The following is a 72,089-nucleotide window of genomic DNA, read 5'->3' on the forward strand; positions in this document are numbered from 1 at the left end:
ATTCTTCAAAATGTTAAATATAGAATTACTGAATGGCCTGTCAGTTCACTCCTGGTATATGCCCAAAGGAATTGAAAACATAAACAGATGCTTTTATACCTATGCTCATAGCATCCTTTTTGACAATAGCCAAAAGGTAGAAGCAACTCAAGTATCCATTGGCAGTGAGTGGATAAACAAAATATGGTGTATATATAAAATGCAAAATTATTCAGTCATAAAAAGGATGGAATTATAATATGTACTACAAGATGGATGAACCTTGAAAAATATTATGCTGAGTGACATGAACAAGGCACAATACAGCAAATATTGAATGATTCCACTTGTATGAAATATCTAGAATAATAAAATTAATAGAAATTAAACTAGATTAGAGATAACCAGGGACCAGGGAAGGGTAAATGGGAAGTTATTGCTTAATAGGTTTCTGTTTGGGGTGATAAAAATATATTGATAATTGATGATGGTTATAGTAGCACAATATTATGAATGTAATTAATTTCACTGAAATGTACACCTAAAATGGTTAAAATGGCAAACTTTATGTATATGTCCACAATAAAAATGAAAATAAAAGTGTATCATAAAAAGTTGGTCCTTTTCATTTTATGCATTCTAGTCGATGTGTAGTTGTAACATTATGGTTTCGTTTTGAAACTTCCTAATGAATAATGATGAAAAACATCTTTTCATGTTTATTTGACATCTGAGTATCTTTTTGATAAAATGTATCTGTAAATTTCTTAGCAAAATTTTATTAGGTTATTATCTTTATTGAGCTGAGTGCTCTTTATATATTATTGATACAAGTCCTGTATCTGATATGTGAGTTGCACATATTTTCCCATTTTGTGGCTTTTCTTTTCAATCACATTATAACATCTTTTGAAGATAAGTTATAAATTTTAATGACTCTAACTTATTTTTTTCTTATATAGATTGTGCTTTGGGTGTTAGTATATTAAGAAAAAGAAATAAAATACAGACTGGAAAGAAGAAAGTAAAATTTTCTTTATTCACAGATAAAATGGCCTTTCTGTAGAAAATCCTAGGGAATTTTTAAAAGTCACCAGCACTAATAAGTCTAATAAGATTGCTACATACAAGATCACTATTCAAAAACCGAAAGAGCTTTCTATGATTAATAATAAATTATTGGAAATTGAAATAAAATAATATTCCCAATAGCATCAAATATATGAATATTGAGAGATAAATCTGGAAAGGATGGAACAATGAAAATTCAATTTCTTTAAGAGCTATTCAGATTATTTATTCTTCTTAAATGAGCTTTAGCAGTTTGTGTCATCATGGTATTTGTCCAATTCATCTACTTTGTTAAGTTTTTTGGCATGAAATAGCTCGTGATTTACCCTATTATCCTTTTAGTATCTGTAGAATCTGTAGTTGATGTGGCCTATTTCATTCCTGACACTGAAAATTTGGATCTTTTCCATTTATCCTATGTAGAGATTTATTGATTTTATTGACCTATCCAAAGAACCAGTTTTTTATTTGATTTTTTTCTCTATTTTTTTCTGTTTTGCATTTTATTGGTTCCCACTCTGATATTTATTATTTCCTGTCATTTATTTATTATGGTTTCCTTTGTTCTGTTTCTTCTAATTTCTAATGATGAAAGCCAAAGTCGTTGAATTGATACCTATTTTCTTTATTTATAAATTTCTAAGTTCTGATTTCATTGCATACCATAAATTTTGATATATTGTATTGTCATTTTCATTCAGTTAAAATCCTTTCTAAATTCTCTTTTGATTTCTTCTTTGAACCATTGCTTATTCAAGAATGTATTGCCTAATTCCCACATATTGGTGCATTCTCAACTTTTTTCTGTTGTGCCTTTTTAATTTAATTCCACTGTGATCAGAAAACACACTTGAGATAAATTGAATTCTTCTCTGTTTTTTGAGAACTGTTTTATGATCCATAGTACAGTATATCTTGGTAAATATCCCAGGTACAATAGAAAATAATGTGTAGTCTGTTGTTTTTACACAGATTGTTCAATGTCAATTAGGTCAGCTTTGTGGATTGTATGGTTAAAGTCTTCTATATCCTAACTAGCTTGCTGTCTGTATTTTCATTCTTTTTTATTTTAGAGAAGAACATGAAAATATTCATCTGTAATTGTGGATTATCCTATTTCTCCTTGCATTCTATTCAGTTTTGTTTCATTTATTTTGAAGTACCATTATTAAGTACAAAAACATTTGAGTCTTATGGCCTTTGATAAAATGACCTCTTAATAATGAAATATCTCTAGTAATGTTTTTTGATCTGGTATTTGCTTTTTCAATATTAGTACAACCACTTTAGCTTCCAATATTATCCATTAAGTTTTGGATGCAATATATTTTTCCTTCTTTTTACTTTTATTCAATTTGAATTTTAAAATTTTGTGTGGGTTGGGGAGCAGATGTGGTTAAGTAGTTAAGAGCCCACCTCCCACATGGGAGGGCCCAGGGTCAGTTCCTGGTGCCTCCTAAAGTAGACAAACAACAAGTAGACAATGAGCAGACATCTAGCAAAAACAATGAGCAGACAATAAACAAAATAGATGAGCAACACAACAAGCAAAAATAAATAAATAAACAGGGAGTAGATATGGCTCAAGCAGCTGAGTGCCCTCTTCCCATGTAGGAGATCCCAGGTTTGGTTCCTGGTGCTTTCTAAAAAAACAAAATAGACAACAAGCAAAAAACAATGAACAAAAGCAAAGAACAAAAACAACAAGCAAAGAGACAAGGAAGCCATCTCAGGGGCTGGGGGAAAATAAAGGGAAAAGTAAGAGCAGATGAAGCTCAGTGATTAAGCAACTATCTCCCATGTATGAGGTCCTGGGTTCAATTCCCAGTACCTCCTTAAAAAAAAAAAGGTTAAAATTAAAAGAAATTTATGTGAGTTGATATTAGGCAGCAGATAGGTGGATCTTGCTTTTATATCCACTTTTCTTGGATTAACTACATATATTTTATAATTCTATTTTATCTCCTTGGTTGATTTATTAGTGAAACTTTTTCTGCTCTATTATTTTAGTGGTTACTTTATGGTTTATAGCATATGTGTTCATCTTATCACAGTCTACTTTTAAGTGATACTCTACTACTTCATATATAGACTAGATCCTTACCATAACATATTTCAATATTTCCCTTCCCATCTATTTTGCCAGTAATATAATACAGTTTATTTCTACCTGTGTCATAAAACCCTGAATACATTTTTATGTTTACTTTAAATTGCAACTATCTTTTCAAGAATTTTAAATAATAAGAAAATAGCACTTTATATTTATCAATGTAAACTGAGAGAATTATAGAAAAAAAAACCTGGCATACTCTTCAGTGAGTAAAAGACAGGCTCTAATAGGGTCTTTAATAGATGAGATTGGCCTGTCAGCATCAAAATGGACCTTTCCAGATCAACCAGAGACCTGTGACTCTCCAAGCTATGACTTTGTCCTCACTAATCCTAAGAGCTTTGTTAGGTCATTCTTTGGGAGAGGAAGGTGCTAGCAGAGAGCTTTCCACAGATATAACTGCCAACCCTAAGAAATACTATGAGAACCTAGGACCTCAGCTCTGAAAGATATCTTTAGTTTCTAGGTAAGCCAAGTAAATTCATGAGGACAAGAAAATTGTGTTTTCTAGCATCCCCTGCCAAGCCCCAAGGAAAAATCTAACAACTGAAACAATGAAAGAGCTCCCTGAAGTGGTCATAGATAAGGAAGGATATTCTTGAAGACAGACAGAACTTCAAGAGAGGAGGTCATGGGACTCTAATGGTAGAATCTCTTATATCAAATCAGATCAGTGGAGAAAAAAACACAGTCTTCACATCATACTTGAAGAGAGTGAGAGAGGGACAGAGAAAGGGAGGAAAGAATGAAGACAAGTGGGTCAGAAACATTGTTTTACTTCCTGTAATAATATATCCATGACATTAACACATGGATTTTAAATAATACACACCTATTTAAAATAAATTCTTTATTCCTTTAATGAGTTTGTATCTAAGAAGTGAAGCAGAATCTACAGCCATAAAAGAGACCATTATTATTTCTGAAGTTTTTATACTTGTTTCCCTATGTTGTTTTCCATTAAATGTAAGGTTGCCTACTATATTAGTTTGCCAAAGGCTGCCAATGCAATATACCAGAAGTAGGTTGGCCTTTTTTCATGGGAATTTTATTAGGGTAAAAGCTTACAGTTCTGAGGCTACTAAAATATCCAAAACAGAGATGCTTCATCTCCAAAGGTTGATTGCTAACAGATCCTGAAGTCCTGCCATGAGGTTTGGCAAGATGGTAGGTCTGCTTGTCTCTCTCTCTCTTTTTCTCTCTCTCTCTCTTTCCTTTCTCCTGGAGCTCAGTAGCAGGCAATCAGACATCTCTCCCTGGGCCTTATCTCTTTGAGCCTCTCAGGGCCTCTCTTTTTCTGCTTCTGTAACTGAATCTGAAGTCCTTTCTCTCATGTGGCTAGATCAAAAAGACAGAGATACCTTTTCTGTGTCTCTTTTCTCTGTGACTCCATTTATGTAAGTCTCCAGTAAGAAGGCAGAGACCCTACCTGAGGTACCCTTACATAGTCCAATCAAAAGTAATCAATCAAGTGAACAAATCAAGGTCCCTTAACTGAATTTAATGCATCCAAATGTCTCACACCCACAGGAATGGATTAGTTAAGAAAATAATTATTTTTGGGATTCACAAAAGAACTTCAAACTGTCAAATAAACCATATGTTCAATATAAATTCAGAAAAAATAAGGAGTAAAAATGAGCTTAAGCAATTAGAAAAGTCTTCATCAAGGGTTATAGTAATAAAATTTGAGATGGACTTTGATTGACTGGTGAAATATGATTAGCTAGAGAAACCCAGGAAGCAACACCAAGGTCACTGCATTGAAGAAAGAATTGTTTTTAGCATGTGAGAGCAGAGCCTATAATTTGACCTATTCGGTGCACTGCACTGAAATTATACTAACAGGGAATGAAAAGAATAAAAATAACTTTAAAATTATTATTTCCTTTCCTAAAAGCATTGTTCCCAGTTATATAGTAGAAGTTTCTGAACACAAGTTCTATGAAAATAAACTTGGAGAAATAATTTGTCTTTTAGAATCTTTTCTCTATATGTGTTTTTGAAGAGTTTGATATGTGTGAATGAATGTTGTAAGGTGTTTTTTATGTTAAAATTAAGTAAGTTTTCATTCATCTGATTTGCTTGTCTTTACTATAAAATTTATGCTAATTCAATGTGGAAAGGAAAACATTGAAATAAATAGCAATTGAGTGATATTTATCTGCACTATTCTGTGTGAATATTTCTCACTCTCTGTTTTAGTTTGCTAAAGACTGCCAAGGCAATATACCAGAAATGGGTTGGCTTTTACAATGGGATTTATTAGTTTAAAAGCTTACAATTTCAAGGTCGAGAAAAATGTCCAAATCAGGGCATTACCAAGTGATGCTTTCTCCTTGAGGGCTAGCTGCTGATGGTCCTGGATTCCTCTCTTATCTAGCAAGGCATGGCAAGGCACAGGACAATGTCTGCTGGTCTCTTTTGTCTCCTCTGTGTTTTGTTGTTTTCTGCTCCATCTGGGACTTCCTCTCAACTTCTGGGTATTTCTCTGTCTCTGTGACATTGCCAATACCAGTTTAAAAAGGACTCCAGTAAAAGGATTAAGACCCACCCTAGGATATGCCTTGCTGGAGTAATCTAATCAAATGGTTCTTAACTGAATCTAATTTAATCAAAGGTTCAAAATAGGTTCATACCCACAAGAATGGACCAGTTTAAGAGCATAATTTTCTGGGGTCCACTATACTAAACTCTTCCTTTCACTCATTACATTTAAGGGAACCCCTATTTGGCATAACACCCCTCAATCAGCCAAAATATGGCCAATAATTTCTCTTTGTGACTTTCCTCATGTTACTCTATTTTCCTGAGAGTGTGAAGTTTTATTTGGAAATTGATGCCTGATTTTCCGCTAATTGTTTCATAGCAGTGTTGTTTTAGGAAAGTTGGAGATTGTGTGGCTAATGAAAATTGTGCAGTTAACAAAAAGCATCTGGAGGAAAATATTTGCATTATAGTATCTGCTCATTCTTTGGATGGCAAACCATTTTCTCAGAGTAGCAGAGAATTCTTATAGAGAGCTATGACAGTGCTGCCTAACAAGGAGGGCTGATGTCTGCCATGAGTAGGAGGGAAGTACTCTCACTTCAGATTTTATTTAGGGGTTCCAGGAATAACAAAACACCTAAACAAAATTCAGAGCATTTTTTTTTATGTATAGCTCCATCCTCAGATAAGTGGCTTAATACACTGCTGAGTAATTACTACATATTCCATAAAGTGTTGCTAAAAAGAAAGGAAGGAAAGGAAGAAAAGAAAAATAGGAAGGAATAAGGAATTTGAAATAGTGTCCTCAAACTTAAGTGTTTATCAAAATCTCCTGGAATGCATGTTAAAATACAGATTGATGTGTCCTATGCTGTGTTTCAGATTCAGTATGACTAGAATGCGGCCCACGAATTTGCATTTCTAATGCTGCTGGTCCAAGGCCCACACTTTGAGGACCTTTGGTATAAAGGTTATGAAAGTCAGAATCTCCTTTCCATCAAAAGTTATACTAACATCATACTCAGTGATGGAAGACTGAATGCTTTCCAAGATCAGGAAAAAGCAAGGAAGTCCATATTCCCCACTTTTATTTGGTGTTATACTGAAAGTTCTAGCAAATGCAGTAAGGGGGGGAAAGAACTTGAGAATCTACTCAGAAAGTCCTAAGGAATCTACAACTTATCAAGCAGGACTAATAAATGAGATTAACAAAGTTGTAGAACATAAGGACAATGTACAAAACCCAGTTGTATTTCTATGTGTAATCAACAACCAATTGGAAATTTAAATTAAAAAGTAATAGCACTCAGGAAGCAAACTTGGCCCAGTGGTTAGGGCGTCCATCTACCACATGGGAGGTCCACGGTTCAAACCCTGGGGCTCCATGACCCGTGTGGAACTGGCCTATGCGCCGTGCTGATGCTCGCATGGGGTGCTGTGCCACGCAGGGGTATCCCCCATGTAGGGGAGCCCCACACACAAGGAGTGTACCCCATAAGGAGAGCCATCCAGCATGAAAAAAAGTGCAGCGTGCCCAGGAATGACACCGCCCACATGGAGAACTGACACAACAAGATGACGCAACAAAAAGAGACACAGATTCCCATGCTGCTGACAACAACACAAGCAGACAAAGAAGAAGATGCAGCAAATAGACACAGAGAACAGACAACTGGGATGGGGGAGGGGAGAGAAATAAATAAAATCTTTTAAAAAAAAGTAATAACACTCAAAGAAATGAAATACTAAGGGATAATTATCAAAATATGTTCATATTTTCTATATTAAAATTATAGACAAGCTATATAAGTGGAGATATACAACATTCATGGAATGAAGTACTTGATATTGTTAAGACATTAATTCTCCCCCAAACTGATATACAGATTCAAGGCAATCCAAATTAAAGTTTTGGCAGGTTTTATGTATTTAATCGAAAAAGACAAGCTAAGTTAAATTAGAAACAGAAATGCAAAGGAACTAGAATAAAGCAATTTTGGTATAAAGAAACAGGTTAGAGGACTTAGATTTCCTGATTTTAAACTTAGTATATATCTACAGTAATCATGACAAAGTGGTATAAGGATGGCTATCTAAGTCAAGAGGACAGAATGGATAGTCCAGCAATATCTCACACATATATAATCAATTGATTTTTGCAGAGGTATCAAAATAATTAAAAAGGAGTATTACTTATTCAACAAATTGTTCTAGAAAAATTGCATAAATATATGTATGGAATAAATCTCAGCATATGCTTCACAACTTTTCAAAAATTACCTTGAAATGCATCATAGGTCAAAAATTACCTTGAAATGCATCTAAGAGTAAAGTCTATAACACTTACAAAAGAAAACATAGGAGAGTGTGCTATGGACCTTGGGTTAGGCAAAGATTTCTCAAATAAAACAAATAAAAGCATAAACCATTAAAGAAAAAATGATAAATTACACTTCTTCAACATTTAAAATTTTGTTCACCCAAAGACATTGAAGAAAATTAAAAGATAAGTCTCAGACAGGAAAATATTTCCAAACACATATCTGCTAAAGAATATATGGAAAATATATAGAATAATGGAATATCTAAAGTGTGTGTGTATATATATATATACACTTTACACACACATACTTTTACAACATAATAATAAGAAAATAAGCAATTTGATTTCAAACATAGGCAAAAAATTTAATAACACACCACTGTAAAAGAAATGAAAGCACCAGGAGAGATAGTAGACATCATTCATCATTAGGGAAAATGCAAATTCAAATCACAATGACAAACTTTTAGTTTCCTGGCTACTAAATCAAATACCATGCAATGGGTAGATTTAAACAATGGGAATTTATTGGATCACAGTTTTGAGGCTAGGAGAAGTAAAATTCAAGGTGTCATTAAGGTGATGCCTTCTGCCTGAAGACTGATGTTCTGGGCTAGCTGCCAGAGATCCTTGGTCCTTGGCTTTTCCATCACATGGCAATGCACTTGACGTCTACTTTTTCTTCCAGGTTGACTTTCAACTTTTGGCCGCTCCATATGAGTCTCACAGGAATGGATTAAGTTTGACATGTTTTTCTAGAGTACATAACTCCAAACTATCATACAATCACTAAAAGTGCTCAAATTTAAGACTAACCAAGCCAAGTTTTAATAATGATGCTGAGCAACTAGAACTTTCATTCGTTACTGGTGGGAAGAAAAACAGTACAACTACTTGGGAAGACAATTTGGTAATTTCTTATAAAGCTAAACAAAGTTATCATATGAACTAACAATCTCACTCTGAGGTATTAACCCAAAAGAAAAACATATGTCCACACAAAGACTCACACTCCAATGACCTTATCAGTTTTTATCATCTTCACCTCAAATTAGAAACAATCCAAAATCCATCAACTGGTGAATCTATACTTGTGGTACATTCATAAAATGGAATACTCCTCATCAATGAAACTAAGTAAACTATTGAGACATGCAACAACATGGATGAACCTTAAAAGAATTTAATTAAAAAGCCAGAATGGAAAAAATATATGATGCATGATTCCATTTACATAAAATAGAAAAGGCAAAATGAAATCACAGACTATCGGTTACTAGGGCCAGGGTGATAGAGAAGATTGCCTGCAAAGAGATGAGGGAATTCTTTGGAGAGATGAAAATGATTTTTATTATGATTGTGATGGTGGTTACATGACTATTTACAGTTTTCAAAATCCATCAAATTGTACACTTAACATTGGTGAATTTTATTTTTTATATATTTTAATTCAATAAATATGATTTTAAAAATTAAAAACACTAGATTGCTTAAGCGGTTAACTAAATTATTGAGCTTGTTCTTTTAGGTTCACTTAACAAATATCTTCATGAAAAAGGACCTCAAGATGAAAACTGTTTATTAGAATCTCAAGCCAGTTCATCTATTCAATCCATTAAAAATCCCAAACTTGGACCTTCTGGAAAGATGGAGGAATAGAGAAGTACCGGCCTCACTTCTCTCCCAGAAAAATGGCTAGAGGACAAGCAGTAACTGTCCAAATCAAGTGTTCTTTGGCTAAGGAGACCAGAAGAAGGTTGAAGGTTGGACAGCACCCAGGATTGAATACATGTTGGGTTACAAAACAGGGCTGAGTAAATTTTAAAAGGTTGAAATTGTACAAAGCACTTTCTCTAATCATAAAGGAACGATGAATATTGGAAGTCAATAATGCTGGGAAAGGGTAAAATTCACAAATATGCTGAGGTTAAACAACACATTCTTAAAACAATCAGTAAAAGAAGAAATTGTAAGTGAAATTAGTAAATTTATTGACACAAATGAAAACAAGACACAACTTATCAAAAATTATGAGATGCAGCAAAGGCAGAGCTGAGTAGGAAACGTATAACCCTAAATGCCTACATTAGAAAGGAAGAAAGAGCTGAAATAAAATAAAAGTCCTAACTGAATACCTGGATGAACTACAAGAATAACAGCAAACTAATCCCAAAGCAAAGAGAAGGAAAGAAATAACAAATATTAGAACAGAAATAAATGAAATTGAGGGGGAAGAAAAACAATAGAGAGCATCAATGAAAACAAAAGCTGGTTCTTTGAGAAGATCAATAAAATCAACAAACCCTTAGCTAGAGGAACAAAGGAAAAAAGACAAGTTGCAAAGAAATAAAAATCAGGATGAAAGGGGGGACATTACTACTGACCCCATAGAAATAAAAAGGATAAGAGAATATTATGAAAAACTGTATGCCAACAAATTAGACAACCTATATGAAATGGACAAATTCCCAGAAATGCACAAACAACCTACAATGACTTTAAAAGAAGTACAAGACCTCAATACACCAATCACAGTAAAGAGATTGAATCAATCATCAAAAATCTTCCAACAAAAAAAAGTCCAGGACCAGATGGCTTCACAGTTGGATTCCACCAAATATTTTAAAAAGAATTAATATGAATCTTGTTTAAATTCTTCCCAAAAATTGAAGAGGGGGGATAAATTACCCAACACATTTTATGAAGCCAACATCACTCTAATACTGAAACCAGATAAGGATAATACAAAAATAGGAAATTATAGACCAACCTCTTAAATGAATATAGATGTAAGAATTCTCAAAACAATACTGGCAAAAAGAATCCAGCAGCATATTAAAAGAATTATACACCACAATAAAGTGGGTTTTTTCCTGGTATGCAAGGATAGTTCAATAAAAGAAAATCCATGAATGTGACACACCACATTAACAAACCAAAGGGGAAAAATCACATTATCATCTTGAATGACATGCAAAAGGCACTTGGCAAAATCCAGATCCTTTCTTGATAAAAACATTACAATAGATAGAAAGCAAAGGAAAGTTCCTTAGCACAATACAGAACATATTTGAAAAACCCTCAGCCAACATCATGCTCAATGGGGAAATATTGAGAGCTTTGCTCTAAGATTGGGAACAAGACAAGGATGCCCACTGTCACCACTGTTATTCAACACTGTGCTAGAAGTTCTAGCTAGGGCAATTAGGCAAGAAGAAGAAATAAAAGTCACCCAAATTGGAAAAGAAGATAAATCTCTCACTATTTGCAGATGACATGATCCTACATTTAGAGAATTCTGAAATATCTACAATAAAGTGGCAAAAGGGGAGGATGCAAGGTCAAGATGCAAAAATCAGTAGTAGTGTTTTTATATACTAGTAAAGAACAATATGAGTTGGAAATCAAGAAAAATATTCTATTTACAATAGTTACAAAGAGAATCAGATATCTAGGAATTAATTTAACCAGAAATGTAAAGGACCTGTACTCAGAAAATTACAAAACAGTGCTCAAAGATCAAAGAAGACCTAAATAAATGGAAGGATATCCATGTTCATGTATTGGAAGCCTAAATATAATTAAGATGTCAATTCTACTCAAATTTATTTACAGATTCAATGCAATCCCAATCAAAATTCTAATAACCTACTTTATAGAAATAAAAGAGTTTATTATCAAATTTATTTGGAAGGGAAAGGGGCTATGAATACCAAATAACATCTTAAAAAAGAAGAGTGAAGTTTGAGGACTCACACTTCCTGACCTTAAATCATATTACAAAGTCGAAACAGCATGGTAATGGCATAAAGATCGACGCATTGATCAATGGAATCAAATTGAGAGTTCAGTAATAGATCTTTATTCTACATGGTCAACTGATTTTGACAAGCCTAAATCTCCTTTGCTGGGACAGAACAGTCTCTTCAACAAATGGTGCTGGTAGAACTGGATACCCATAACCAAAAGAATGAAAAAGGACCCCCATCCCACTCCCTATACGAATCAACTCAAAATTCATCAGCTCATTGATGTTGCCAAAAGATGGAAACAACCAAGGTATCCATCTACCAATGAATGATAAACAAATTCTGGTATATACATATGATGGAATATTATTTAGCTATAAGAAATAAAGTGGTGGAATATATGACAAGGATGAACCTGTAGGACATCATGTTGAGTGATGCAAGCCAGACACAAAAGGACAAATATTGTGTGATTTCACAATTATGAACTAAATATAGTGAGCAAACATGTGGAGTTAGTAGGTAGAATATAGGTCACCAAAAGATAGAAGGACAACCGAGAATGGAAAGCCGAGGCTTATTCTGTGCAGAATTGGCAAAAAGCTTTTTGGAAATGTTTGGAAATCAATAGGAATATTGAAAACACATAGTGTTTGCAATTAGAAGTGCTAATATATAGATATGATAGTGATTGAAAGGGTAAGTCTACGATCATGTATATCCCTAGAAGGAAAGCTGAAAAATAAAACATGGGACTATATAGCATAGCAAACACCCATGTAGAAAATAAGTGTGGTTAATAGTGTATATATAAGAAAGTTTTTCTCTGACAAAGAGCAATGTACATTAATGTTACATGTAGTTAATAACAGGGAGATATTTGGGTAAAAATACAACCAAAGCAAACTAAGGACTATAAGCTATAACAATATACTAATATTCTCCCAACAATGGTAAAAATAAATAAATTTTAAAAACAGGAAGTATTCTAAGTGAAAGAAACTAGGCACAAAGTACTACATACTGTTAGACTCCATCTATACAAAAGATAAATATAAATTAACTTTATAGAGATGGAAATAAATTAGCAGTTACGTATGGCAGAAGAAGAATAGAGGGACTGGGAGTTGACTACTTAGGAATAGGAGGTTTTGCTTTTTGGAATAATAAAAATGTTCTAATATTGATTGCAGCGATGAATGCACAACTCTGTAATTATAACAAATGCCATTGACTACACTTTAGATCAGAGGTTCTTAAGAAGGGGTCTGTGAGCTTGAATTGAAATAAAAAAAAATAACACTTCTCTTATGGGGATGTGTTGGTGTGGGTATGTATATTTATTAAATAATATTATACACAATGTAGGGTGGACTTAGTAAGGGGTCTGTGGTTTTCATCTGACTGGCAAAGGGGTCCATGGAACAAAAAAGTTTAAGAATCTCTGCTTTAGATAGATTGTATGATTTATGAATGTGTTTCAATAAAATTGACGTTTTAAAAATGAAAGAAAAAGAGAAAGTGTGCATCTCTGCAGGATTAAAGGGCTGTAGAAGAAGGTAATCATGTGAAAAAAAGCTCCTATACTTTACCTGCCTTTGTTCCTTTTTAGTGCTGAGTCATAGTTAACCTGGGCCAATATATTTCTTACAGTAGCAGTGATGGAAGTATATAGTTCAAATCTTCCTTTAAGAAATAACTTGCCATTCAGCTACAAAGAAAAGTAGTTTGGATCTACCTACATCACCTTCTAACACAGCGTTTCAACCAAGGCCATGCTGTTCTTGGACAGCCCCCATACAATGGTTGAGCTCAACAGGAATAGGAGGGTCAGGCATTTCTGTCCAATATGGTACTCCTCTAATGGTCAATCTTTGCTTTGAGGCAGCCCAGTTGAGCTGTGTGAGACTTTTAAAATATCTTTCTTATAATCTGACTCTCACTATTCAATTCTGTTTTTTCCCTTTAATTTTTTCAGATATAACCCCCTCCCCCAATAACCCACCTGCACTCCTAACTCGGTCATAATGTCTGCTCTCAATAAGACCCCAACTAATGCATTTATAATTATTCTTATTAAGAAGAATGTGGCCCTACAGAAATGGTGTTGATTCAACAACCGTCTCCTGGGATATCCAGAATTACCATGTGTGTGTCTGTATGTTTATTGGGTACATGTATATACTGTTATCTATGTGTGTATTTGAGTATCTGCATAAAAAGAGAACTGCTTTCACAGGTAAGTACCTTTATAACTGGTTCCAAGACTAAAGTTAAAATATGATTCCTTTTGGAAGAAGTTTATTTTACGCCATGGCCAGGTAGGCAGATGGATAACTCAAAGCAAAGAGAAGAATGGTATATAAGACTTTGGGAAAGAGAGAAATCAAGGAATCTGATTCCCGGTGCTAAACACCTCTTCACTTAAAGCAACTACCTATAAACCAAAAGAAACCTAGTCTCTGCAATTTTGTGGGGAGAAAAGTAAACTTACTATCCTATTTTGCTCAGTTCCAGCCATCATCTTAACTAGTCAATTAGACATTGATGTAGGATCTCCGATGTCAGTGTGATCTAATTAGTCTCATCCCTAAGGTCCAAATTGCTTTTCTCCAGGCAGTTGTTTTGTCCTTAACCAGGCTTCCCTTACCCACATCCCCATCCTTGCCCTTGCTATGGTGACAAAATTATGATAGAAACTTCAGTTTTCACATCTTCTCAGCTTCACTAAACTGTAAAATACCTCTGAGAACTCTTGCACTTTTTTAGATATTAGTTTTAAGCCAGGAATTTTATCTTGTAGACATGATTCAGAAAATGGGAGTATAGAAGTAAAATGAAAGTGAGATGATCTGTAGCTATATGAACCTGAGGATTCTACAAGGATATTAAGCTTACTTTAATACCTTTAGCAAAGTTTATTTTTTATTTTTCTATTGTAAAATGAATATATGCTAATTTATAGAAATTTATAGGAAATATTGATAAACAGTGAAGAATGGAAGCGTATAAAATTCCATCACTAAAAAAAATGTTTCTTTAATTCCGTCACTAAAAAAGACAATATCTTTATATTTTATTCTCTTCTGATAATTTCCCCATACAAAGGATTTTGCCATTGTTTTTGTTTCTCATGTTTGAGATTACATTATCCAAAAAAGCAAGATATGAAATTACATATTTAATGTATCGAAAATGTTATGATTGGGAAGCAGACTTGGCCCAGTGGTTAGGGCATCCATCTACCACATGGAAGGTCTGTGGTTCAACCTCGGGCCTCCTTAACCCGTGTGGAGCTGGCCCATGCGCAGTGCTGATGCACGCAAGGAGTGCTGTGCCACGCAGGGGTGTCCCCCACATAGAGGAGCCCCACGCACAAGGAGTGCGCCCCATAAGGAGAGCCGCCCAGCGCGAAAGAAAGTGCAGCCTGCCTAAGAATGGCACTGCCCACACGGAGAGCTGACACAACAAGATGATGCAACAAAATGAAACACAGATTGCCGTGCTGCTGACAACAACATAAGTGGACAAAGAAGAAGACGCAGCAAATAGACACAGAGAACAAATAACCAGGGCAGGGGCATGGGGAGAAGGGGAGAGAAATAAATAAGTAAATAAATTTTTAAAAAAACTGTTATGATTGCTTCAGAAAAAAATTATGGCTCCTTAACTTGAAAGCTTAAAGCCCCTTCCAGCTTCATAATTTCATGGCATTGCAGTATATCAAAAATACACTATCAGACACTCAACTACCTGTGTTTACTCAATCCATTACTACCCAAAAAGTTAAAATAGTCACATATTTAAGCAATTTCTTCTTTTAAATATGATTTAATCCAAGATAATTGCCATTGAATTTATCCATTTTGAATTTTCAAAACTGGGGAGTGGCGCCCAACCGTGGGGCAGGTAAGGACCCCCGTCCCCTCCTGGGCCTAACAGCCCGCCGGAGAGGGCTCTTCTGTCCGCCCTTAGCGGACCCCTCGACCAGCCCCGTACAGGCTCGGTCTCTTCCGCCCAGCACTCTGCGCGGGCCCCTCATCGCCCCCCCCTCAGGAGGGCTCTGGCGCACTGCAGCTCGGGTCACTCGGGCCCAGCCGCCCTAGAGGCATCCGATAAAGTCCCTGCTGTCCCTCCACCTTACCTCCGCCTCGCTCCATAATTTGGCGGACCCCATGCCTGTTCCCCTCCCACCGCAGCCATTCCTTCGTTACTTCCTCCTCGTCATTCCCGCCCTCATTACGCTCCAGTCCCGCCTCCAGGGGGCTCGCCCCCCCCCCAGACCTATTTTACAGAGGAGGAGGACAACGCTCCCGCCACGTCTAACTCCGATTTTGCCTCGGCATGCGGGCCGAAACACCAAACCCGCCACCGCAGCCGAGGCCAACAAGGAGGGAGCGCCGCCGCCTGAGGGCCCTGCAACACCAGATGAACCAGCTCTCCCTGGGTGCGACGGATCCAGAGGAAACGAGGAATCTGCTTCGTCTATACCGCGCAGCTAAACGCGCTCACCCCGCCCCTCACCCAAACCTCTCTGCTCTTCTCCTCTCCGTGCTCTCGCTCCTCCTCACAACCTCCACGGTGCTCTCCAATCCACAACATCAACCTTTCAATTGGTCTCCTTTTTTATAATCCAGAAAGTACCAGTCTCCTCCCCATCACCTTCAGTCCCAGTCGGCCCAAATAAGGTTCTAAACCCTCCCCCTCGGCCTAACCCTGCACTGCTTCGCAGGGCACACCGGTTCCTTCTGGCAACGGCACACTTAGCACCCTCAACTCCTCCAACCCCAACCTCACCCAAGGCTGCTGGCTCTGTTACTCCTCCATGCTCCCCTACTAAAACCACGACCAAAACGCCAAAAACCGGCCCATCGCCCTCAGCCTAAGAGGACCGTGCCACCGATTTGATTTTGTCCCCCTGTCAGCCCTTGCCCTATCCCGCTACCCCTTACCCCGCTCCTCCCGCCTACCAGCCGGCAGAGGCCGTCTGCCCATTGCCATGGCAGCCCCCTTTTCTTCTAAACTGAAAAACAAGGGTGAGATGAGGTAACAAGCATGCTACCATCGTTGGGCAGGCCCAGCACGTTGAGATGAGGCCTCGTCTCCTGCTGGGTGAGTGCTTGGCGCAGGTAGATTGTCGCCCCCCTGCTACTCTTGCCCGTAAGGGCTGCCTCCTCTATCTCCACCCAGCATCCGGTCTCCATAGGGGCCGCCCTAGGGTAATCGCCTGCCTCTCCCACGCCTCACCAGAACCCAACCCACAACTTCCCCTTATCTTCTGCCCCAGCCCCCATATACCCCCCCCCCCCCCAGAATGATAACCTCACCTCTGCCCCTTTACCTAGCAACAGCCTCCAACAACCAATCGGAGGTCGCCTTCAGCTTAAGCCAATCCGCACCCCACAAGTCACCCCTTACCCTCGTACCTCACCCCCAACCGTCCCCCAGCCAATTAGCAACCTCCCCTCACATACATTGCCTTAATTGCCTTATTTGGCTTAGCCTTGCTACCGCCAGCGCCCTAGCCTATATAAACGCTTGTCTTCCTCAATAAAGCAGACGCGTCGCCACCACTCTCCGTCTCCGCAGCATTCTTCACGCAGCATTCTTCACGCCGCTGTGCGTCGCTCTTGACACCGCCCGCTGTCCGCCGTGCGCCCTCAGAATTACTCTAGACTTTTACAATTAAATATGATGCACATTATAACTTAGGGTATATTATTTTCTAGCAAGTTTGTATTTTTATTGCTAGTCATCTTACAGAGTTTTGAAAATTTTAAATGTATGTTTAAGGACTAATGATCTATTTAGGAAACAATAACATTAAACCATGTAGCCATATTCCCAAATAAATTTCAAATACTAAGTGTAGATCAAGAAGCCATAATACCTATAAGAAGAAAATATAGATAAATATATAGGTAATTAAATTTTATAAATAGATAAATTCAATCTTAGAAATGAGTTCATTGTGAGCCTGAAGATTTTGTTTGAAATAGAAGGAATTTTAAGTGACTGACAACATTTGCATCCTATTAACTTATGAAATGAAAATAAGATGTCATTTTCACTGAAGGAATTAAGATAACAAAAAATTATATGAATGAAAGAATAAAACACCAATATACTAAGAGAAATAATATACCACTGTGAACAGAAAATGAGTCTGCTTTTCTGCTGTGGAGAAATTATATCAGCACTGAAAGCTTTTTTAAATTCAACACAGATGTGGGCAAACCCAAAGAATAAAAGACCTGCACCAAGATATACCAAAATTGTAACTGACACTTCTTCCTCTCCAACTTGTCCTTTTGTGATACCTGTTTCACATCCCTACTGCTCAAAGGATAACCTGAACATAAAGACAGAGAGCAAAGAAATGAACCATGAAGACTGTATCACCCAGATACAATATTCATCCTCTTTGAAGGATTGGGTGCCTCCTGATGGAAATGGCCTATGACTGCTTGAAGGCCATCTGCCACCCCCTGCACTATATGGTCACCGTGCACCCATAGCTCTACATCATGAATGCCCTGCATTCCACATTTAAAAGCTGAATTGGGTTGCAGCTAACCATTAGTACAAACCTTGGAATTTCCCCCTTTTTCTGTGACTTTTTAAATCAAATAGTCCATCTTGCCTGTTCTGAAAACTTTATAAATGCTCTATGATCTATTCTGTAGCTGGGTTGCTGGGTGGGGGTCTTCTCAGTGGGATCCTTTAATCTTACTCTAAGATTTATTGCTCCATTTGTGAAACATCTTCAGTTTGGGGAAAGGATAAAGAAGTTTCCACCTGTGCATCTAACCTCTCAGTTGTCTCTTTATTTTCTTAGTCTGAGTTGTACCTTAGTTCTGATGCTACACTCAATTCACACCAGACTTGGTGATATACAATAAGGTCACCCATTTTGATCCATGCATCTATAGTCTGAGAAATAAAGAAATAAGGGGGTTCTGATGAAGTTCACTGGGGCTGAAGAAGGGTACATGACTGAAGAGATCAAAGCTTGACACAATGTATGATTTAAAAAGATGGAATATAGGGCTGGTTCTATCTCCATGATTCAAAGAAACACCATTCCTGGGGTTTATTTTTATTGAAGAGATGATATGTGTGCATTTATAGGTAACTCTTGGCTATGAATTTTTCTTTGAAATTTTCTGATTAATATAAAGAAATTGTGCAGCTACATTACAAGAAGAAATAAATTTTCCAAAAAGTATAGTAGGTTTATGTAAATAATAATACAATTTTCACTTTTAACTCAAGAGAACTTAGTATGGCAAGTAATTATATAATGAAATCTGGGCTGCATGAGTTTCTTTATACTTTCTGGAACATTTATAAAGGTGACAAAATGATCTAATATTATTATGATACTATCTCAGATGTGCATTAGAAACCAAAGCAAAAAACCTTGAGAAAATATTCAGTATGCTTATATCCTTCCAGTTCTAGGGAAATATTAGAACAATATGTCTCATGGAGTCAACTCCACCTTTATTTACTGGTCACTCTTGGGAGAGAAGATGTATTTGTTAGGACCCTATGAAGGTATTGATCCTCAGGGAATATTGAAGACCAAACTATATAATGTTATATATCAAAATTCTCTCTGTGTGTAAGAGAGCATGCATGTGATAATAGCTATAAGACATAGATGCAGGAGGGCTGGGTATTAGCTCCCCCATGGTTTCCATCAACCATATCCTTCATTCTTTTATGTAAACAAATGTTTTATTTGCTAAAAGATGCTGGGAGCAATATACCAGAATTGAATTGGCTTTTACATTGGAAAATTTATTAAGTTTAACGCTTACAGTTCTGAGGTTGTGAAAATATTCAAAGTAAGACATTAAGGGAAGCTCTCTCCCTGAAGGTCGGTGGCTGTTGGCAATCTTGGATTCTTGCCACACAGGAAGGCACAATGGCGGCTCTCAGGTGTCTGCCTTATCATCCAGGCCTCCTTGCTTCAGCTTTGCGCTTCTCTGTTTGTGGCTTTTCTCTCTCCTGGGTTCGTCAACTAATGGAGTCCTCTCTGTCATTGCCGTCTTTTTCCTGACTGCAGCTTTTTAGTCTTCCATTTCTAAAGTACTCCCATAAGAGGATTATGATTCACCCTGGATCCCACAACCTAATTAAAGGCCCTTTAAAACCATCTAATCAAAAGTGGTCTAAACCACTAATCAAAAGTCCCTTAACTGAATCTAATCAAAAGATCCCATCTACAATGGGTTTACAGGCACAGGAAATGGTTTGCTTTAAAAACAGGATTTTCTGGGCCCACAAAAGGCTCAAACTAGCACAATAGATTACAATTCCCAATCTTATGTAAAGTTCCAACTATACTCACACGTCTAAACCTGGGTCACTTTGAAGCCAATTTCTTTAGAGGTGATCCAGAGAAAACATAGAGCTAAGTGCCCAGGAAATCATGTCATATCAGAGAGAAATATGATCAATGAACTCAAATTTCCAATCTTCAGTACTTGAAACCCATTTAATCAGCAGTACACAATAAGTCTGCACAATATTAATATAAGAATTTGATAATTGCATAAACTATTAGGAATCCCAAACCAAACTTGACTTGTAAAACAGCAACAATGGAGAAAATATTCTATACATGCAAGAAATGAATTAATTCAAGGAGTGAAACCTACTTCTCATCTGTTAAGTTTTGCTACTCTCATTTGGAAAACTTCATGGGCAGTTAAATGTAAGCCTATGGCTAAGAGAGCTGAGATCTCATTACATTTAGATGCACTTCTCTCTCATATAAGTAAAAATTTTTTTTGAAAATTAGTTTTATCAGTGGAAAAAAATATTGGAGTAGGAATTAAAATGCTTGTTTCATATTTTTAATATTAATGAAATATATAATTCATTTAAATTGAAACCTTAATTTATCTAAACTTTAGTATTAATATTTTAAAAATACTTTTTTGTGAGATTCATCTAACATTCACAATAAGTTCTTTTAAGGATATGTAGTGCTTTATCAAACATTCAGAATTTCATCTATCATATTTATAGAAATAATATTCCAAAGTCATAATACAGGTAGTCTTGGGTCAGATGTATTATATATAATTTTCTGTCAAAATATTAAGGCTTTCTATTACATCATCACATACTCTGCAGGAAATGGATGATTCTTGACATGAGTTTAATAAAAGACTAGTTCAGAAGATGTAGGTTGAATTAAACAACAACATTAAGGGATGGTGAACAACTCTGAGGTTAACTACCAGAGGGAAACTTTATCAGCCCTTGGCCTAAGTGGCCAAAGAAGAGAGTGAAAACTGTGGCTATGGAAGAGGTGGCTAAAAACATGATATTCAACAGAGAAATGCTGTTATACTGTAGCCTGGGAGGGTGGCAGTCAGGATAATGACTCTCCTCCCATCATCTGAGCTAGTGCTGGAGGCCTCCATTGGCAGAATATAACCTGACATGAGAAGGCAAGGAAACCTGGTTATTCAGTTTAGGGCTCACTCTTCCTTGGGCACAGAACAGAATAGAGATGAGTAGAAAGTAAATTTGGAGGGTTAAACAAAGAATCTCCAGTATAGTGATTTTATTTCTTATCAATATTTTATATGCATTTTCACATAAAATTGAAAAACAAGGAGGATATTTAATTGTATAGACTGTAATTACACAAATATTATTATCATGAAATGGGAAATGTTTATGATGCAGTTTACATGACCATGATTGCAATGACTGAGTAATGGTTTATTGAGTAGATATTCCATTCCCGCTCAGTTTAGACATTGGAGAATATCTAAACTGATTTTACATGAGTTCATCTGACATTTTAAGTTTCCCAGATGAAATATATATTTAGTGAATTCCATTTACTCTGTATATTAAGCATGTCCATAGTTATGCCATATTTTCTCACATGCACACCTATAATTTTTAATAGTTATTAAAATTGGCAGCTATTTAATGTTAACAATAAATTCTCAAAAAGTTTGTTTTCCAGCTTTGCTCATATGATGCTGTGTCTTTATTTTTCTATACCTCTGTAGCAGTTACTAGTCTTCTGAAAATTTTGAAATGAGTCAAATTTGTTTTTGACTTGAACTTCATTATTTTTATTAAACTTTTAAATTATTTTTTACCCTGTTCCCTTCTGCATAGGCTTTCAGCTTCCATTTTGTCCCATCCTTCCTCTCACTGGATAAAAGTGATAGTTAAACTTATAATTACCTCTCCCAGGAAACTCTTTCCTTTTAAAAGAGTATCAACAAACAAATACTGAGCACATCTTGTTGGAAGATCATCTGGGAAATAATGAAAAGAATAAATACACAGGATTCATGCAGCATTCTCTCTTTCCTTATTGGCAGTTGACTGCATAGTCTCCAACACAGGTCCCATAGGCTTAGAGGCCAGTGGCATGACAAAAGTGAAGAAACCTGGATATTTGATTTGACATTTTGAGGGGTGTTACTTTGTAGTATTATCTGACTGGGAATGTCTTACTGAAATATGCATGAGTGAGAAATATATTTTTATTGTAGGAAGCTACTAAAATATAGCATCATTGATTATAGCATTTATCCCATCCTGACTAATGAAGAAAATTGAACCAGGAGTGGGGTTTCGAAGGGAGGTGGGAAAGAAGAAAGGAGGGAGGGAAGAGGAAAGTAGAGAAAAAGGGAGGGGAGGAAAGAAGAGAGGAAGAAAGGATAGAAGAAAGGAAAAAAGAAGCAAGAAAAAACACAAATAAAAAATATAGGATAATTTCATGATTGGGTGCAAAAGGGGGAAAGTGATATCAGAAATACTGTGTAGTCACAAAACATTTATTACAACTGTTGTCTGCAATAACTTGGGAAGCAGACCATGTGCCCACTGAGTCAGCAGCCTTAGGGCAAATGGTGGGAAAGAATTAGAGTCCTGATGTGTGGGGTTATAATTGGATACATTTATCAAGGCTTTACTAGAAAAAGTTTAGTTAAAGAGAAAAATAACCGTAGGAAGATTCCAAAGCATTGAGGCATGAAAGACTTGTGCTCCTCCTAAACCTAAGCAGAAGAACTAGGATTGAGAAAATGTTTGAATTATATTGGTCAGTTAAGCTGCAGGATTCTAGCAAAGATCATATTAAGGTGAGGTCTTCTTCTTCAAACCTAATAGTTTCAGGGTAGTAGTTATTACCTGAGAGAGGGGCCATAGGGGCAATGGGGCAAAGAAATTGGGAAACTTGAAAATGAGATCTGGGAAAAGACTTCGGGTACAGTTAATGATACAAGGAACTGACTGGAAGCAAATGGCTTTGAAGTATGAGTGTGGCTGAATTATGTATGTAGTGCAAAACAGACCAGACAGTTGGAAATATTGACAGTTAAAGATTTGAAACACACAGCTGCTCCCCTAACTTTGCTTTGGCAGAACACAGAGCAAGAAGTTTATCTGGCCCCCTTAAAAGGTCATACTTCTTCACACCAACCTCAAATGAGGCTAAAGTAGATAAAGGAGAAGATAATTATATAATTTCATTTCATTTTTGACCTGTGTGAAGAACACCAAGTTTTATATTCTTATATGTTTCAATGACAAGATACTCTCCTAGAGGTTAGTCTGTATAGCATCGGTATGGCATGGTCATCTCTAAATAAAAGCAATGGAGGGAAGCAGATTTGGCCCGATGGATAGGGCATCCACCTACCACATGGGAGGTCCAAGGTTCAAACCCAGGGCCTCCTGACCCATGTGATGAGCTGACCCACGCGCAGTGCTGATGCACGCAAGGAGGGCCATGCCACGCAGGGGTGTCCCCTGCAGAGGGAAGCCCCACATGCAAGGAGTGCACCTCTCAAGGAGAGTCGCCCCATGCGAAAAAAGCACAGCCTGCCCAGGAGTGGCACCGCACACACGGAGAGCTGACGTAGCAAGATGATGCAACAAAACTAGACACAGATTCCAGGTGCCGCTGTCAAAAATACAAGCAGACACAGAAGAACACACAGAGAATAGACCAAAAGAGCAGACAACTGGGGGGGTGGGTGGGGAAAGGTAGAGACATAAATAAAAAATAAATCTTAAAAAAAAAAGCTATGATTTGGAAAATGTCCCCATCAGAGTTTAAGAAATTTTTCATGAAAGGGCATTTCTGGGTCAAGAGTCTAGAGCAGTAAAGCACATATTATTTGAATAATGAAGGGAGAGTTAGTACAAAGGCTGTCAAAAAGAAGGTAAAAAGGATATAGGAATTAAATGTTGACATGTCCTGAATTAATTTTCAACTCAATATAAGATTCCTTCCCTTACCACTCTCTCACCTCCCAACAGAGGACGCCCAGTCTCTGACCTTCCCCCATTTCCACTTGTAAGTGTATGGCCTTGTGTGTCATACTGTTCCCAGGATGTCCAGCTGTGGTATTATATTTTGGTGCTGTGATTTATTTTTTAAAACATTGCAACATAAATGTGAAGATTTATATTTACAAGTTAATTCTTATTTAAACCTGGAAGAGATTAGTTAGCATTTGAAGTGTCCCAGTTAGGAATCAACTCTCCAGTTAGTGGCTACTTACCAATTCTAATAATTACATTATGTTAGAATAGTTGGATTCTAATAGTTAGATTACTAACTATTATGTTATTAATTAACATAAGAGAATTAGAAATAATTTTTCATTCATGTGATCCATGGCTTCTTGGTAGGAGTTGGTTCAAAAGGCTGCAATTCCCTTTCACAGATAAGGAATCAAATCCTTCAATTCCAGTGGCTAATACCTTGAGGCAGCTCTGTTGGTCCTGCACCCTTGCACTTCACATAGCACCATCATCAGACCCAGAACCATGGCTGTCCTGTTCGTCTACCAGAATATTGTGTCAACCTCAGTGTGAGACATTCATACACAGTGCCAGTTGGGGTGTTTAAAGGTGGAGAATAGGAACTCACAAGGTATAAGAATGGACTGTGTGTCTGTTTTGTGGCTATTTGTAAGACTTAGTTCAATTTTTTTCAAAATGGAAATTATTAAACACATCATGTAGTAGTGAGGTTGTCAGGGGAAGCCATTAGAGTGGCTTAAAGACTTTAGGAAACTACCAATATTACCAAAAATTACTCCTCAGTACAAAAAGAACCTGACGTTTGTTAAATAGTTGTAACATCTATTCTACATTGGGTGCATTTCTTATCTTGTACATCTGGAGATTGCTTCTCACCTATTTAGCAGAAGACAGGGTCTTCCCCTCCTTTTATTTTGTCTAATTTCACCTTATCATTGGTTGTGATCTCAGAAGACATAACAATGAGGCCTTAAAATAAAAGACCTTTAGGCATATTATACCAAAAATGTTCAGTTCATGTTTATCATTTGGCTTCCATCTGAAGAGCAAGACTAGGAAGAATTGACCATAAATTACTACAAGATAAAGGAAGTCACTTCCACATAGGAAGAAGAGATTTCTTTTCCAGTCCTGGTGGAGAAGAGGGAGGAAAAGAGAATGATAGAATAAGAGCATTTTGAAATAGTAATCTGTGGTTCTTCTGCACTGGTCAAGCATAGCCGGTCAATATATTTTAGCAACTGCCTCTAGTAGAATTAAGATTACAATATCAGAAATGCACATAGAAAGAAACAATTGAGAGTCACTTCTTTAACTTCCAAAGTAAGCTGTTAAGAATACATAGAGAGGGGGGTGGGGGGTATATGGGGACCTCCATATTTTTTTAAATGTAACATTAAAAAAATAAATAAAGACAAAAAAAAAATACATAGAGAAAACCTGAGGGTATCATGACATAGTGTTTACAGTTGAACACCATCATACTATTTCTGACTGAACTTCATGAAAGGTGTTCCAATACTGGCAGAACACCTAATCCCATCTGAATTATTTTAGCACATCCTGCAAGGTGATTAGATGTTCCTCATGTAGCTGTGGGATATGGGACAAAGTTTCAACTGTACAGGTTTCAGCAATTTATCTGCATTATCCCTTAGATATTGTGTTAGTCTGGGTCCTCTGAGAAGAAGAAACCAAGATAGTAATGGACATGCAAGAGATTTCTTAGGGGAAATACTTGTGGGGGAAGAGGGGAAGGGAACCAGGAGAGGCTGAGAGTGCTACAAGACTGTGATGAAGTTCTGACCCTTGTGAAAGAGGAAAGGGAGGAAGGTTGGGTGAAAGAGTCTCGGGCTGCAATGCAGTTCTAAGAAAGTTCATCCACACAAACAGGGAGTCCACAAGCCAAATTTACCTATCAGGGGAGTCCCATGTCTCTCAGCAGTAGGCCTGCCTTAGTATCACTGTCACATTCAGTCATTAGCTGGCAGCAGCTTGGAGGAAGTGTAGTCTCATTGCAAATGTGGTGGTGAATTCAGAGTGCAGCTTAGCATGTCAATCAGGTACAGTTCAGCTATAGGTTTATTATTTTCTTTAATTAACTGTCTTTTAATGAGTTCCCTTTTACTGCATAGTATGGAAAATCAAGGATGGAAGGAAAACAGTGAAGTTACCGACTAGCTAGCTATTCCTTAGTCACTTTAGGTAATAAAATCTGGATCATGTAAATTCTGTCTTTGAGATTGAATATTTGGGTGCAGGCCCATGGCATTGTGGTAAATGGGAAGAGACCTCAGATGTGCATTTTGATTTCTGCTTCTTTCCAGTTTCTTAAGAGAGATGGATAAGTTGGTCTGGTCATTGGACTGGTTCTGCCGAAGCAGTATTTGTTCTTCTGAAAATGAATTCATCTCTCTGATGTGAAACTGATCCAGCTGTAGTTACAATGATTTCTCTGGCTTTTCAGAGCCTTATCCGGCAGCCAATGCTGAAATCCATAGTCTTGGCAACAGGGCTACATTTGTCAATTCCCTCACACTGAGTCTTTTCATCCAAAAAACTCCAGAGTTACTTGCTTGACACTTTCTTTCCATCCCCATGTGCCTTGAGCTTTTGGAATACCTGCAAGCCAAGTGCAGACTGTGATTTTCTGGCTCATCTATCTAGCCTCCTTCTTCTGCCAATGTTATTCTAATATTCCTATACAACTGAGGAAGTGGCCCTGATCCAGATGCTAATTGTCACCTAAAGGCCGATATTCTCTCTTAAGACAGCTTCTAGAATACTTCCTTAGTCTCAGTGCTCTTGACTTCTCTCTTACCTAGTTTGTAAGGTCCTACTTTGCCTCCCATTCTTCAATCTGTAGCTTTATCTTCCACCCCTAAAATGGACTCAGATGAGGATTTAAGTATCTGACTTATTGGCCCTGTGTCTCCCTCCCATTTAGTAACTCTTGTTCCCACAATGCCTTTGGAAAAAAGAACTTTGTCCCCACATCCCATGTGGCAGAGACTTGCCTAGCTACAACTTCTCTCTGATCTATGGCTTTGGTTTATAGTAATACCAGTAGTTAAGTGGTCAAGTAGAGGCCCTTGACATGAAAAACAGAGCTTCGGAATTTTGAATTATTTTCACTCTCTCTACAAAATCCGATTTTCACAGCCATTTTCTCACTATGGACAAAACAATCAGCTTGAGACTATAAAATCCAATTCTGGATGTCAAAAGTGGAACACTGTTTTCCTTTCTCTTTGTATTTTGGGTGTAGCCATCTTAAATTTCCCTGAGGCAAGTGAATTCCTCTGGTCAAATAGAGGAGGTTATAAATAAGGAAATGCAAAAGAGAATGCAAGCTAAATTATCTCAAAAAAATATTACCCTTGTTACACCTACAAAAAGGTAAAATACAGGTAATTCCTTCAGAAGAAAAACACGGAAAATGGTAAAAGTGTTACATTCACACATTCAGTATTTACTGCTTTTGCTAAGCACAATAGTTTATCATTAAGCCCTTTAAAAGAGGAAGTAGTAGCGGCTCGCCAGATGAGATTCTCAGCTGGATTTCTTTGGAGTCAGAGCAGATCCCCTTGTCCTGATCCTGGCAAAAGCACTGGGCAAAAAAAAAAAAAAAAAAAAGTGGGGAGAATATACTTTTTCCCTCCAGTTCTCTAATTAGTCCTTTAATCTGCATCCCCAGCATGAACTAGGCCAAGTCAGGGGGAAAAAGGAGCTGAAGTTCTTTGTCAGTTTGACAACTTGTTTAAAATATTTACAAATATTTGGTGTGGAGGAAATTACCAATTTTATCTACAAATGTGGATTAAGTGTTCTCATCTTCTAACATGAATTCGTTTATCCATGTTAGGACTTGCCTCCTTCTTTGGTCCTTTCCTCTGTCTCTTCCTTAACTTCTAGCCATGTACTGGAAACATAACAGTAAGCACTTCATACACAAACGTTAATTTTGTTGAAAATATTAGGTATCAAAATTATGACAGTTTAAAAATCACAGTGAATCTAGAACAACAACAACAACAAAGCACACACAGACAAACTAGCAGTCATGTGGAATTGGGATTGAAAACAAAGCAACAAGTTAACAAAGTAGAACTTGTAGATCTAAAGGAATGTCCTTGTCTTTAAAGTTTTCACTGTGTTTATACACTCACATCCCTGCCTTTCACCCCAACCCAGGAATTGATACTGAAATAAATATGCAAACACACAGGGACAGCCTGTCAGAGGGGTCAGTAGAAGTACTCGTGTATTTATGTAGAGGTCAGTAACATTAAATTTTAGCTGTGTCTCCTCCCATTTCCCTTTCTCTTTTGTAATGGGACCATAAAACAAACACAGGGAGAGGATCTAGGAGAAATCTTTATTCTGATCTCATCTCTTGATGTTTGTAAATGAATGATAAAAGAAAGAAATGGAGAGAGAAAGAGACAAAGAAAGGACAAAGAGAAAGAAAGAAGAGAGACAAAGAAGAAGGAGAAAGAAGAAAGAAAGGGAGGGAGGGAAGGAGGGAGGAGAAAGAGAGGAAGGAGGGAGGAGGGACATCAGAGAAATAGAAAGGAAATAAGGATGACAAAGTTTGTCAAGTAAACTATCCTTTTCATGTTGTATGTACTTAATAGAAATAAACAGGATAAAATGTATAATACGTATTTCCTGTAAAGATTAGCAGATGATTAAAAAAGAAAAAGAAAAACCCGGATCAAAGTACCAAGAATAGATAGAAGTCAAATGAAATGTTATTTGGAATGAACTAAAAACTAAAAACATCAGTGAACTAAATCATCTAGGAAAATAAAATTTTGGCCAATAATGGTGTGATAGCACAAGTCAAGTCTAAAGATGAAAAATAAGCTGCCCACCCAACTGCAGCCACTCAAGTTGTTCTTTTAGCACCAAGTCCACCAAGTGGAATTTAGGGGACACACTGAAAATTACTTGCTTCTTAAGGACGGGATCCATGTACACTATTTTTTCCTGGTATTCAGTTCTAGAACATCCACATTCCACTCTCCAAAAAACTATTTCACACCTTTCCTTTCTCCTCATACCTATACTCTTTCCCTCCCTTTCCTCACTCAGAACAGATGACAGTGCTCTGGTTGTGGAGGAGGCAATGGGAGGAACCAGTTAGGAATGCTTTCAATTGCTGTGAGTGAATCGACACCCTTCTTGCGTATGTAACACACTACTGGCTTCCTTCCCTCCAGTTTAATGGATTGTGTGTCTTTGCTCCTATCTCGTTATCTTAATTTAAAATTCTCTAGTCAGTGTTACTGAGAGGGCACAGATGGATGCTTCCTTAAACATTTCAACTCTACTACAGAGTTTTTTTTTTATTTCCCAGAAATGTAACTTTCTGCAGTGAAACTTGAGATGACCTTGAAGTCTGATAAAATATTTGTTAGAGGAAGTTGTATTTGTTTATGTAATCTATTATAAATGTTTGTTTATGGATTAAGTGATCTACATCAGTTTCCTAAAACCACCGCATCAATCTTACATGATAATTAACCTACCATTCTGTAATTAGCACAAATTCCTGAAGCAATTCCACCAGTATACATGGGGTTCTCTTGTTGGTTGGAACACCTTGGCTTTCCCCTCATAGGCTAATACAAGGAAATGGTGCTTCTGACAAATTCAAATATAAAATTTCTTTCCTCTGTGCCCTGGACATTGCCCTCACTCCAAATTGCTTCTTACTCAAAACTTTCTATTTTATGGCACACTTTCTAATCCTTTTTCTCTCAGCATTATTACCATACCTGCTCTTCAACTCAGTTTCTTGACTCATCTCCTTGCTTTGACCTATTGATCTTCCATCATGCCATTCTGAGGAAACTTGATATCAGTTCAAACCTCATATTCAGTTCACCTGAGCCCAGGGAGTATAGAGACTGGTTGTCCTGAAAATTCATGGTGTCTGACCTTGTCTGGGCCTTTGATGCCTCCAGTCCTTCTTTAGTCATTCTTCTCACTGGTTTTCAAACCTCTTCACTGACCTCAAACTTCCTACTTCACTCCTCCTTCACTCTAGATAGTGATCTTTACTTCCTCTTTCACTTAAAATAGAGCCATTAGTTAAGATATGGACCATAGAGTCTAGACTGAATAAGAAGTTATAATAAGAAGGGCTTGATGGTTATGGTTAAAGTAGGAGGTTGAAACTGATGATGCAACTGGAAAAGGACCTTATATGGAAGATTCAATGCGGATCAGCAGAATATCCATGTCTACATAAAATAACATGACTTTAAAATGCTGTTTGACCTAAAGTAAGGGGGAAATGGAAAGGAGAAATGAGTTTATATGGCTACGAGTTTCTAAAAAAGAGTCTGGAGGCTGGCAGAAGGATTGCCCTCATGCACAACTGAGCAGAGTCAGAGAGACAGATAAAGCAGATACAACACCCAGATATTGGTTCCTATGAAGGCTAAAGAGACCCATGAGAGTTATGGTCATGGCCGATGGGGTTAACTACCAGGTCAGATGGCCCCTCTTTGGAAATGGTGTTTATGTGTGAGGAATCTGGACTCAGATGGGATCTCCCTTCATAAGACTTTCATGCTAATGTGCTAGAGGTGCAGTTAACGTTAGGGTTTAAGATAGATTTAGGGGATTTGAATCTCTGGACCGACAATGTGATAACCAGGTCCTGAGCCTCAACAGACTCCAGCACCTACAATCTGATTTATTGGACTTACCACACTCAGCTAAGATGGAGTTGAAGAAGGACAATCACCACACCATGGAGCCTAGAGTGATTACAACCGAAAATGGGAGGATTGCATCCAGCATCCATGTGGAATCTGAGCCTCCTCTTGACATAGAGGTGCAATGGACACTACCAATCCAATGTCCACAAAGAAGAGGTGGCATTGGATTGGGAAAAGTGGACATGGTGGACGATGGGTGTGGGGAAAGGCAGGAAGAGATGAGAGGTGGAGGCGTCTTTGGGTCATGGAGCTGCCCTGGATGGTGCCTCAGAGGTAATCACCGGACATTGTAAATCCTCACAGGGCCCACTGGATGGAATGGAGGCGAGTATGGACCATGATGTGGACCATTGTCTATGAGGTGCAGAGGTGCCCAAAGATGTACTTACCAAATCCGATGGATATGTCATGACGATGGGAACGAGTGTTGTTGGGGGGGGAGAGGGGGGTGGGGGGGGTGGGGTTGAATGGGACCTCACATATATATTTTTAATGTAATATTATTACAAAGTCAATAAAAAAATATAAAAATAAAAAAACAAATAAATAAATAAATAAATAAATAAATAAATTAAATTAAAAAAAAAAAAAAAGTAGGAGGTTGAAGTCCCTGCTGTGCTTTCTTCAGCATGAGCTGCATCTATTCCCATTCTTTATCATGATCCAATACTAGAGATTTCTCTTACCCCCTAATATGAGGCTAGACTCACTGCAGGTGCTCTGGATCCCATTGCAACCCTTATTTGATGGCTGTCATTCCACCCATTTTCCTTTTTCTTTACTTTCATCATCTAATTAGCATATTTAAAGGTTTTTGCAATCTTATAAAACCCTCCCAACCCCCACCCAAGCCCCTGAATAGTCCTTTCTTTCCTTCACTGTCAAGCTTCTTGAGTTAGTTTTTCTGTTTTTCTAATTTATTACCACCCAGTAGTTCTGTCCTCACCATTACTCTGAAATTGCTACTATCACATGTCATCAATGGATTGCTTATTGTTAAATCCAGTGTATTCTATATTAGTCAGACTGTGCTAACTTCTGTAGAAATAAGGCTTTGATCTCATGATTTGAGAAAATAGGTTTTGCGGGGGTTTTCTTTCTTTTTTACATTACCATAGCCCACTGATAAGGGATTCTGTTCCAAGGAGTTAGTCAGAGACCCAAACACCTTCTATCTGGAGAATCTACAGTCTTTAAAACATGTCTAACAAGGTCACCTCAGTTTGGAAAACAGAGAATAGATGATGAAACCTGGGGAACTAACTGGGGCTCAGGTGTAGAAATAGAGCACATCACCTCAGTCATCTTCTATCAGTCAGTCACATGGCTCCAACTTAAATGTAAGGGGGGTAAGAAACGGAGTTTATTATGCCCAGGAAAAAGCAGAAACACAGGTCCTGATGCAGTGTTTTGACTTTGTTAATAATGATCTTACTCTTGAAATGCTTTCTTTCTTCTCTTGACTTCAAAGACTCCATACTCTCTTATTTTTCCTCTCTCCTCTCTGGTCATTCTTTCTTACATTTTACCTCTCATGCCATTATTTAATTGCAGCCAGTTCTGTTCTCTTTTTTGTCACTTATTCTCCCTTGGCACCACACCTCCACTTACATGACATTAATTGTTATCTATGTGAGATGTCTCAAAAATGTCTCCCCAATTCAGACCTCTTTCTAAACCTATGAATGCAATTGCCTAGTGGGCATTTCCACTTTAAGATCCTAAAGGAATCTAAAACATACCTGTCCACATTTAAACTCTTTACCTTCCTTGCCACCTTGTCCTGACTCAGTGAATGGTCCCATGATCTGTATAACACAACAAATAATCTTTGATTCCTTTTTCTCTTTCATTTTCCAATTGTAATCACTAATTCCTGCTGGCTCTGGCATCTTAATATTTCTCCAGTTCATAATTTTACATACCTCTTCCTCCCTAGGACCTTGACCAGGCAATTGTCACCATTTACCTAGTTCATTTCAACTGACTCATAGCAGAAGCTTTGCTTTCAGTCATCTCTCTTCCAGTTATTTTCCACATGGCAGTCAGATATGAGCATGTTGCTTTTAAACCACACAAGTAGTCCCAGTGCATTGCTTGTAGGAGAAAATCCAACACTCTAATCAGATCTCACCTTACAGCTCAAATTTCATCTTGCTCCAGAATATTCCTTGTGACCTTCACATCAGTTGAATAAAATTATACTCAAATTTACAATACCCTGCTCTTCTTGTGGCCAAAGTACCCAGTGGCAATCCTCCTCTTACTCATTTCCCTTTGACTAATTCCTACTCACACTCCAGGAAATTGTACCTGACCTGCCAGGACTGGGTTACATGCCCCTCCCAGGGGCACACATAACTTTATATTCTTATTTCATCTATAAGAACACCATCCCACATGCCACAGGATATACCTGGTACACAGCCTTGCTGACTGACACTTAACTGAATAAGTGAAAAAATCATAGAAGAATGGAAAAAAAGAACTGAAGGAAGGGAAGGAGCGAGGGAGGGAGGAAAGAGTTAATATGTTTAATAATTTGAGATAAATATTGGTAGAGTGAATTCTGATTATACTAAAAATAATACTGAACTGCAAATCCTCCAGTAAGTAAACTTACAAATAAATTATGTGTAATTAGCATTAAAGAGCTTTGTCGTATAGCCATGGGAATGTTCTTAAAGTATACCTAAGCTCTAAATTCATTATTTCTGGATTATCTTTAAATGAAGAGGCCCTCAAAAATGCAGGAATAAAAGCTCTGAGATAATAGCTGCACCAAATTGGTATTTAACTCTTCCACTGAAAACTGTTTTCTTAGCACATGACTATGTATTTTGTTAGTAGCGGAACATTCTCTATACTTTGTTGTCATGGTGGTTATGTTAAGTAAATTTTTTTTTAATATTAAGAAATAATCCAGAATAAAAACAAATTTAAAAACTCCTTTTTTCTCAGTAGCAGTAATCTGGCATGTATGACTGAACTTATTGTTTGGTATGTCTGTGTTACTAGAGGAAAGTAGACTTCTTTCTAATCACTAAATACATTAGAATTGGCAATAAACAGCTTTCGGACTGATAAACTGTTCTCTAGTCAAGGCCCATAGGCAACCAGCATTCTTCCTGGTTAATTAAATGAACAGTAACACCATTATTACTGTCATTGATCCTCATCCACAATATGAGCAATAATGAAATCTCACCCATGGATAGTCAGTGTTGAGTATTGAAGAGCAGTGGTCATATAGCAAACTATTTCAGGATGCAAGAGGGTGCTCGTGGAGTAAAACCTGAGACCAATACTTGGTCTCAGGAAAGGAGATACCAAGAGTCTAGTGGTATGAATTCCAGTGTCTGAAATCATGGTGCAAAGGTGATAGGCTTCAGGAATGTGTGCATAAGTGTATGAGTGTGCATTTGTGTGTGTGTGTGTGTGAGAGAGAGAGAAAGAGTCAGCCTTAGGTGGGATTTTGCTCCTTTTAAATCATCCTACCTGATTTTGTGATGTTCCCTACAAAGGCCTCATCTAGTAGATAACATTAAATATATTTGTATTACACTTTACAGGTTGCAAAGCCTCGTCACTTATGGAATTTAATTTGACTCTGTGAGTTAAAAGAGTAGTGATTGTCATCTGCATTTACTGATGAGAAAACTAAGAATTAAGAAGGATAAAACTGATTTATCTAAATGATGAGGTTTACTATCTAGACTAGGCATAGGGATTTGGGCATTTTGTCTGGTGTGTTTCCCAGAATTTCTACAGCACTTTTCTCATAAGAAGACATGAGGCTTAAGCATGAAAATGTCAAATGATTGTCTTTATAGGATAATTTGAGAGAGAAATGGAAAAAAACACCACCCACCCACCCAAATACACCTCCATCAATTATTAAATATCCTATAAAGTCGAAAGAGGACTATTTGGTGTAATGGTCAATCATAGTCCCCATTTTTTTTCACTGGTCAGTTATTCTGTTCTAGAATTGAGAAAAGAGATGATACACAATGCAAATGTTCTTTTATTTTCTTCCTTTCACAAAATGAGTGGCATAATGAAAGGGAAATCCACATGTAGAAATATATAAGCCAGGTTGCTTAGAATCTAGATAGACAGACAGACAGACAGACAGACAGACAGACAGACAGACAGACAGACAGATAGATAGATAGATAGATAGATAGATAGATAGATAGATAGATAGATAGATAGATAGAGGTGATAGCTAGTTAGATAGCTAGATTGATAGAGCTGGGATTTACCTGGTTCTGTAGTGGCTGAGTCCAATCAATTCATTAGACAGCCATCTATGAAGACAAAATCTACATGAAAGCATTAGCACCTAGAAGCAGGTAAGAGAAAGTCAGTAGTTATCCCTGTGCTTTTTGAGAGGCTAGATTATTTTCCTTCAGAAGCTTTCATTTAAACAAGATTTCAAGGGAGTTGGGATGTTGTTATTGTTCCACATGTCAACAGCCCCTGATTAGTTCATTTATATTTTACTGCAGTGAAATCTGTGAAGCCCTATTAAGCTGCAGCACAAAAACATTTTTCTTATGGTTTTTTTTTTCTATTCTTTGTAATTGACATATTGTGTTTTGTTCTGTATTATCTCTTGGTGCTTTATTGCAAAATATCCACATTTTTCATGCAGCCACCTAAAGGTGTTTCTTTTGAGTAAAAGACAAAGATGATGATTCTTTTTATAAGAAGAAAAATAGTTTTAAAACTCTTTCCAATTCAGTGTTTATTTCAAAGAGCCTGAATCACTTCACAGAAGGGATTTCAAAGTTGTCTGTGATAGTGATTTACAAAAATAAATAAGGAGCTGGAAGACAGTGAACAAATCTATTCTCATGAAGTTAGTAATGGTTCTTACCTGGTAGAAATGCATAAATATAATGTTTTCACAAAGATTGCAACACTGTACAACTCAGTGGGTATATTAGAGTTTAAGAAATAGTTACAGAATTAAATTATGTAGCATTGGGATGATGGCCAGTACCAGAATAAAGTAAACAAGGGCTAGGGTTCCTCCTAGTTTATTTGGGATAGAGCACAAGATTGCATAGGCAAAGAGGAAGTATCACCCTGGCTTAATATGAGGGGGAATGCTCAGTCAGGTTGCTGGAGAATAATTGTCAGGGTCTTCTAAAAGGTCCAGGGAGAAAAGTACTAGTATCAGAAGAACTAGGGTTATTAGGAATAATCCTGGGATATCTTTAACAGTATAATAAGGGTGAAAGGGTTTTTTTTCTACATCAGATGAGATGTCTGATGGGTCATTAGACCCTATCTCTGTAGGAATAGTAGGTAAATTGTGACAAGGGCTAGAATAATTAATAGGAGAATAAAATAGAAGGCAAAGAAATGTGTTAGGGTGGCTTTATCTACTGAGAATCCTGCTCAGATTTATTTCACCAAGTCAACCCCAATCTATGGAATGGCAAATAATAGGTTTATAATTATTGTTGCCCCTCAGAATGACATTTGGCCTCAAGGAAGAATGTAATCTATGAATGCTGTTGCTATAATTGTAAATATTAGAATAATATTTCAGGTCTCTAGGAAAGCATAGGATCCATAATACATACCTCAATCTGCATGGAGAAATAACCATATAAAGAATATGGATGCTCTGTTAACTTGGAGGTGGCCAATTGCCCAGCCATAATTTACATATGGACAGCTGTGGGTGATGGATGAGAAGGCAGTAATTGTATCTGATGTGTAGTGTATAGCTAGTCATAGACCTCTTAGGATTTGAATAGCTAAGCACGCTTCAAAGAGTGATCCAAAGTTCCATCATGCTGACATATTTGATGAGCATGTAAATCCATGAATGAGTGGTTAAAAATGTTGAAGAATGTTTGGGTTGTGCAGATGTTGGTCACTAGTTCTCAAAGTTGAAGTACAATGGTGATTTTTCATATCATGGGTCATAGTGTAAATCCATGTGGGAATCATGATATATACTGTATTCCTGTTGAGTATGGTTTTTGTTGTCAGTTTTGTGGGTTTTTCTTTGAAACCATCTCCTATTTATGGGCGGCTGGGGTTAATTGTGGGGCTGTTACTATAAGTCCTGGGGGCTTTTTTTAGGTTAAATTTTTTTTAGTGTGTTGGAGAGATATGTTGAAGAACAGTGGATGGTATGCAATTTCGCAAAGGGAGAATTGTTTGAACTGGAGGGCTGTATGGAAGAGATAGAATTTGATGTTGATTTTGAAAATTCTATAACACTTGAAAAGGTAGAAACAAAGTTGGTGAAGATTTGAGGCACTGGGGCAAACCTGGCAAGCCACAGTGGCAGGAGGAAACATAGTTAGTTGGTAGAAACATGAAATCAAACTGCCTCAGGGCATCAAATATCTGGGACATGATCATAATGAATTTTATCCTGAACAGTCAAAGAAGGCAAAAGACTTGATTATTTAAGGAAGATTCTAAGGTGGAAAATGCCCCCCCCAAAAAAAACCCTGCTAAAAACCAGCTAATAAAATAGGGGAATGGACACTCCAGGGACTATGAGTGGCTCCCTGAGTTCCCAGGGGTTTTCCCTACTTTCTAGAAGAAGGGGATTAGCTTGAGTTTCCTTCCTTCTCCTTCCTTCTGTCTTGATTCCTGAAAGTTGCATGCTCTCTCTGTGCTTCCCCAGGAAATTTTCTAATTTATGCTGATCTGTTGATGCTTTATAAATTCTTGGCACATAACCATTCCCAGCAGTAGTTAAAATCAAACTTGGAATGGTGCTTAGAAATTCAGATATGAGCACAACAGTGATGGTCAGAAAATTTAGAGACACAGAGGTTACTGTCCCAGGACTGATATGTATATATGAGATAGCCGTTCTTAGAGATAAAATCCTAGAGTAGCAGGAAGGAGGTTTTCTTCTTTGCATTTCAAATTCTATATTCTTTTCTAAACAGGAAAGACCTAGCTCTTTCTTTTTCCATCACCATCACTGTTAGCTTACCTATATTCCATTTCCCATGCAAATTTTGTATTCATTTTAGTGACATACATGATTGACAAACCTGCGTACAAGCAGGTATCCCTGGTCTATCAATTACTGAAAGTTGTGTTAGGATAACTCAGTCTAATGCTAGATTTATCATTATCCTCTTGTTGTAATGAAATTTTATATCTGTATATATTTTTGTCTCATATATTTTGAAGTTAATTAATTCAATTTAAAGTTGAATATCTTAATGAAACAATCCATCAACATATAATTAATCTCTTTGTTTTACAAAAGCTCTCCTTAGAGAATATGTTCTCTGATGTCAGTTTAGCTTTATCACTTGTGAAGTATTAATATCTTTATTAGCATTTGCTAAATAAAAATAAATTAGTATTTGTCTGATATATCTTTCCTCATCCTTCAAGTTTTGTGTTCTTATGTTTTATATGTATCTCTGAAAAATAGCTTTCGAATGGATCTTGGTAATTTTTGTCTTTAAACTGGAGAATTTCAGTCAATACTGCATCACTGATGTGTTTGGATTCTGCTTTTTTTTCAAAATTAGTAAACTTTATTTCAACTTCAAATATAAAATAACAGACAAACAGGGTTTTTTAAAGTAATGCTTCCATAATTTCTTACACTGCCTTTTGTCTGTTATTTTACTTTTTTTAAAAAAAGAGATCTAACTTTTACTGCATTTCTCCATTTTTCTCCTGTTTTTCCTCATGTGGAAGGACTGAGGTGTGTTTTGGGAGATTTTTTTTCACCTCTACTAGTTTGGAAGTTATTCTTTCTATATCTTGTGGTAACCCCTTGCAATAAAAAATTTAAAGGGTCATCAATATATTCACAAATTAAGTACATTATAAGGCCTTAATCCTGATCACCTGATCATTGGTGGTACAATACTGTATAAATATTGACAGAATTTTTTGTTCTTAGTTTCTAAATGCAAAGATTAGTTTTACAAAATATATTTATTACTTTTTTAGATTTATTTATATACCTTTCATTTTATTTCTCACCACTATTTTTACATCTCAAACCTTCCTCTTGGAATGATTTTCCTTTTTCCTAAAGTACAGCTTCTTGAATACTGCTTTTCCATGTGTGGTCTGCAAATTAGGACTGGTCTACAAACCGTTAGTAACTATTCAGACCTTGATATGACTGCAAATCATTACATCGCTGGAATACTTTATTGCAGCTGATATGTTTCTCACAGCAAGATTTTCTCACAGAACAAAACAGTCTACTGATTTACATTCTGGAGCAAGTTCCTTTAGTTGTCCTATACTTACCTCTAATTTGAATAGCATGGCTTGTACTGATTTGAGTCTTTTGTGGACCCCAGAAAATTATGTTCTTAAGTTAAGACATTCTTGTGGACATGGGACTTTTTGATTGGACTGAATTCAGTCATGGCCTTTGATTGGCATACTTAAGTGAGGTGTGGCCCAGGGTGCATCTCAGCCTTCTTCCTGGAGTCCTTTATAAATTGGAGAAACATGTAGAGACACACAAAGAAAGAGACCTGCCATTTTACCATGCTGTGTGAGAGGACTCCAGGATAACCTGCAGCTGCAAAAAGAGAAATCCCAAGACTGAGAGAAAGAGGCTGGAGGCTAGAATCAACAAAGCAGTCAAAGTTGAAGCAACTAGGCCTGGAAAAGAGAGGGGAGAGATGAGGCATATGCCTGAACACCCACAGCTAAGCTCAAGGAGAAAGTGAGCCTGGAGAAGATAGCAGAGACCAGTTGCCATTTTGCCTTGCCACGTGGCAGGAGTCCAGGATCACCAGCAGTCAACCTTTGGTGAAACGGCATCTCTGATGATGCCTTGCTTTGAACGTTTTCACAGTCTTGGAACTATATGTTCTACCCTAATAAATTCCCATTATAAAAGTCAACACATTTCTGGTATTTTGCATTAACAGACATTAGCAAACTGAAACACTGCTTTAGGAGTTTTGTTTTTTTTTTTAAATCTAAGATTCTCTTTGTGTTATATTATCTTAGCTTTTTGTTAGTTATTAAGTGTTTTTTGATTTTGCCCTTATTCTGGAAGAATCATTTTGTTGGATGAAAAAGTATCAGTCAAGAATTTTTTCCCTTAGTACAACTGAAGATATTATTTATCATTCCTTTAGGGATAATCCACCTTTTTCTCTTTGAAAGATGGGCTTTTTGCCTATGTTGTTCACCATTTCACTATATCATTTCATTTTATTTTATTTATCCTGTTCAGGATTTATTGGGCTTCCAATATCTGAGAATTGATTTTTCATTATATTATACAGAACCCTCTTCCATCATCTCTTCAAATATTTTTTTTTTCATGTTCTACATTATCTCTTTCTGAAACTTTATTGGGATGAATTTCAGACCTTCTCTTTTTATCTTCCCTTTCCCTGAAGCTGTGTTATATTTTGATAGAGCTCTCCATGTAGCATGATGGTGCTTTCTTCATGTCTATCATCATGGTCAATAATTCTCTCATAGCATCCTTTAACATGATGCCAACTGTTAAGTTCATAGATAAATAGAGAAGATAGAGATAGATAATAGATAGTTGGATGATTGGATAGGTAGATAGATAAGTAGATAGACAGATAAATAGATAGATAGATAGACTGACAGATGGCATTCTTACAGGAAATATGGCATCTCTGGATCAAGAGCAGATTGGTTATTATTAACAGAAAATTTGGCCCCAGTTCCCCATGCTCCGTTTCCTCACAGGGCAATGTGATGAGGGCCAGGTGTCCATCTGCATACTTTTCAGATTTTACTCTGGACATATTAAACTATTTGTCATTTCTTCAACGTGCATCATCTCACTTTTCTGATCATCTCTCTGAATCAAAACTCCTATGTGTTTCTTTTCATTTAAGTAGTGCATTCTAGTCCATTATTAACTCCTCTCAGCTACTACACTCCAGGTAACCTTCCATAAGCTTTTTTTTTTTTTTTAAGATTTATTTATTTATTTCCCCCCTTCCTTCCTCCCACCCTGCTGTTTTTGCTGTTTGTGTTGTCTTCTCATTTCCTCTCATCTAGGATTCACCGGGATCAATCCTGGAGACATGTGCTGGGGAGAGAGGTTCCCTGTCAATTGTGCCACCTCAGTTCCTGGGTTCTGCTGCACTTCACCTTGATTCTCCCCTTGTCTCTCTTTTGTTACATCATCATCTTGCTGTGTGACTCACTTGAACGGGGCACTGTCTCACCACATGAGCACTCACGCAGGCACTGTCTCACCACACAGGGACACTTTCTCTTCTTCTTTTTCACCAGGAGGCCCCAGGAATGGAACCCTGGTCCTCCCATATGGTAGGCGGAAGCTCTATCACTTGAGCCACACCCGCTTCCCTCCATAAGCTTTTGCTTTACTATTTTAGCACCCTGTACTTGTCTCTCTCTCTCAAAGCAGTTACCACACAGATTTTCGATTGTCTGTTTACTTGTCTATTCAACTATACTTGAACTTCTTGAAGGCAGGTGATATCATTTTCATTTTTGCATTCTTAATGCCTATCTAAAGACCTAACCCATAGCAATCTTGGTCTTTCCACTGCTCTCAGTCATCATTTTCCCAATTTTCCCATTTTCTGCTTTTTTACTATTATTTTGTAACATTATATTAGAATCTTAAAATGCTAGCTGTATAAGGAATCCTAGAGAATATCTATTTTATGTTATACCTAATTGTTATATTTAGAGTACATTTTATTTCTTTAAGCTTTAAGAACTAATAACAGTTAGGATACTCTCGGCCCCACCTCATCTTACATCTCATTGACTGGTACAACTTTACTTACCTAAAATCTTATTTCATGGGAGAAAGGAAATGTAAGAATCTGCCAGCAAGGAAAATGGTCATTGGGTAAGTGAAAAACAGGGTTTACAAATTTATTAGTAATTCTGCTTTCCCAGAAACGGCTCAGATTGGAGAAGGGAAATTAATTATAGATATTTCTTTCTTTCTTAAATGTTTGTCCCTAACTTCCATTATTGCGTTCCATCAGCTTTGTCTAAGTTGACAGTGCAGCAACTTTGCTCATTTACTCAAGTGTACTATGATTTGCATAATTTTGACACCTGTTAATATCTGCTCATTGATAATTCTGAGCTTGTGCTTTCCAGCTGGTTTTTACTACAGAGGTGGGAAAGCACTAAACTTGCAATGTGTTCCTTTAATTTTCCTGTGCAAACGAAGTCAAAGAACAAAGAAAAATGCATAGTGACTACAAAATATCATTATTATTTTACCAACAATAATAATACACTACTCCATTAAAACAACTTCTTAGTAATGAATGTGCATAAAAGCAAGATAGCCAGGCAATGCACAAAATAAATTCCCATAAAGTTACATGAATTATTTTGCCTAGGGCCAACTGGCCTATCATCTCCTAGCCTATTAATTGAAAATTTTACAATTCTACATCTATCTCACCATTTTCAGAACATGCACTAGTTATGAACAAATTGACTAGTGCACATCTAGACTAATTATAGGCATAATTAGGATTCCCAGTCTTGCTGTATTAAGATTTTAAAGGTTAGTACTTCAGTATGTTATACAAGTGGCTTCTGCCTGAAATTTCTTTGAAAGGAAAATGAGATCTCCCTGTGATTGAGAGATATAGCTTAAGAGGTAACCTTCTCTGGCTGATAAAATATATAGAGTTCAATTCACCCTAAGGTGAAATTGACAAAACATTAGATACACTTTTTGAGAGAAGGAACAAGTTGGAGTGAATTTCACAGTTGAAGTAGAAAAATGATCCATGAAGTTGTGTGGGGAAAAATTACGCCATTATTTCCTTTAATCATTAACTGAAATTTAACATTTCTTTTAATTATGAATATAGGCAACAATCACAGTTACATTAGAAATACTGATGATTTTGTTACCATTAGAAATCATTGATATTTACATATCACTTAACAGTTGTTACAAATATCTTGAAATATTATTTATTCTTACTACAACTTTGAGATTATCCACAATGTTTTAGTGAAGAATCACGTTACTTTATAATAATTTGTTTAAGTTTTTACATTTTTTATAAATGTAATTTTAATACATTTCATTTCCTTTGGGGTTTTTTTGTACATGTTCAGTTTTTGTTTTCTGAAGTTTTTTGCTTGTAAAATGTTCATTCTCTACAGATTCTGTAGATGTCATCAGACAGCCAAGGGGTTCCTCTATCACACACACACAAAAATGGTTAAGAACCCTTGATGGTGGTTAGCCAAGAGAAGAAAAACCAGAGATTCTGTTAATAAATTTCACCAACTTCAAGATTTTTCTCTTGGCAAAAAAAGCAGGTGCTCCATTATGAGTACACTAATGGTCAATTTAAAAATCAATGTCAGGATAATAGTGTTGAGCACAGCCTCCAAACAGAATCCCATCTAGCTTGCCAGCCAGTGAAGATCCAGACCCCAGACCTTAGGGGGAGGTGGGAGACCAGAACACCTGTCCCAGGAAATTTCACCTTTTACATAGCATTAAAAGAACTCCATTTCCTAAGTAGGGTGAATTCTTTTTAATGGTAGTAAGAGAGACTTTCAAACAAGCACAAAAATTAAATGGGCAACAAAACAACCAGGTAATGACATCTCCCTTTTTTCAATCATGTCCCTTATCCTCTACAGAAAGATGTTTAAAGGTAAAGAAACCTGGCACCTTTTTCTACTTGAAATCTTAGCAAATCACTGACAATCTATTTGGTTGAAAGTTTTACGCTATGAATTTCTTGGGGCTTGATTCTCTGATCTATCCATACTTGTATTTAATCAAACCAAACATGGAATTTACTATTTTTGAATGCTAAGTTTGGGCTAGTGAAACCATTGAATAAATGAATGTTTTTGGAGCACATACTATATTCCAGGAGCTTTTCTATGCCAAGGGTCAGCAAATTTTTTTCTATAAAGTTGCTAACTTCTCTTCTAGATGTTACTAAAGTGAACAAAAAACACAAAAGTCTCTTTGCATGGAACTTCAATTCTAGCAGAAGGAGATAAACAATAAGCAAATTGAACAGGTTAATACAGAATTTTGTAAGGGAAAAGCAGGGAAAGGGCATGTGAGAGTGCATGGAGAGGAGATTAAGCAGGAAACATTTGAGAAAAAAGTTTAAGGAAATGAGGGAGCAAGACATGGGCAAGTTTTCCAGCTCCTCACATTGTAGCATTGACCATACAGGAGAATAAATACTCTCTTTGACAGAAGGAAAAATGGAGGCTTAGAGAAGTTAAGTGACTTGCCAAAATACTGATGTCCAGGCCCATCCCAGAACAAGAAATCGCTATTTCTGGGAGTGGATCAAAGACCTTGCTACATTTTACAGCTCTCTAGGTGTTTCTAACTGTAGTCAAGGTTGATAACTTGCACTGGATCATACCGTCCTTTAACATGGTAAACTTTTTTTTAAGGGAACAAATTTATATAAATATTAATACTTTCACAAGCAAAAACATAAGAGTTAATAGTCATCAGACATTGTACAGTTTCCGCAGTACTCATTTTGTTAGTCAAGATATTCTGAAAAGTAGATGCTAACACAGGATTAAACATGCAAATAATATTTTGGGGGAAATATCCCTGATGGAAAATGGAGCAGGAGCTGGGAGAGCAGACTACAGTGTAAGGCTGATGCTAAGTGAAGAAGAAAGAAAAGGAAAGTGGGGAGTAGGTGTCTTAAATTGCAATGCTGTTCTAAGAAAAGTTCAGCAGGGCTGTTGAAGCATCCTTAAGTCTAAATCATTGATCAGAGGAGTTCCTCACCTCCCAAACTAGAACTGCTATAGTACCCCTGCTGGCTCATGCATTTAGCTTGGAACAGTCCAAGCCAAGCGTGGCCTGAGTGTGAGCATGGTGATAGATTTCAACCCACAGCTCTGAGACCATTGGTTATTTATGTACCCAGTCGCTGGAGAATTGAGAGGCACATTGTCTTTAACACCAAAGTCTGCCCATTGGGCTAATCGGATTCACATGTCCACACAGGTTCAGAAAGTAGTAACTCCTTAATTCTGGTAGGCCTCTCTTCCTGGGGGAAACTTAGAAGGTTAGTGGGCCAGCTACAACCTGGGTGGGTGCAGTTGCTCTCTAGGTCACAACTAGAACTCATCCTTTCCTTCTTCCACTGGCATTCGATTCCACTCACCCTGAGCTATAAACTCAATAGGTCTTTTTGGCTTACTTGTTTGTATATAACTCATCTTCATTCCTGAGGTCTGAACCTTTGGTATCATATTCGTTTCATACCAGGTTGCTGTGTTTGTCCATTTATACTTACAATATGGCCTCGGAGTCCCAGGAGACGCCTGAGTGGATCGCTGGGACTGGCACTGATATAACAGTGTGGGTGATGTGATGGTCTGGGCTACTAGTTCATGTAGCTTACTCATGCCTCTGGCCTTGATCAAGTTTTATTCCATCCATCTTAATGACCTGTTGGGACTAACAGAACCCAGCTCATCTAGGGAAGTCCTGGGTACAGAGTCACTTGGTGTCCCATCATCAAAGATTCAGTCTCTACTGGTGTTCAGTAACATTTCAAAAACTGTTTCTCATAAGGCACATGTTTCTCTGCTGCTGATGGGATGAACCAGAATCCCATGGGTCTGCATTGTGATTTTCCTACACAAGCTTGTCTTAAGCTCCATACAGCATCTTTGACCAAAATGACACCCCCAATACCACAGAATATTCAGAATCGTGTGGCCCAAGCAGCAGGGCTGCTTTCACTTCAGCCTATTCCTGCTGCAGAGCACTTTATTTCTTTGTTTTTTTTTTTTTTTTTTTTTTAAGATTTATTTATTTATTTAATTTCCCCCCTCCCCTGGTTGTCTGTTCTTGGTGTCTATTTGTTGCGTCTTGTTTCTTTGTCTGCTTTTGTTTCTTTGTCCGCTTCTGTTTTCGTCAGCGGCACAGGAAGTGTGGACGGCGCCATTCCTGGGCAGGCTGCTCTTTCTTTTCACGCTGGGCGGCTTTCCTCACGGGCGCACTCCTTGCGCGTGGGGCTCCCCCACGCGGGGGACACCCATGCGTGGCACGGCACTCCTTGTGCGCATCAGCACTGCGCATGGCCAGCTCCACACGGGTGGAGGAGGCCCGGGGTTTGAACCGCGGACCTCCCATATGGTAGACGGACGCCCTAACCACTGGGCCAAAGTCCGTTTCCCCACTTTATTTCTTTGGGTCTCACTCTATGCTGGAAGCATTCCGTGTCATCTGATTTATCGCCTGGAGCAGTATTCCTAGGTATAGAGTGTGTTGTTTTCAGAACTCAGTGAAGTCTCTTAGGCAACTGTACCTACTCCTCTGAGATAGGCAATGCAAGATGCCACAATTTGACTTTCACTTTGAAGGGGATATTCCAGCATACTTCTGACCACTGGATCCCTAAAACTTCACCAATATGTCTAGTTCCTGAATATCTGTAGGATTCATCTCCCACCTTCTGGAGCACATGTGTTTCACCAAGGCCTTCATTGTATTAGCCACCTCTTGCTCACCCTATCCAACAAGCATGATGTTGTCACTGTAATGAATCACTGTTGATGTTTTGTAGGGTGTCTAGGTAGTCAAGATCTCTTCAGGTATATTAAAGGGTAGGAGAGTTAATTTAGCCCTGGGATAAAATATAAATGATATTATTGTCCATCCCAAATCTGAATTATTTCTGATCTCCTTGCCTAATCAGAATTTTTTAAAAACATTTGCAAAGTTCAGTGGTTGCATACAATGTACCATGAAGCCATATTTATCTGCTTAAGCAAGGACACCATGCCTGGCTGCAAACATGGCTATTTTCCAGTTAGTCTGTGTTAGCCAACAGTCTTTATACGGGATCCATTCAGATTTTTCAGGGGCCAATCTGGTGAATTAAGTGGAGATATGATAGGGATAACTTTTCTTGCAGTCTATGGATTTTTAATGGTGGCATATGTATTTACCATTTATCTCTGGGATATAATATATTTTTTATTTATTACCTTGGTAGGGTGATAATGAGGGAATTTAAGAGTTTGCTACTTGGCTTTTCCCAATATGATAATTTTTATCCCACATTCCAGAGACCCATTGAGGAAGTTACTCCAACAGCTGAGGATATCAATTATGATTACATACTTGGAGACTAGATAAATGATCACTGAATACCTCCACTAACCCAATGGGTCCACTGTTAAGTAGATTTTAGCTAAGATTACAAGATTACCCTAGGTTCTATAGATCCTCACTCTTACTGCTGCTGGGCCATGATGTTGCTTTGGGGCTCTCAAAATCAATTGTCAATTCAGATCCTGTGTTCAGTAGATTTTGAATGTCAATTTCCAGTTTCAAGTCATCCAAGTAAATGGCTTAGGTCTCTTTAAGGAAGAATAGAGATAATTTTTCTAGTATGTAATTGCCATTATGTGGCAGGGTCTTTTTCCTAAGAATAAGCTTCTTGATCCTTTCTCTGGCTTTTGTTAGGGCAAATCAAACATTTCTACTTTGGGTATTGGACACTGCTTTTTCCAAGTTTCTAAGAGCCACCCAGGGGCAAGTTTGCCCCATTCCCCAGGGTCATTTCTTGGGTATTAATCTCTATGTACCAAGAAAGTACCCCTAAATCAATAAATGTTTGCTTATCCAGTCTTACATTCTGGCCTTGATCTAATTCTCTCAAAGGATAATCCCAAGAGTACTTGCCTAGATCCTGCCAGTACATATTAGCTACACCTCCTAACTCTTTAGGTGTATAGAGGCTTTCCTTCCTTATCAGGGCCAGTGTGTCCAAAGCTGGACTGTACTGAAATTTCAGTCTTGTTGTTGGCCTTGCAGGAGGGGATGTGGGAGAGCTATTGAGTGGGCCATTTATTGCATTGTAGTATAGAGGCCTCTGCAGCATCTTCCAATACAGCTAAATGTTAGTTCTTATTAGGGAAAGGTGGGATAGCTTTGCAAACTTAGAGCATCCTAGAAGGTCTGAAGAGTCAGTATCCTTTAGGGCCTCCATGCAGGTGTCCCTGTACTGTTTTCATGATCTCAGTCTTTTCCAACCTGGGCATACCTACCTTGAAGGTTTATTTATATTTCTCTCAAGCTGTGCAGCTCTAACAAATCATTTTCATCCTGCTAGTTAGCCATGTCTGCCTTCCATTGCACAAGATAAGAGCCTTTTTGTAAACAATCACATGCTCACACTTGGCTATTAATTGCTTCTTAACATCCCTCAGTTTCATTATCCTTCTGCAATGTCAATGCAATTTAGCTATAACCAATGGACTCCTCTGTCCTTATATTCATTGTTCCTCCAATATATTTTTTACAGAGCCTACAGCAGTGCTCTCTTCTGTGACACTTCTCTAAGTCACCATCAGTGAAATCTTGTACAGCTGAACCATAATTTTCTACCAGAACTAATCCATGCCCCAGCTAACAACCAACATGACATCATCATCTGTGGATGGAGGGTGAAAAGTACCAATTCCCCAATCTACTGCCTACTTTCTCAGACCAATCTGAGAACCAGTTGCCTTAGTGCAGGACCTCTGAGCAGCAGACAAAAAGTTAGGATTAATTATGCCAAATATTAAAGAAAATGCCTACGAGGGAAAATGTGGAGAGATCTAGGAGAGAATGGGAAAGCTGTCAGCATGATGCACGTTTGACACTTCCCCCACACCACGTGCAGGAAATGGAGGGGGGGAAGAAGGAAGATTGGGCAGGAGCATCTTAGATTGCAGTGATGTTCTAAGTAGTTTGGTAATTGGGGAGTCTGCAAACCAAAGTATCCATCAGAGGAATCCCATGTCTCCAGGAATGGACCAGCCTTAGTGTTCCTGTTATGCTTACAAATCAGTGGGTTTGGTCCATTTAAAGTTCCTGAGATCATAGATCTGAGAGGCAAGCTCTCCTGGATGCCACAAGCAAATAGTAAAATCTCCCTCACACGCCCTAAGGCCCTACTGCACGCTTGTGTTGGGATTCAATAGAACCATCCTGGGTTGACTCATTGATCTTCTGTGTTACCTGATGTCAACTGTATCCAATGATTTCATTTAAATCTCAGGAGAACCTCAGACAATGTTCTTTCTCTGATTTGATTCTGCCCTGTGCACTGATTTGTTGCTGTTGTTATTTTCCTCCTCTTTTGGAGAGACTATGAGAGCTCTTTCATGCTTTTATGTCTTTATTGACTCTACTCCATCTTTTTGTGTCCCTCTGTCCCCAGGCCATTGATTATTTCTGGTGTATGAAAGTGGATTCCTATTTCCAAAGGAGTATCTCCATTTCACATTTTTACCTGAAGCAGTCTGTGCTTCCGTGAATGACAAAATTATGCCTCAATGTATTGATCTGGTTGATTTTTATGTATCTTATTTTCTCTTTTTTTCTCCCCTTCCACATGAATTCACACCAAAACAGAAACAAAGATGCAGAAACCCAGGGACTGTGAAATCTGTGATCCAAGTGCCGATGAAAAATAGTGGATAGAAAGCCTCTTCCAGATAGTAGAAGAAACAGAGTATATGGTCATGGCAGATGGATTTGGAATTCTGTGCCATTTCAATGGGCCCTACTTTGGAATTTGTGCTCCTGAGTATGATGGAGCTGGATTCAGATATGACTTTTCTACTCATGCCTCTTCTGTCACTTTTACTGAACCTGTAGTTGGTGCTAGGGACAGTGTATACTTAGGGGACTTGAATCTCTAGACTGCTCATGTGCCAGCTGGGTCCTGAGCCTCAGCAGAGTTGCAACTCCTACCCTCTGGTTCGTTGGACTTACCCAGGTCATCTAACAGGGAGATGAAGATGGTCAACCACCACACCAGGGAACTGAGAGTGTCTACAACTGCAAGCAGAAGAATTGCATTCATTATCCATGTGGAATCTAAGCCCCCTCTTGATAGAGAGGTGAAGTGAACATCACCATCCCAGGGTCCACAGAATGGAGGAAAAGAATATGGATTAGAGTGGATGTACTGATATTCTACTATAAAACTATTGTGACTAGTAATAGAAGAAATTGTAGCATTCATGTGGAGAAAATGGCCACAGCAGTTGCTGAGGGCATGGAGAGAGAAGAGATGTGACGTGGGGGCATTTTTGGGACTTGGAGTTGTCCCACATGATATTGCAGGGTCAGATGCTGAATATTATATATCCTGCCATAACCCACTTAGGGAGAGTGTGAACTACAGGGTAAACTATTATCCATGTGGTGCAGCAGTGCTCTAAAATGTGTTTGCCGAGTGCAATGAGTATGCCACAATATGGGGGGAGGTTGTTGATGTGGGGGGGTGGGGATGGTATATGAGAACCTCATGTTTTTTTTTAATGTAACATTTTTTGTGATGTATGTATTTTCAAAAAAATACAATTTACAAAAATGATGGAGGTGGAGGGGTGGAGAGTGGGTTATATGGGTTAAATGAGAGTGGGTTATATTATTTTAATGTAATGTTCTGTGTGATCTATTAACTTTAATTTTAAAAATGTGTTAAAAAAAAAAAGAAAGGAACAATCTCACAAAGCACCATTCATCACTCACAGCAAGGGCTGACCACCAGACATGAGGGTTCGAGTCTAGGTCTTTAGGAGATATAAAAGGATAGCCTTAGACCCCTTTCTCCTGGTGGGAAATGGTAACCAGGAAGTTATCCAAAAGCCAGATAGAAAGCCACATAAGAGTGAGGATGGGATGGAGATGGACATGGTACTGCTGGAAGGCGATGAAGCAAGGAATCTGGGCTACTGGGGACATGTGTTTTCAAAAAATGGAGAAGGAAAGCTTGTGAAAGGGAATTTGAAAGTTAAGAGTATGAAAATTCTTATTTTGTGGGGAATGTAACTTTTGTGTGAGAACACCTTTTGGGGGAAACAATCATTATATAAAATGTAAAGGGGGTATGGGGTATATGGGAACCTCTTATCTTTTTTAATGTAACATTTTGTGTGATCCATGTGTCTTTTAAAAATAAATTTTAAAAAATTTTTTTAACATAAAAAAGAAAGAAAAGAAGAGACTGGGTTTGGGGGAAATTGAGAGAAAACAAGGAGTGGCATTTTAGAAGGTGCAAAAAGATGGATAGGAGGGACCAGGCATCATCAAAGTGGGGAAGAGAAGGAGAGCCTCCTATCAGAAGAATGAGAGAGAAACCCAAAGGTGGCCTGAGTCTTTTGGTGTGAAATTGGAGGGAGGAAGAGGGGACACTTTATGTGGGGTCAGAAACATGAACATGAGGAACGTGTGGAGTATTTGTCTAGAAGCAGGGCTGTACAAATACATTACCCATGTTACATGTAAAACCACGTACATTTCTGTTTCAAGTCATGCTCTGTCCTTTTTGAGTCAGTTCCTAAAATGTTCTTTTCCCAGTTAAATAAACTTAGCAGTAGTCCAGGAAGTTACATATTTTAGAGAACCCACAATATTTTTGATCAATAAGTAATCTTCAGATTACACACAGATTACCTGTGTGCCAGTGTGTGCACATATACATGCACTGATAGGAAAGGAGGGAGACCAAGTCTTGGGGTTCATTATCCCATGAAGTGAGAATAGTCCTTCTTGCACTGGCCAAATGATCGCCTCAGACATCATGCCACAATAAAGGGCTCTGTCTAGGTAACAGCAGGTTGGGTTACTGAGCTTCATATATAGTGCCATCTCTTGAAAGTTCATTTTCCAGGGGGCTGAGCTCCCCGTTAGCCACCCTGCTCCCTTGCAGTGAGCATGACTCTTTTTTCTGCCAAGGATTTAGTGTGCAACCCAAGCCTGAGAATCTCCTTTCAACCAAATAGGTAACTATACTGAGTCCAAGGTATACACAACAGTCCCGACAGAGGGTCTCTAAGGTCAAGATTCAGGGAAGCAATATGGTAGCTTACCAGTGTTCAGGTCAAACCCATACTCAGATATTATTGCAATTCTCTCTTCTGTCAACAGGCTGACACCTTTATTTTGCTTCATAAGCCTAGAAAAAGTAAAAGTATGGAACTCCTCCCCAAAACAGTGGGAAGATTTCCAATTGCCCTTGGAAGCATCTCTACTTTACCAAAGACAATTTACTTCTCTTAAACACACAATCTAAAGAGAATTAGGGCATGTTCTTGGTATATGAATTTTGGAGCATTTTAATTTCATTTTTCTAGTTGTCTAAAATTTTCCTGAAAAATAAAAAAAGATGAAATGGAACCCAGGAACTTAAACACCACCTATTCAATAATTATGATATTTTTTGCTTAGGGAACACTCTTGTCAATTTGGCTTTAAATTCACTTATTTATATGTCATCTAAATTGTTTGGCTGTTTTCATATTTGATGCCATGTTCCATGAAGACAGGAAAGATAATGGAATAACCTTATTTCCTCTGAGAAAGAGTTTTATGTCAGAGGACTAGACACATCATGAGAAGTACTTTATAATTGACTTTACAATTTACTGTCATATGTTTGGGTTTATAATTATATTGCAGGGTCAGGTTTTCAATGTTGAAATGGATTAAAGGTTTCTCTCTAAGCACCCACCTGATTCCATGGGGCCATTCCCAAGGACAGCATGGTTCTATTTGGAATATCCCCAAGGAGAGATAACTTCTTCCTCTCTTCAACACTCAGCACATATTCTCAAGTTAGGAGGGGAAAAATGATGGTTCATCATCATGAACGTGCTGGTTATTCCTGAGTTGTGACATTTCTAGGTAAGTGTTAATGTTCTAAGTGGGGATATTCAAGGGTGCACTGAAATTAATTCTCAAATTTTCTACCTCAGACTACTATGGATCCTACTGACTGTGAACAAAGAAACCAGTGAAAATGCCTAGAATGAAAAACTGTACCCAGCAACCCTGCAAAGGCAAGTCAAGGTACATTATATTGTAACTTCCATCTGGCAGATATATGCTTCATTACATTTGGAGGGTTAGAGGTGATTGCATGGCATACTGTTTCAATTATTATTAACAGCCTGTACTAATGGGCAGTTTGCCTCTGAAAAGTATCAACATGTAGTTTAGAAAAATAGCATGGAATATAAGTACAATGTTACTCAACTATGTATTACTGTTTCAAGTTATTGATTTCCAATTCTGGATATTATGGTTGGTTTATACTAGTTTCTAGTTACTTGGAAATAACCACATCCTCTGGGAGTTCAACTATAAAATCAATCCATACAAGACCAAAGATGCATTGTGAAAGTCACTCTGGTGGGAGAACAGTTCTCAGCTTAGAGAAAAACCTGACTACTTTCATATTAAAGGTTTTAATATAGTTCAGCAAGATTAGAGGCTGGAACTGTGTGTAGATTACTGCAGGAAAAATACTGGAATAGAGTACAAAACAATGCTTCAATGGGCATCAGGAGACCCGAGGGTCAGTCTTGCCTCTGAGACTAAAAACCTATGCAAACTTTAGGAAGCCAACTTAAAATTGAATTTGGAAGCTTATAGAGTTTTCAAATATTTTGCTGCACCTCTGCAAAAGTGCAAATATTTCAGAAGTAGCCAAAGAATAATGCCCATGCCTGACTTGATCTTCCTGATTGCAGACTCCAAGGAGGCTATGTCACTGGGTATGCCATTACCATTCTACAGAAAGAAAAATTTACACTTTCACCAGTCTCTGTCCTACTGCAAACTGGCGCTATTTGCTGTGACATCCTATAAGCTGCAAGCACACTTTGTAAAATCTGCTCAGCCATGTGACAACTACTTCATCCGCTATGTGCCAGAAAAACTCAAGAAAGACTTCCCCTTCTAGGATCTGCAGAGTTTTCATTCTGTTAAGTTTGCCCTTCTACAAATTTCACATGCAATCGAACGGCTGTTAGGCCCAGATATCACACAATAAGTCGTATTAATAAAAAACAATATATACTTGGTTATTACTTTACCTAAATATGATTTTAAATTAATTTAACTCTAGGGCACATTTTACTCCCTGTATTTTATTTTAAAAATACTATTAGAGGTCCATATCAGCTTTAATATAAAGGTATTTTAAATTAAATATTAGTTCTGAAGATATCAGATGTTATTTTATGCAAAGCTTTTAAATCACAATAAAATAGTAATAAGACAGCAATAACTTAACAATCTTTTCCCATTAGCTTGAAATCCCATTTTATTACTCTAAAATATTTGGTATAGTATAAGTCTGCTTTCTCCTTATTTCCTCTCCCTAATGTTTATGGAGTACCTATTTTCATGTGTTCTTCCTGAAATATACTGGTCTACTTCACCTGTCCAAATCCTGACTATTTTTAGGTTCCACATGCTCCATGAAGTCCATTTGTTTGGCCATTTTAGTCTTTATAATACATTTAGGTCAATAAACCCCAGTAACCCTCATTAGTCCTATTATAATATTATCTTCCTTTGTGTTTTTTTGTTTGTAATACATAGAGTGTTTGAGCTCACTTTTTTAAAGTCAAGGTAATGAATATTTTATACATCTGTGTTCTCTAAAAAACTTAAGCTAATACTGGATAGGAACTCTAGAAATATTTGTTGATTATCTAATCCACAGGAATTTGGATGAGTCATACTTAGATGAGTGTTTTTTCTCTTATTGCAAATACATGCACCCATATACACACTGAAAGGGAATGAAATTTCTAAGCCATATTGAAATGTAGATTCTAAACTCCTTGGATGCTACTGTAGTAGTTTGGAGCTATGTACCCCAGAAAAACGTGTTCTTAAACTTAATCTATTCCTTGAATGTGAACTCTCATAAATAGGACCTTTTGAAGAGATTACTTAAGTTAAGGTGTGGCCCATCAAAATCAGGATGGGTCTTTTTTTTTTTTAGATTAATAGTTTTATTTTTTATTTATTTATTTTTCTTCTTTATTTTCTTTTAAATGTTACATTCAAAAAATATGAGGTCCTCATATACTCTCCACCCTCCTCACCCCAACTCCTCTCACATCAACAACTTCTTCCATCATCGTGGCACATTCATTGCACCTGGAGAATACATTTTGGAGCACTGCAGCACCACATGAACAGTGGTCTACATTGTAGTCTGCACTCTCTTCCAGTCCACCCAGTGGGCCATGGCAGGACTCACAATGTCCAGCATCTGCCCCTGCAGCACCACCCAAGACAACTCCAAGTCCTGAAAATGCCCCCGCATAATATCTCTTCTTCCCTCTCCCTACCCTCATCAGCTGTCATGGCCACTTTCTCCACATCAATGCTACAATTTCTTCCATTACCAACCACAGTAGTTCCATAGGTCTTAATCCCATCACTGAAGGCCGTATAGAGAAGGCCAGAGAGAGAGAAAGAAAATGACAGAAAGCAGCCAGAAGCTGGAAGTCAAGGGAATTGAGATGCCCAGTAGAGGCTGCCATGTGTATTGCCATGTGACAGAAGTCAAGGACAAAGGATTGCCAGCATCTAGTCCCAGAATGCCACAGTCTTCTGGGAGAAAGCATTGTCTTGATGGCATCTTGATTTTGGACTTCTCCTAGCCTCAAAACCATGAGCCAGTAAATTCCCATTGTTTAAGCCAACCTATGAATGGCATTTGCTTTAGCAGCCTGGAAACTAAAATAGATGCTACCCACCTTAATCTTTGTTGGATGTGGAGTGCTAGAGCCCAAGACAGCATTTGAACACTTCTCAGAGAGTGCACTTATACACATTAAAGGGCACTGGAGGAAAAAGTAGTAGATTTCTAGTTACTAAACTTCTGTTCCCACCCCAGCTATACCAATAATAAATTGTCTATACTTCAACTTCAATTTCTCTATTTATAAAATATAATTGGAGAGGAAAAGAATACCTTTTTCATTTATAATTATTTTAAATGACATAAATATGTCTAATATATGTTAATTTGGGTATAAAATAGCATGGGTCCTTCACAAAATCAGTTTGCTGATTCAAGCCAAGCACTCACATAAGGTGTATCTATTACAAACCACTGAGACCTTGTGGGGAGGGGGGAAGGACTATTTCCATGAAATATCCAAAGACCTGCAGGACCAGTAGAATGGCCTCACACTGAACCTTGAAGGCGCTGCTCCACTAGCACTAGTGATGGAAAGCTTACCCTAAGGGGATGGTGACATTAAGGGGGAGGTGAATACAAAAAAACCAAACAACAAAAGTAATAAAATAAACATGAGCAGAGATTGGCTGCTCTGAGAAATGAAAACAGAAAATAAAATCCAGGAAATCCAAAGGAACTTGTTAAATATATAATGGTGTTAATATGATATCTAAATGCCAGGGTGGCTCTTGCTGAAAACCAGCAGTGTGTAGTGGGGATAGTCAGAGCCAATATAAAATCTGAAATAAAATCTTGGTTCTTAGATTTTTTCCCCTTCTGTTACTTATGATCCTTGATATGGTTTAGATAATCTCTAATAATTACCTCTTTTGTATTAAAAATAATTTGTCCCTGCCACGTGAAACTGCAATATTCTAGGACTTTTTGTTTTCCACTTCTAAAAACTAGATGCATTGTTGCTTATGCGGCCCATAAAAAGAGCATCACAGGTCATGTGGGGCTAGTTCAAAGAAGCCAAGTTATGGCCGTGAAAGGGAAATCCTTGACTTAAAGGATTCTCCAAACCATTCTCCATTCATGATGGTAACATCAAATGAAGTAAGAATAGTAAACTATCGTGTCATGAAAATGAAATGAGACGAGGCTTTGAAGAAGTTTTGTGGTGTACACATGAAAGGTGCTATAAATGTATGCGAGGGCAAATAGCAGCTCTGTCTTGTTGGAAATGTGAAAGGCTCACGAGGCAGCTTCCTGAATGCCACCCTCAGTAGACAGGTACATTGTTAGCTAGCTGGATCTCGTAGACCTACCCAGGTCTTTTCTAAGATAGGTGATGAATTGGGCAAACAATTATTTATGAAATATGTAACATGTGCTAGACACTCTGCCAGAAGCCTTCACTTAGGTTTTCCTGTGAATATTTGTCACTTACCTTTTTCAATATTGGGAGCTGGTCTGAATTACCCCAAATGTCATCTTTCATAAAAATTATATAACAGGTACAGTTGCTAATTCACACAATCTACCATGTTCATGGAAGTGTCTAGATTATCCAAGGTCACATGTAAGTAGCAGAGCTGTTTTGAAGGAAAAGGCCCCATCTTCCTCCCTTAACTCCACCCTCCACACTCAAAAAAAGAAAATAGTGGAAATTCCAGCACCACTATGGTAGAGGAGGGAAAAACGTAGGGTGAGAGGAATGCTTCCCACTCGTACAGAGAATAGCCAGAATGATGCTGATAAACAAAAAGCTAGTAGTACTCATATTTTATTAATATTAAGTACACATAATAACTCACCCCCTGTATGAGAGAAAAGGATTCCTCCAATTTAGTTGGAGTAAAAAGATTCAGTTGTAATTAATACAAGATTAAATCAAATTTAAATTTATTTAAGAAGATGCACATCAAATTATTTACATGTCCCCCATATCTATTTTCCTTGTTATTATAAAATTTATCTGGCAAAACCATAATGAGTCTTTATATTTTTTAGGCTTTTACTATCAAATATAGCATATATAATCCTTTATGATATAGAGAAAATCTGTGACAACCAGGTGAAAAAAAGGATGAATGTTGTTATATTTCAATAAGTAGAGTTAAAAGGGGTTTTTATTAAATTAAATAATTCTTACTGTTCTTTTTTTAATCTGATTCATCAAGAAAGCTATTTCATGTCTTTGTTTTCTATTAAATAAAAACCATGCCATTAATTTTAGTCACAGAGGCAATGTAAGTTTTTAAAAAATTTATAAAAAAAATAGCAACCTGACCAAGGGGCAAAGTAATAAGGGAATTGGAAAGGTTTTAGTGTTTATTATGAGTACGGTAAGAATTAAATTTTATTTGTGAGAGTTAGGTACAATAAAAGACTGCTAGAGTAAAATTAGGAGATTACAATTCTTGTCCTGGATTTAACATAACTGGGTCATCGTGGATAGGTCATGTAAACATTTTTAGCCTCAGTTTTTGATGTTTGAAATTAATCTCATTAATTCAGTACACATTATTGAGCACCTACTAAATGCCACACAATGTATGGAGAAATTGGGGTACAGACCTGAAAAAGAGACAAAACACTCCATTTTCATTGGCTTATATGATAGCCATTCTTTCTAGATTTACCTTTTTTTGATTCCAGGAATAAGGATTGCACTCACTCCCTTAATAATTTCATCTAGTCTTATAGTTTTAAACACTATCTATATATTGACCTCCAATTTTTTTCTTTCCAGGTTTCTACCTTTCTAGATTTACAAATTCAACTGCTTGGATATTGCACCTTAAATTTAAGCAGACTCCTGATCTTCTAGGCTGTTCCCCTACCAATTTTCCCATCTCAGTAAATGGCAAGCCCATCGGTCTACTTCTTGAGGCCCAAAACCTTGAAGTTAGCCTTGATTCCTCCTCTCTTTTCCCCACTTCCAGGATTACTGTCAGAAATTCCTTTGGTTCAATGTTCAAAGTGCCGTGCACTCAGAATCTGACAATTTGCCAACCCCACCCCCACCCCCGCAAAGACCTTGTCTAGGTGGCTACATTGGCCTCCTATCTGATTTTAAGTGGTTGCCCTTACATCCGCTGCCATGTAATCTCAACAAAGCAACCAAGGTGATTTTTAAAACAACCTAAGTCAGATTGTGTCACTCTCCTGCTCCATTACTCTAATACTCAGCATCTCATTGAGAGAAAAAGCCAATAACTTTATGATGGCCTCAAAAGCCCTATTTCATTGCCCTGTTTCCTCTCTGCCTGAATCACCTACCCCTCTCCTCCATTCACACTGGACTCCTGGCCTTTCTCAGATGTGCCATGCGCAGTGCTGTTTCAGGGCCTTTGCACTTGCTGTTCCCACCAGGTGGACTGCTATGCCCACAGATATCCACGAGGCTCACTCCCTCTTTTCTTTCAGGTCTTTTCTTAACTGCCCCTTTCTTAATGAGGCTTTGCCTACTCAATCAATTAAAATGTTCAACCCCTTAACCTTCTTATAACCTCCCTTGCTTTATCTTCATAGCACTTGTTGTCTGACATGCAAAATATATTTTTATTCTCTGTACCCCTAGTAACATGCAAACTACATGAGGATGGAGATTTTCATCTGCAGTTGTCACAGCTATATCTCCAGTGCCTGATACAAGCTAGGCTCTCCTAATTATTTGTTGAATTAGCAAGTGACAGTAAAGGCACTGAAAAAAATTAATTGCTTTAACTATATATTAACTTCATACTTAACATCAGGCTTTTTTTGGGGGGGGGGATAAAAGAGGAAGGAGAAAAAGAGAAAGAGGAGAGGAGAAGAGAGCTCAGACTTGCATGTGATTTTCAATCCCTATAACAAATTACACCTTCCACATGCATTATTGAATACTTGCTTTGTGCAAGAAAACCTTAACAGATTTGCACTATTAACTCAAGTTCTTCCTAGAAAGGTGAGCTATTGGCCTAGCGTATTTTTCATGGCTTCATGGAGATGAGAATTTGTCATAGTCTAGAAATAAGTATATTCAGAGATGAGAAGGAAAGCATGCCAGGGAGGGGCACCAGCCTGAGCAAAGTTGCAATGCTTCAGTCACATACCACATGTTCTTTAGGCAATAAGTACATCCACTGGCCAGGAAAGTAGAGTGCTTAGAGGAAAGAGTGTAACAGGAAATGGTTTGGGGCATATTGTAGAAAATGTTGAATGTCAAATTAAGTTCTTGGAAAACTAGCACTAGTCAACTGAATATCATCTTCATTTTATAGCCAGGGAATCCTTCTGTCAAACAAAACCCAAATATATAGCTAACAAAATTATTCGGCCCAAATATATGAAACAGTTACACTAATGGCTGTTCAGGATGAAGTGAAATATTGTAAATAGCCCACAGTCTTGTCCCCTAAGCCTCCCTTTACCCACTTTAATTTTGATATTGATTTTGAAGAGCCTCATGGAAACCTGGGGCCCCTCAGACCACACTTTGAAAACAATATCTGTAAATATTTGTGATTTTCACTTAAATTATAATTTACACACATGTCCTGATAGCATCTGGAAATCTAGTTAATACTATCAAGTGACAGGTGACCATGCATGAAAAATTCTCCCTGTGCTGGTAACCATGAGCTAATACATTCAAGTACTCTTGGACCTAACTTGGTGATCTTAAGTGTTCATTCATTCATTCATTCATTCAGCAAATATGTACTAACCTACTATGGCCAGACATTATTTCCAGCACTAAGGATACAAAAAAAAAAAGATAGTTAAACCCTGCCTTTAGACAATGTAAAACCTAGTGGCATATATGTACAATAAATAAGTAAACAAACAAGTAACAATTTCTGTAAAAGAAGCAAACAGGTTAGAGCGATAGAACATAATGAGTAGGGGTGGGGTTTGAATCAAATTTATATAGGATGATCAGAAAAGTTCTCTTTTAGGAACCACTGATTAATGTTAGATTTTAAGGTAATGAAGGAGACAGTCACGGGAAAAGTGAAGAGGAAAAAGTCTGGGTAGAGTAGAGAATATTTAGAAAATCCTTATGGAAAGAAATTGCCTGGGAAGTTCAAGAACTGAAAAAAAATCACTGGGCTTCGAGTTCATTTAATGTTTGCCTTTATACTAAAGTAGCATCCTCACATTTAAGCATTGGCAAATACAAAAATGCATTATTCCTAGTATGTACCATATGGTTCTGCTTTTTTAAGTTTGATATAAATATGTATATGAAAACAAAGTATATACATAAGCATGCATGTATATATATGTATCCATTATGTATGCACACACAATTTTATAGGAACAATAGTTGCAAATGGCCTCATGTTCCAGAGTCCCTATGCTGTCCATTGTCTTTTTTTTTTTTTAATTTTTTTATTTTTTATTGACTTTGTAATAATATTACATTAAAAATATATATGCGAGGTCCCATTCAACCCCATCCCCCCACCCCCCCCCTCCTCCCCCCCAACAACACTCGTTCCCATCATCATGACACATCCATTGGATTTGGTAAGTACATCTTTGGGCACCTCTGCACCTCATATACATTGGTTCACATCATAGCCCATACTCTCCTCCATTCCATCCAGTGGGCCCTGTGAGGATTTACAATGTCTGGTGATTGCCTCTGAAGTACCATCCAGGGCAGCTCCATGTCCCAAAGACGCCTCCACCTCTCATCTCTTCCTGCCTTTCCCCATACCCTTCGTCCACTATGTCCACTTTTCCATTGTCTTTTTACCACCATTCATAGTTTCCTATGCCTGTTTGTTATGTCCAGGAAATTTAGCTGTAAGAGTGAGGACCTGGAAGGACTACTACCACTCCATGATGAGGAACTGGAAACAATGTTTTTTGAGATGTATGCATCCAATTACATGTAGCTTTATTTAAACCAGTTCAATAATCATTTGGTAGTCTAGTATGTGAATATATCACAGTTGATTGACTCATTTTCTTACTCAAAGATTTTTTCTTATTCATCTGTTAGTCACTGATGTTTCACTTTTTTCTGCAATTATTTCCTTTTATAAATGATGCCTGAATGCTCACCCTGAGACATGGTGTCCCAAACACACACCAAGATCTTCTCTAGTACAGTCCAGGGAGTCAATTACTGAGTTGTAACTTTCCGTTTTTTTTCTGTTCCTGTCTCCTTATTCGGTGGTTTTGTGATTGCGTCTACTTAATGCATGGGGCCCCTAATGTAGAGCAGGTTTTATTTTGATGACCCTGGTTGCCATCTGGAGGATAACAGGGATCTTATATATCTAGCCATTGAGCAGCGGTGCAGCTTGGCTCAGATTCTGATGCGAAGGCGCTCTCAAATTGCTCTTACCTCCTGCACACATACGCTATTGATGTCCATTTTCAAAAGAATTCGCTAAGAGGAAGGAGGCTACTATCTCCCCAAGGCCTTGTATTAGGCAGTGTGCTTAAGAAGCTCCCCCCTTTGCAATGACATTTGTAGTTCTTGTTACCTTATACCAGCTGAGCTCCCAGCTGCCATTGACTGCTTAGAGACCAGCAAGATAGTGCTTTTGGCCCTAATTAAAAGCTTAGTATCTCTTTTTCATTTGTTTATGGTCCACAGAGATGTGTATCTTGCTTAAAACTAGCTATATCTTTAAAATTTTCTCTATTTATGTTTTATCTATCATTCCTCTGTGTTAGTATTAGGGGTGGGGGGAGAAGGGGGACTCAAAGCATGTAACTACAGAACTGTCTTTAACAGAAGTCCCCTGCATAACTCGACTTACGCTGTAATTCTCCCCTACCTAATGATGCTTTTACAACATTGTCCTACTTTCAGTTCTTTGACCTTGCCAAAGTTTTACGGCTTACTATCTTTATACATCTGGTTCCCTCTGCCTAGAAAGCTCTTGAAATGGCTGGCTCCTTCAGTCATTTAGGTCTCAACTTAAATATTAATTCTCAGAGAAGCCTTCTTTCAATACCAGTCTATAAATGAGCACCCTTCCATTATTTTCAATGTATGCCCCTTGTTGATTTCATACCACTTATTGTAACTTATGATTTTTTTATCCTATTATTTTAATGTCTCATCTGCTATTATGAAAGTACATGAGGTCAGGGGCTATGTCTGTCTAGAATAATTGCATCTTCAGATACAGCGCACTTTCACATGGTTCCTGGTATATGATATTATAGGTTCTCAATAAATATTTGTTGAAAGAATTCTATCTGGGCTGCAGTAGGCCAGCTTCCATTACCAAAAATTAGTAATATAGATTGAGATATTTCCCACAGACAGCTTTGTTTTAAAATTTGCTTATATGCATGGTAAAGGAGGAAGTAAGAATGAATTCCCAAAACCTGATTATTTCACATTAGGAAGATGGTAAGCTTTACATAATGTTTCCTTTCCTTTCCTGTTTTATGTATGTTTTTCAGGTTTCCAGTGCCATCAATAATCTCTTCCCCTCCCTTTTTTTTCCTTTAAAAATTTGTTCTCATTTTGATGTTTACACTCAGTTGTGACTAAGATATTAAAAGCCTGTTCCCTGGAAACTGGTGGTGCAGCTCATCTTTCACAACATGGGGAAACAGTAAGCCCGGGTAAAATGCAAATCAATTCAGCCAAGGTAACACACTGATACCTACACTGGTGTGAATAAGTTTATCAAAACTTTCACTCTCACCCATGCAAACTTCACCTGGACAATGACAGAGGGAAAAGTTGGGCAGAAAAAAAGGGGCAAGGAGGTTATCAAATTGATAATTTTTAAATTCTTTTCTTTAGAGCTAACTGTGGTATCAATTTTTAAAAATGTGTTTGTTATTTTAGAATTTAATGCTGATACTGTGACGTTACTAACGATTTAAAGTGGAAAGGAAAAGTATGTAATGTGTTCCAACTGATAGGCTTTAATTTAATTATTCTGAATTTCTAGGAGTCATTGTTTTTACTTCCAACCCAGGTACACATAGGATTATTCAACAATGATTTGTGATACTCTATTCATCTGTTAGCTTTTATAATGCACGGTCATTATTTGAAAATATGATGTTCCTTTAAAAATACTACATTCAGTAAATTTACAACTTTTTAAAATTTATTTCCATGGACAGTTGTCATTGGAGATGACGGTTCACCATTGCAAATCAAAGTGATGGCTATAAATCCTTTCTGCCATGCCATGCCAAAAATAGACTGGGGTAGCTCAGATAACAGCCGTCACGATGTTCTGTTCTATTAATAATGCTTTATCTCCCTATCAGTGTCTCCAGCAATATGATCACTCACAGAGATAGTCATACTGTCTTTGGCTTTCCCATGTCCTCCCTGACTAAGAGCACCATTTAATAGAGTATTGTGGAATTCACTGGGTAGTTAGAGATCCCAAGGTAGGAATGTGCAGCCAACTATTTCCCAAATACTTGCTTTTGAACTTTTAGAACATAAGAAAGAAAATGGCATTGAAGCTGAATCTACAAATACAAATGGAGAGTGAAATTAGCTCTATAGAATCCAAATAACACACTCATCTTTCTTGCTAAGAAATACTGGCTTTTGAACCAATTCCTTCCTATGGACCATGAAATAAAGTTCAAACTTCTTAGTCAAGCATTCAAAGATCTAACCTACTTTTTCTCTACTTAACCATTTTGTTGGAGTAAAACTGACCTGCCTGATTTATAAAGACATGCCATGAGAATTCTTTCCTCCCACCTTTCCACAAACTATGTCAATAGCTTGGAAGAAACTTAACCATTCTCTTTATCTTTCTAAATCATGCTCCACCCTCAAGGCAAAGCTCATGGCATTTCTATTCCATGTTGTCTTCAGTGAGCACCAAGAACGTGTTTGTCTCACTATCTACTGCAGAGATAGCTCTGAAGACCTGCATCACTGCTACAGCAGTGAACACCCACCTAAGATAAAACCAGAGCAGCATTACTAAGTAGGAAGAGCCCTAGACTAAAGTTGAAGACTCCCTGTGTGGGGGGGAGTGTTGCTCATGTTCATCAACAGCTGGTACTCCATTCTGGACACTCAGTTACAATACCCAGCTCTCTAGCAGTTGATTAGAGCCACCTGACTAATTCTGGCCAATGGACTTTACGTAGAGGTGAAAATCCCCTTCCAGGATGAGGCAAAAGCTCCTGGGCAACACTTAGCTACAAGCCACATGTTGAGATGACCGAACAACAAGATGATAGCAGACTGAATCTCTGAGTCACCATGTGGCCCAGAGAAGACTTTGAAAAAAATAACATTTGAGTTTTTGTTATGTTAAACTACAGATATTTTGGCAATACTAGGCAACTACAGTAAATCAGAACCCATTATAAGTAATGCTTCTAGGGTCTAGTCTTTCATCAGCCACTAATTAGGCAACATAGGAAAACCATCTTACTTCTCTACCACTTCCTCTTGAGAAAGCATTTATTTTATAAGTGAGGAAATGAGCCCAAACTCAAATCCCTACAGAGGTTCAGCAGGAAATCTAAATGAAGTGCTATGGGTGATATGTGGGATGAATGGGGATGCCATGCTCTGAGTTGTATCATTGTTCCTCAGTTACAGCTGATGGTTGACATGAGAAATTGACTTCCCTTATAACTATATCTTGCCATATCTCAAATGAAGTCCTATGGATATCTGCATATATATCCTGCATATAGCCCCATAAATACCCTGATTTTAATATCTCAGAGATGGTGCTGGCTATCTACCATGTATCCTTTCTGATCCAGTCTACACACTTCTTTACCCTGCCGTGTGTTCTAGGAGTGTTGCTTGTGGGTTCCACCAATCTGAGATACTGCTCAGGGATCAATAGGTGGGAGGAATTTGAAATAGGTATTTATTCTGCAGCTTCCTCCCTTCAGAGTCGCCTGGGATGGTCCTTTGCAGTTCTGTGAATCTGGAGAAACTATCTATGAATGGGATATTACGTATTAACATCTCAAAGACGCAAACGATTTCCATGGTCTACAAGTATACTCTTTAATTACTTATCACACATCTATCTTACTCTCAGAATTAAGCACAAGGTTCTGATATCAGTGTTTATATGTCTGTCTCTAAATAATAATTTTACGAGATAACCCTCTTTGAAAAAACCCATTGTGATAGTGTTAAACTGTATGATCATAAAAGTATGTGTATGACATTTAAAAGTAATTTGAATCTTTGTTCTATAGCAAAAGAGGTTTAGCTATAAGGCCTATCTAATATTATGTTTTAAACTAATTATAAACTTTATTATTCTTAGATTTTTTGCATCCACACTATCCTAAATTTCTATAAAAATCATTTTAACAGGCCATGTACAGATTTATTTTTTTTAACTTGGTGGTCACTACAGGGAATGAAAATACTGAGCCAAACAAAAGTTTAAGGTTCTAAACCTGGCTCTACTATTAACAAACTTAGGATTGGGGAGTAGTGGGTAATGAATTCAGGTATAGGCTTTAGAATTAGACTGCTTGAGTCTGAATTCCTATTTCACTAATGGTATAACTCAGCCATAGGCTTATTGTGAGACTTGAGATCATACATGCAACACGCTTAGCATAGTATATGGCACACATTAAAAATAGCAACTATTATTAACTACTTTTTTAACAATTTGGAATAAAGTTCTGTAACTATCAAATATAGGGCCATAGGAGTGTAATAATGTACTTCCTACATCTCTCTTTTTTCTTTTTCAAAAATCAAAATAAATGCTTTATACAAAAAAAAAAAAAACAACAGAATAAGCAGTATTCAGAATAAAAACTGACATTTACTCTTCATACCATTCTCTACAAATTCTTAATCTCCTCACCAACACCACCACTACCCTCACCCCACAACAAAATGAAAAATAAGTGTTTTGAAATGACTAGAAAAATGTGGTTTGGAACTGCATACAACAAGCATGTATTCATAGCACAAATGCATATATCATTTCTAAATAAATCAGATCACAGTATACACATTTTGCTAGGTCTTGCATTTACTACTCACATTATCACAAATATTCCATGTCAATAACTAGAGCTCTATCTCAATTTTTCTCTAGCTCATTTTCAGCAACTTTGTTGCAGTATAATTTACACACAAAAGACACACATTTTAGTCATAGGTTTGATAAGATTTTATAAATGTATGAAACTGAATAACCTCCACCTTGATTGAGGTACAGATTTGCATAACTTTAAATAGAATTCCCACCTACTCATGCCTGGCAACCACTGATCTGATTTCTAACACTATGTATTAGATTGGCAGTTTTAGAACTTCATATAAACAGAACCACGCAGTTTTGTCCTTTTTGTATCTCCCTTCTTTTTTACCAATGGAGTAGGATGCCAATGTGTAAATATAATCACAGTTTTTTACCCATTTGCCATGTTATGTATGCTAAGGTTATTTCCAGGACTGTTTGCTTGGTTCTGGTTCTAGGGAGTAAAGCTGCTAGATAGAAACATTTATGTATAAGTCCTGTGTGTACTGGTTTTAATTTCTCTTGAATAAATACCCGGGAATGGGGTTGTTGGATGAGATGATAAGTATATGTTTAATTTTGTTAAAAATGACCAAACTCTTTTCCAAAGTGTCTGTTCTGTATGATATGACTTGTATGAAATGCCTAGAATATGCAAATACATAGATACAGGAAATAGATTAGAAACTCCCAGATTCAAGGGCAAATGGGGAGTTCATTCTTTTAAAAATTTTTTTAATTTATTATCTTTCTTTTTAAAAGATACATAGATCATACAGCATGTTACATTAAAAAATATAAGAGGTTCCCATATACCCCACTCCCCATAACCCCCACTCCTCCCACATGAACAACTTCTCTTATTAGTGTACTACATTTATTGTATCTGATGAATACATTTTGGAGCACTGCTACACAGCATGGATTATAGTTTATGTTGTAGTTTACACTCTCTCCCAGTCCATTCGATGGGTTTTGGCAGGATATATAATGTCCTGGACCTATCCCTGCAATATCATTCAGGACAACTCCAAGTCCTAAAAATGCCTCAATATGATACCTCTTTTTTCCTCTCCCTGCCTTTAGCAAATCCTGTCTCCACATCAATATTATAATTTCTTCCATTGCTAGAGTCACAATTATTCTATAATAGAATATTAGTAAGTCCACTCTAATCTATGTTTTATTCCTCCATCCTGAAGATCCTGGGATGGCAATGCCCACTCCTCCTCTAAATTGACAGGGGGCTTAGATTCCGCATGGCTGGTGGATGGGATTCTCCGGCTTGCAGTTGTAGACTATCTCCGTCTACTTCCACTAGCAAGGTATGATTTCCAGTTTTTTACATCTTCGAGAATACTTGGTATTGTCCATCTTTTTAATTTTAGATAATTAGGTGTGAAGTGGTATCTTAAGCAGTTTTAATTTGCATTATTTTATTGTCTAATGATGTTGAGCATCATCTTGCGTGTTTATTGGTCATTCATATATCTTCTTTTCTGAAGAGTCTTTACAAGCCCTTTGCCCATTTTTTTTAACTGAATAGTTTGTCTTTTGATTATTTAGTTGTCAGAATTTTTTATATATTCTGGGTACAAGTCTTTCATCTGACTTACATGTTGGGAATATTTTCTCCCAGTCTGTAGCTAGCTTTTCAATTTTCTCAATAGTGTCTTTGGAAGAGATGCTTGAATTTTAATAAAGTACCATTTTTCCTTTTTAAAAATTTTGTAGCAGGTGCTTTTGTTTCCTATTTATAATATTTACCTATCCCATGTTTGAAAAGATTTTCTTCTGGAAATTTTATAGCTTAATCTTTTATGTTTAGGACCATAATTCACTTAAAATGAATTTTTGGACATAATACGATTTATGGCTCAAGCTTCATTGTTCTTCCAAATGTAGAACCAGTTGTTCCAGCACCAGCTTTAATGCCTCTGTTGAAAATCAATTAAAAATATATGTATTTTGGATTCAGTAATTTGTTCCATTGATCTACCTTTCTCTTCTTACACAAGTAAAACTATATTTTGATTAGTATGGGTTTATAATAAATCTTGAAATCAGATAATATAAATCCTTAAACATTCTTCTTCTTTTTAAAAAATTCTTTAGGATTTTCTAGGTTTTTGAATTTCCATAAAAATTTTACTATCAGGTGTCAACTTGTATGAAAATCTATTGATCTGTTTGGAGAGAATGAATATCATAAAAATATTGAATTTCCAATCCATAAGCATGTTATATCTCTCCATTTAGACTTTTAATTTCTCTAAGTAATCAGTGCAGAGAATTTGCACATCTTTCATTAAATTCATTCCTAAGCACTTTATGCTTTTATACTTTGCTTAATTGTATTAATTTTTTTTCCAACTTTGCATTGCTAGCATACTGTAATATAATTGATTTTTTTATATTGACCTTGTTAGCTTCACTTATTAGTTCTAATGCTTTATTTATATATTCCATAGAGGTATCTCTAAACACAATCATATCTCAGAAAAGATAACAGAACTGTTACTTCATTTATGTCTTTTTTGGCTCTTCATTCTTTTGCTTGCTTTAATGCATTGGGCGGGATTTCCAGACCATGTTGAAAAGAAGTAGTGATAGCCAGCAAGCTCCTTTCTTTTGATTTATTTGTTTATTCTCTTTTAGCCCCATTCCATATTATCATTCTCCCTCTCTCTCTACAGTATTTTAAGGTATTTAAATGGAATTCTTATTTGACTGTATTCCTGGGAAATATACATTATTGCTTCTGTGCATATGTTTAATATTTGTGCAATGTATCACATTATAGATTTTATTCCCTTTCCTACTTTCTTTCTTAACTTAAGGGTTGGCCAATTCTGGGCTACCAACTGTTTTTATACAACATGTCAGTGTTGTTTATATTTTTTAATGGTTAAAAAAAAAAGATAATATTTCATGACATATGAAAATTACATGAAATCAAATTTCAATGTCCATAATTAAGTTTTATTGGAACACAACCACACCCATTATTTAAGTATCGTCTATAGTTATTTTCATGCTATAACAAACTGCAGAGCAGAATAATTGCAAGAGTCTGTCTGACCTGTAAAGCTTAAAATACTTACAAACTGGACATTTACAAAAAAGTTTGCCTACCGTTGTCCTGAGCAATACATTTTACATTTTCACCCATGATGCTACACACACATTTTATACATTGCTTTTACCTACTGCATAATATCCTGTGTTTTCCACCACATTTTCCTTATTACTCCCCTAGTAAAGGACATAGAAATTGTTTCCAATTCCCTACCATTGCAAAAAAAAGTGGCACTGAGCATTCTTGTATACTTCGAAATAATAAGGATCTTTACATTAGAAGACCCATCTATATAAAAGTAATTGATGTGCTAAATTGCTTGAAAACACTTCTCTTAGGTAGTTCATTTTTGCCTGCACTATTGATTTGCTTAGTCAACCCTTTCATCAGAGAGAATAGAAAAGTAAACCAGCCTAGCATTTGGACAAATTAGTAAGGTTCCACCTAATGAAGCTTTAAAATATAATTCAAGAATCAATAATTACACAAGGAGTTCAACTGGTTTCCACCAAAGTCAACAAAAGGTACCTCAACAATTTTTTTTTAAAAAACATAGTATTTAATTCATTTATTTTTCTGAATTTTAAATGATTTAGAATAATATTTCATGTCTCAGCACTGAAATATTTCAGTTCTTCCAATAGCCATCAAGGTAATTACTTCAAGGAAAACAGACACTAACTTTGAAACATCATATTTGGCCTAGGTGTAGATATTGACCATCAATTTCATATTTGATAGAAATTCCTGAGGAGCTAGTTGTACTGGAGTACATAGAACTGATTGTGCCTCCTGTGTACAGGTCTTACTAAGGAATTGAGCATGCATATGAGCACTAAAGAAAAGGGACAGATAGTGATTTCCAGAAAGGCTGAAAGAGGCTGTTTCAAATGTGGGAAGCAACATGCCTGCAGGCAGGGAAAGGGAAAGCGTTGTGGGGCAGTCAGAAGGAATTCATTAGTTAGCATATGTTAGGTCCATGGAAGGATGATGGATGAAGAAAAGAACAGTAAAGAAAAATAAGTGGCAATGCTTGTTTATCACTTTGCTGAGTTCAGTCAGCATTATTGTCAAATCTAATTGAAATAATAAGATGTAGAGAATGGACTTTGCCATGTGAATGTTTTGTAGAATTTTAGAACTAATATTTGGTAGACTGAATTGCCTATATGAAATCTATTCAAAAGGCAACCACATCTCTAAGAAGTGTCATATAATCAGACTAATACAATTGAATTATAATATGACTTTTGGATTTTATTAGTCAAAAAAGGGGAGGGGATGCTCTGAATCATGACTGCATGGTTTATTTAAGGCAGGGGAATGGAATAGATCACCTTTTCCCCAAATTGTCTAGTATGATACTCTGTATAAAGGCTTAAACAATTCAGACCACCACATATGAGAGTAGATGAGTGGGTGGTATGCACTAATTAAGAAAATACTGAACAAAGTAGATGTTTTATTAATAAAATACTATTAATTTCTTTAACAGTGTTCCTCATTGCAGCATCTAAGTACATTTGGAAAGAGGTAGGCATAGTTTCCAGACTCTGGGCTCTGATTGGTGCACATACTGCAAGGAATCTACAAATCCATAGTTCTATGTACGTCTGGTATTTACAACTTGCAGGTTTGTGGTTACTAATCTAAGAGAGCTACATATATGAATTATTTTATATCAATTATTTGGAATGATTCTTTTAATAATATAGGCCTTTTATTATATTGTAGATTCTTTCATAATAGACAGGTTCATAATAATCATCTGAAGCAATCTTCTACTCCTATCTGATTTCACTCATTCTTCATATGAAAAATGAGAGTGCTGTACTATATCACTCCTGAGGACTCTTTTAGCTCTAATTATTATATAATTTTATTCTATAATAAAACTAAGGCAATGAGTATTAACTTTTTCTTATTAGTATGTCTTAATTTTGGTGCCCTGCAGAAGTAGACCCTAAGTCAAGAATTATTGAGTAAAAGTAAAGTTGGAAGGTGATGTCAGAAACACCAATAGAGAGTGGAGACCTGAAAGGTATTAGTCAGTGATCTGCAAAAATCACCTTAGGATTAAACATGAAAGGATTTTATTAGTGAAAATCCTATATAAGGGCAAAATAGCTAAGGGTCTGGAAAGCTGAGAGAGTTCCCAGTTACAACAAAAAGTCTGATCCCAAGTGAATGAGAAAGAGAAAGAAGCTAGGATGGAAGTTTTCTAGGGTGATGAGCAGTCTAAGAAAGTTCAACAAGGTGTCCTGGAGCTCTGGAGCCAAAGTTGGCCATCAGAAGAGTCTCATGTCTAAAATAGGCCCGTGTTAGTATCCCTCCCACACTCCATTATTGTCTGGGAGGAGGAGGAAAGAGTGGTGGCTCTGCACAAATGCTTTAATGGTGTCCAAACAGCCCAGCAATTGGACCCTTTGTCAGTTCCACTCCAGGGTCCCTAGCAGTAAGGTTTCTCATGACTACCACATGACATATGAAAGGGGAGGAAAACCACAAGATGACACGGCAAAAAGAAACATAGATTACTGTGCCGCTGACAACAACAGAAGCAAACAAAGAAGACGATGCAGCAAATAGACACAGAGAACAGATGGGGGCGGGGGGGCAGGGGGAGAGGAGAGAAATAAATAAATCTTAAAAAAAAAAAAAGGAGTGTAGGCACTGGGGACTCTGAAAGACTGGGTAGAAATGTGTCTCAGAGTTATCTTACCCTAGACACGTAGGGTTCGGTATATCTATTTGCCA

Source organism: Dasypus novemcinctus, chromosome 5 (assembly GCF_030445035.2).
Source record: "Dasypus novemcinctus isolate mDasNov1 chromosome 5, mDasNov1.1.hap2, whole genome shotgun sequence".
Taxonomy (NCBI): domain Eukaryota; kingdom Metazoa; phylum Chordata; class Mammalia; order Cingulata; family Dasypodidae; genus Dasypus; species Dasypus novemcinctus.